Source organism: Cupressus sempervirens, chromosome 9 (genome assembly GCF_028749045.1).
Source record: "Cupressus sempervirens isolate cs-2001-9-10 chromosome 9, ASM2874904v1, whole genome shotgun sequence".
Taxonomy (NCBI): domain Eukaryota; kingdom Viridiplantae; phylum Streptophyta; class Pinopsida; order Cupressales; family Cupressaceae; genus Cupressus; species Cupressus sempervirens.
The window spans coordinates 446,727,039-446,799,127 of NC_143126.1; positions in this window are offsets into that span (position 1 = coordinate 446,727,039).

Sequence of the window (72,089 nt, forward strand, 5' to 3'; positions counted from 1 at the left end):
TGATAAGGTTAGTTTAAATAGTTCAAAGAACAACCTATTTTACAGATGGTACTATGTCACCCCTCTCTTAGTTCTAGTTGGAACCAACATGTTTTTTCATGCAATAGGAATTATAATGTTCACATTCAATCCATTTGTTCTCTCACTATAGTCAAAAGAGTTGATACATTGTGATGTGTATGGAAAGGCAAAGTAAATCCAAAGAATTGGTTGGCATCAAGCACACTACGATAAGTAAGTCCACATTCTCCTTAGGCCAAGTTTAGGAGATAAGCAAGGAATCAAGACTTAAACATGTTAATTTATAAGCGTATAATGGATTACATCAAGGATAATTTTAGTGGCTAATATTTTCTAATTTTCTAATCTCACTCATCGGGGACCCCAAATTTGGCTCTTTTTTTTTGTACTTTTGGGGTGTCCATGTCACCAGCACTTTATTGAAATTGGATCCCATGCTTAGGTTAATTGCCAATAATACAAAAGTATTTATATTTTAGTGATGACTTCGCCAATGAAGTCTAATTTTTCTATGTAGTAAATTAAATATTTTTTCCTACAATTTTCAATGCTTGTCTTATTTGATGGTCATATTTGCCAATATTTGGTATAAAAAAAAAGTTACACTACAGATTAAGTATGTATATTTGACATATGCCTCTATTTTGAAGACTTTTCATGTAACTTTTTATCCTTTATCACTTTGTCACAAAATATATTTGATAAGGGATATGTATCTTTACTTTGGGAACTTTCTTTAAAACTTGGTATCCTTTTAAAATTTTAGCTTGAAATAGGATTTAGGCCATTGATTTAGGATCATCCAACGATTAAAAATAATACGGGTGCTTCCCCCAAAACACCATTCAACAATTTGGAGGGATATAATGATGATAAAGGTGAGCTAAATTTAACCTTAAAGTTTGATAATTAATTAGGCTCCATATAATAATAATATTAATTAAATCATTTTTTCTAGGTATGTGTATTTTTTACCATGATTTTCATCAATAATGAAAGATTCACTAGGATTTTATAGAATTTTCATATGATTGAAAAATAATTGCCAATAAAATTTAAAAACAATTGTACTTAAAAATAAAAAAATTCGCCAATAGAAATTAATTTTTTTCCCCTAAACAAATGTTCAATTCACCAAAATTTTATACTTTTTTCTAAAGGGGGTTTTCTTAAAGTTGTCCCTAGATTACATATAATTTCCATAAATTAAATTATTTTGGGTGTGTATTAATGACTATCAAACCTTGGTTGTTGATGACCTTGAGTAGGGTTCATCACATAAATGCCAAATGATAATGTTTTGGATTAGGATCTAGTGGTATGTACCTATATCTTAACCAATTTTACTTCAGTAGATCTAGTTATACTCACTTTATGATTCAACTATCTTATTTTCTTCTACTAGAGCGAATAGATTATGCTGAAGATAATTAAGGAATATGTAGAGTGGTAGACTATCCGCTCTCGTATATGGATCTATTTATGCAATTCTAACCAAGGATTCCTTTTAATTTGGGAAAATCATTAGAATTTATGTAAATGTTTGGCTAAAAGGAAAAAAATGTAATTTTTATGGGATGGATGAGAATAAAGATGGACCAATCAAGATGTCTAGGACTCTCATTAGATGTTTCTTGTATTCAACTATCAATAGTTCATCATCTTATTATGTAGTTATTTCTTTATAAAATTAGGTATGCCTAGTTATTTAACACTAAGATTCTCTATGTATAGATGCAAGTTATAGATATTATCTTCTATTATAATGCATAAGATTTCTTATTTATCACTACAACATTTGGGGTCAAATTGCAATGAAAATTTCCTATGGTAGAGGCATTTTAATGTGAATTTGGCTTTCTTTTAAAGTATCCCTGACATCATCAATATTTTGATGGTGTCATTGGTATTTCAATGACATCAAGAATATAAGGAAAATAAATAAATGACATAAATATTTTCCAATCCAACCATGTCAAACTCATTCCCAATTACTATTGTAGCTACGAAGATAAATACCAACTAAAGAATTGGGAATCGACTAATCAGGCAACTTAAGACATGAAAGATCCATGAATTAAATTGCCTTGGCAATCTCAACTAGGTGACAACCAACAAATCATAGGTGAGTTTTTTGTCATTGCAAAATTCATACTTTTTCTTAGTCGGGTCAGAATGGAAAGAAAATTAGAAGTGGTTAAATTTTGATTGATTGTGTTATAACTTATGTCCGTGGCTAGTTTTCTATTTTATTCAGGAGTGATTTTTATTTTCTTTTGTCATGCTCTTGTGATCTATGGTTGTGTAATGGATGTTTGTTTTTCCTTTCCATGCCCTAGTTGTGAGAAACTCTTCACATAGATTAAATAATGATACGTGCATACTAAATGGTGAGTGTTTGTACTATGTACTCCAAAATAATCCATTTCATACCTTGATTTATAAACAACATCTTTCTAATTTCATTCTACTTACATGTCCATTTCATTTCATATGATCACCTAAAAATGGTGTCAATATAAGCTCTCAATACATAATTCATTCATTCATTTAGGATTCATGAGTGAATATATATTTTGTCTCTTATTCTACCCTTGTGATCTATATCACTACAAAAATCTTTTTAACTTAAGTCTATACCCACATAGATGTTACTTTGGAAAAAATCCTACAACCTTATTGGTATGACTTTTGTAATATTTTCATTGTTGGTCAAAATTCTATATCATGCCATATGACATATTTAGGTAAGAAGATTTCTATTAGAGACTAATGTCTTATCAAAGATATAACATGGTTTAGATTATCAGATAAGTTAAAAGTATATTATAGTGAAAAGGATAAAGAGGTCAAGAGAAGATTATGAAAGATTCTAGAAACCCTAATTATAGTGGTAAGTGAAAATAATAAGGGAGCTTGATAAGAAATGAAAAAGATAATGAAGAAAAATTTTAGTTAAGGAGAAGTTATTAGAAGCAGTATTGGTGTGAACACATGCTATCAGTGAAGGGACAAGATATAAGCTATTAATGAAGTGACATAATAGAATCTATCAGTGAAGAGGTAGAATGACAAGTTATCAAAAGGATGAGAGTTTGAAGCAATGGACCTATCAAGCAGTGGAAAGGAAAACACAAGTCACTCTCTTATTGTTTTCACTAATTAGTTAATAAAAAATATTGTGAAATCCTTTTACAAGGTGGTCTTTAACAAGATTTCATATTTATATTTTGAACTCATTATGTAAATCCCTTTATAGGGTGAACACTAAAAGAGTGGGATTAAATCTCTTAATAGAGTAGTCTATAATAAAACTTTTAATACTCATAGTAGGGTATTAGACACTTTTAAAAGTGTAGTCATCATAAGATGAAATTATTGTAAATATTTTAATCGGGCACCTTATTACTATAGTGATGAGTTGTGAGTATCACCTCAGCCACATTTTTTCCCTCTAATAAAGGGTTTTTTACAATACCAAATCAATGTTTTATGTGTTTCATTTTTATGGTTTGAATTTTTTTTTTAATCTTTTTATTGTGAATACATTAACTACTGGTATACAAAGGAGATTATGAATAACTCTATTGGATGCAAGTTCAAACTAACTACTGGTGTAATGGAATAAAGTATTTAGTAGTGAAATACTTGAGGTACCAATTCAAATCCCCCTCCCTTTCAATACCTCATCATACTTGTAGCTAGCAAAAATTGGTATCATAGTGATTGGTTTTCAGAAAAAAGTTTAACAACTTGAGTGAATTTTATGGACCATGACTAGCTAAAAATATCAAAGAGAGTTGGAGGATGCAAACAAAAATATTTTTGAATTAAAAGACAAAATGAGAGCCTCGTTTGAAAAATTAAAGGATCTTACTGAGAAACTATAGATGAGTCTTGATGATCTAAATAAATGGTCAAAAGGAAGTGTTAATTCTGAGGAAGCAAGTGTTACAAGAAAAGAGCTACTAGAGAAGAACGATGAATTAATCAAAAAGAATAAAGAACTAAAGGAAAGGATTAGTTTAATAAAAAAGGACCAAGAAGTTGAAGCCATTAGATAAGTTGAACTATTCAAAAAATTGGAATCTCTTTAAAATGAGAAAAGATATGTTGAATCAAGATATCATGATGCTTTGGAGACAATGATTGGAAAGAACCTAGTTATAGAGAGACAACAAAATGACCTTCAAGATTCAAATGCCTTAATCAAAAAAATCAATGAAATAATTCAGAGAATTGAGAATGAAAATGAAAGACTAAAGAAGAAAAATAATGATCTGAGTAATGAATGTCAGACTTACCAAATTTGAGGATAGCATGCTGGAATTGGATAGACTACTAGTAAATAAAAGGGAACAATTGTTTCTTGATAAGACTCCTATTGGAAACACTTCAAAAGAGAAATGTGAGACATCAAATTATGAACAAGACTAAACTATCATGTTGTATGTCACTATTGTGGAGAACTCAATCATATGAAGGATACCTATAGGTACAATCAAGAAAAAAGTGCAAGAACAATATTGCTCAATGGTTACTATTATGATTACAATGCATATGGACATAAAGCTTGAGAATGAGAGAAAATAAGAAGAATATTTTATGGATATTGCTAAAAATGCAATCCATATGATCACAAGGTAGGTATGTGCAAACAAAAATATGTGACAAATAAGAAGATCAAATACTATCAAGAGAACTATGGAATTGAACTTGTAAATTGCTATCAATATAGAGGAAAGGGACATCCAACTTAGAATATAGATTATGAATAATGGATCCATGGAGATTACTAAAGATGCCATGCTATTTCTTCTTATGGTATAGACACTCTATGTACATATTCCAGCATTAGAGCAATGAGAAAACTAATTAAACTAGAAAAGGAAAAGGGAATGTAGACATGAAACAAGTACATAATGAGATGCAAAGAATATGGGTGAGAAAATGAGAGAAAAATACTACAATCAAGGAACCCTTTTCATATGACATAGGAACTTCTTTTTCAAACTAATTGGGTAAGAAAATTATTGTGACACAAAACTATGATTGAATATTTATAAAGTTCTGAAAAGTAAAAGGATTCTCATACATATAGAGTAGTAATCAGATAAAAGTAAGTAAAAATATTTTTTTGTTATCAATAAAAGGATAATTATTTATTTTCGGCTAAAATTTAATACTTTTGGTATAGTAGTCATTTGTATATGTATGCTATAAATAAGGGATTTTTTTTTCAAAGTTCTAGTATATTAAGAAAAAGGCAAGTGTGAAAAAATGAAAAAGAGAAAACCAAGTAAGAATACTATCAAAAAATTGAAAGTAAGCAATATGGAAGGTATAAACATGTTGATATGAAGATCTGATAAAGATGAGCTAGAGTATAGCATATATTCTTTAAAATTCAAAGGCCTAGTTGGAACAAGAACCTTATAAAAAATATAATATGGAGTAATCTAAATGAAAGATGTAGGAGGATATCTTCAGAGAAAGAAAATTGAGTTTGGAAATGAGGAAATTGAATAGGCATATGAAGAACTATTTAAGTCTAAGGAACTGTAGAATTACAAGTCTAAACTAGCACACATTTTTCATCTACCAAGAAATCTTGATGAAGTTTGGATCAAAATTGTACTTAGTAGAATGCATGGAGAATAACTTGGTTGGAAAATGGAAAAGTGGAAATCACAAAGGAAATCATAAGCATTGTCAGAGGACTACCAAAAAATAGTTACAAGTGTGTGAAAGAGTTGGACCCCAAAATTTAGATTGATGGATTGGTTAGGTATAGGCAAGACCAGAATATGTTTGATACAAGAATAATCAAATAAAAAGATATAAGATTTTATTCTTTGGTAATAGGCTAAAATATCTACCAGGTGAAAAAAATTGACAAGATACTAGGAGGAGCAATATAGGTGGCATATAAGACCATACCTAAAGAAAAAAGGTTTCATTTGAGTGAAATATTAAGAAATCAACTAATTATGAATCTATGGAAGTTCAAGAAACAAGAATTAAGATATGGAAACTTATTGGTCAATATATATTTCTATGTGAAAAAATATTTTCCCAAAATAGGAGAAGTGAAATAGTTAGTTGGTGAACCGATTATACATCAAAAGAATAGATTAACTGAAACATTAGGGAGAAATTACAATAGCTTATTGTATTTTCACTTTAAGGAAATAAAAGAGAATATAAAAAAGAAATCATTTTCCATCTCAAGTGTTGAACAAGTATAAAAAGGATATATGTTTCTTAGAAAGTACACATTTCTACATAATGAAGGTTGTAGAACCTAGATAGTTATGAGTAACACCATTTGGTTATGAATTGTTGATTGTTGAGCTTGAAAATATAATTGTGCAACTATTGGTTGAAGAAAGGGATAAAGGATTTGAGAGATTTGAAAAATATGAGGAGAATTATAGGAGAGTTATCACAAAGGAAAAGCAGTCTAAAGGAGAAGGAAGTAGTAGGAAGAAGATTATTGACATATCATCCACATATGCAAAGATAAAGAAATAGAAATAGATTGGTGAAAGTAAGAAAATGTGAAAAAAAGGTGAACCATAGTACAAGCATCAAGAAGAACAAGGAGTCAATATTTAGGAACGTTATAGTCAAGAACACAAAGGAAGAAGTTAGAACCATAAATAATTGTGGGACAACCGATAAGAACTCTTGAAGAAATAATACAAGGAATGAAGATGTATGGAAGCATTAGAATCATATTAGACTTCAAATATAGTAAATTAAGTGAAGAAGAAAAGTTGGTAATAGAGGAAGTCATGATATATACTATGCATAAATTTTCATATTTTATAAATAAGTTAGAGAATCGAATTCCAACTAAGTTGTGTAACAGAATTATAGTCAAGTGGCACAATGTAGATAAATTGAAAAGAAGAATTAAAGAAAGAAAATTACATGTGATAATACCATATGTATTAGTTACAAATATAGATAGGCTATTGGATGAACATGAGAATAAATTTTCTATTAATTATAGAAAGGCCAAAATCCTTACAGCTATGATTGAAGATATTGAAAATGAAAATAAGAGAATGTAAAATATAATATTTCATACTAAGGACACTACCATAGAGGAAACACTATCAATTGAAATCATTTATTTTCTAAACAAGAAATAAGTGAACACATTGATCTTACTAGTGAAGTAAGCCCAATGGAATTATAAAGTGGATGTAAAATTATATCAAGTATTGAATTAGAAGCAAGATTAGAAGAAGAGATTGTAGGACATGAAGAATTAGATGGAATAAAGGAAAGGAAGGAGATTGAGACATCTAAGGAAATGAGTGAACAATAAAGAAATAAAACAAACATAGATGAAATTGAAGTAAAAGTAGCAAATATTGACAATCCTACTATTATTAGAGGAATAAATGCTCAAAAGGAACAAGAGGATATAATGAAATTTGTGCAAGACAAGAATGAATCTTTAGAAATACAAGTTGTAAAGACATTGCAAGGCATGACTCAGGTTACATAAGTCTAATGAAAGAAGAAAATAGAAGATGAAAATGAGGAGGAAGACATCACTAGTAGAGCTTAATTTGAGATATAAAAAGACCCTATGCAAATCTTATTATGAAGAAAGAAATATACATGCAAAGAGATTACAAGAAAGAGAAGATCTATTGAGTAAGATGGAATACAAGAACATCAAGAACAATCAAGAGAACTTTGAATTAATATCTCATTTATTATAGGAAATAAATATTAACAAGAAGATAAGAAGTGGAAAATAGTTACAAACATTTTTAGACACAATAGAAAGTGATCAAAATATTGAGGAATTAACTCCAAATTTGTAACAAGGAACTGATAAGGATAGATTAGCTAAAGCTATTGAATTAATATCAGAGAAATAGATTAAAGATATAAATAATGATTCCCACAAGTTATCATTCTACATGAATATTATGCAGTAGAAAATTGAGATGACATATATATTCTTAGAGGTTTTATCAACTAGAATACATACATATACTCTTGAACAAATCATATAGATCAAAGGATACATTGCAAGAATCTCAAGTTTATAGGATAGATGGAACAATATAATGATGAACATAGAAAGAACAATGAGGTACATAGAATCCACAAAGTAAATGATGAACCAATTTTTGACGCCTTTGGCATTTTTTTCAAAGGGGGAGAAGTTTGGTAGTTTGATAATCAAGGAGAAGTTTGGTAATTTAGAAAAAAGGAATTAGATAATAGCTATAATAAAGTTATGAAGAAAGAGGAGCACTTAAGTAAGCTAAATTGTACATATATAGTTTTGCTTCCGATGTCAAAGGGGGAGATTTTTACTTTGGACAAAATCCTACAACCTTATTGGTATGATTTTTTTAATGTTGTCATTGTTGATAAAACTTCTATATCATGTCATATGACATATTTAGGTAAGAAGATTGCTATCAAAGACTAATTTGTTATTAGGGACATAACAAGGATTGTCTTATAGGATAAGTTGAAAGTCTATTGGTGTGAAAAGGAAAAAGAAGTCATGGGAAGATTATTGAAGACTCTAGATTTTCCTTAATTAGGTTAGCAAGTGAAAATAGCAAGGGACCTTGATAAGAAATAAAAAAGAAAAGGAAGAAAATTGTTGGTTAAGGGAGAAGTTATGAGAAGTAGTATTGGTGTGAATAGAAGCTATCGATGAAAGGACATGAAAGAAGATATCAATAAAGGTAAAACAAAAGCTATCAGTGAAGAGGTAGATTATTAAGTTATTAGAAGAATGAGAGTTTAAAGCAATAGACCTATCAAGAGGTGGAAAGGAAGACACATGTGAATCTCTTGTTATTTTTTCCTAATTAGTTAATCAACAAGATTATGAAATCCTTTTACAAGGTGTAACACCCTGCCAAGGGATCCAAAAGAATTAATCTAAATTTTTACTAAGTTTGCTAAACAATTTTTTTTTTAAATCATGAAAGATAAACCATTCATATCAAACACATAGTAGCAGAAGTAATAACATACATTCAACTAAAGCATACATAACAGGTTACATTCCTTAAGGATCCCAAGACATTGAGTCACATTTAATCTAATAAAAACTAAGTCTAACAACTACCACATCCACATGAAATAATAATGAAAAGTCCAACATTCTTAAACAATATACTTTTGTTCCAAATGTCCCTTAGTAATTTAGTTTCTAGAATGCTCAATCATCCACTATACATGTCACAGGGTATGAAAGATATAAAAGAATATACATATGTAAAAATAAAATACATCATCCTATTCTAATCCATGATTCCAGTGCAATAAAGTAAATGAAACCATAACATGCAAAATACATCCATCCATCAATAAAGATATAACAACCATCATAAAAGATAATCATACATCATAAAACACAACTACTCTAAGTGCACAGTTCCTCCCAACTATCAATAACATCATTAGACCATCATGGACCCTAGCCATCCCTCCATGCGTAACATCCCAAATCATCGAAGAGATCATTAGTATTATCATAGTAGGGATGTCACTCCTAAAACATACTACATCATATGCAAAAAGGAATCTAACATGCTACAACATATACATAAGAAATCTAATCATGCAAAATAAAGCATAAGATGGTTCTGTAAGTAAATAACATCATTTATCACATGCTAATCATCAATATAGAGAAACGTACCAGTAAATAACATCCATCATAAGATTTGAGAATAGAATGAAGATAAATACCAACCAAGAATGCTCCAACCACAATGTCTTAGATGGACCTCAAATAGTAAAAGTGAAAATACACTACCACCCGACTGCGTGGGACCGAAATGGCCCACTTCCAGCTTGCTAAGGAGATAGTCTCAAGTCCCAAACAGGATATCAAATCACATATCACAAGATAACAAATCACATAACATAAGTACTCTCTAAGTCCAAGAATCCTAAAAGTATACTAACTCAAGGTTCCATCATAAAGGGTCGACACCTATACCCAGAGGCACACAAGACACGTAGGAAACCTACTATGTAAGCGGGAAAGTGCCATCACATAGATCACGCTAGAGTTACCCCAGTAGTCTCTCAATAGACCCTAGCCCCCTAGTGATCCCTATACGGCCACTAGTATCCTCTTGTACTAATGAGGCATACTATAGAATGCAAGGTCACAACCAAGTGTTCTCTCTACTCCCATCCTAGTCTATACTAGCATTCAAGGCATGGGCAAGAACATTCAATTATCTTATTAGGTTCATTTTAATCCCCATTTAGTGTAAATGTTTTCACTTATTAAATAACTTAAAATGAGTTACCCTACCAGTCACTTAGGGCCCTGGCCCCCATTGCAAGCCACTTCCTGACACTACAAGTAGATAACCTACCCTAGGCTCAAGAAATCACAAATCACAAAATCACCTCAGTCCTAAACAAGTGACTGGAAAAATACCAAAAGATAATCCATAATAAGAACATCAAATCTCTATGAAAAACTAAAAAGCATCAATTGATAATCATGACCACAACAATTCTCTATTAGCAACTGAAGGTATCAATGATAATCACAATATCCATCGGTCCTCATCAAGCAACCATATAGTATTCCAAAATAAATCTCAATATCCACATCAATGATAAATCACAACATCCATCAGTTCTCAACAAGCAACTATAAAGGCATTTCAAAGCAAATAATACTAATCGAAGACTTCAAAATGGTCAAGTCAAACATGCCATGACATGACATCATCAAAGTCAAAACAAACACTTCAGTCCCATCAAGGCGACTGGAAAGTAATCCAAGTATGGTTGATCAATGACTCAAAAATGGTTAAGTCAAGTATCTCAAATACATACACCTCAACTTCACACAAGAAGACTAGAAAGCAATAACAATCAGTAAATACAAACATCTCATAGAGCATACCATCATATTACCATGGTTGGGTTTTTAAAAGATCGAGATCAACATCAACATGACATCGCAAAAACCTAACCCTTGAGCGTCTGGTAACAACCTAAGATTGGTCAACAATCTAGTCAACCCCAAAATCCCAAAACACAAACAATATACATACCACAATGTAAGTTTCATGTTTGGGTTTAGCTCTAAACACACAATGTCAATTTACAGTAAAGTTCCAATTTTCACTTCAGTGTGAGCTTTCAAATTTAAAGAGGTACATCTTACTCGATATGGTTTAACTCATTCGATTGCTCAAATAGAATACAAAATTACTAGTTCAATTTCCAAAAATAATCAAGATGCAAATACATGGTTATGCCAAGTAAGAGATTTCAATTTTCATTTCAAAGTATATTCTAGGTAAAAGTATTCCTCGTTCACCCCAATAATTAAACCCATTCGGATATTCAAATAACAAGCATCACTACTATTCGACTTTTAGTAAATTTTCTCCAAAATCACCTAAAGATGATCATTCATTAAATCATTGATACTTCAATAATACTACTACTTTAATAAAATAACACTATATCTTCTTTAAACAATGTTAATCATTAATTAAATTCAATCAAACTAATTAAATTGATTAATGATTATACAAGACTAGTATATTGCCATTACCGTTCATTAATTATCTACCTTTTTTTTATTAAAACATAATCACAATAACTAGACAAGCTTAAAAACTTAATAAAATGCCTCCCATTATTAATCAATCTTAATTAAATCTCATTTAATTAAATTAATTAATAATTGTAAGAAATATCCATATTAACTCCCAATTTTATGACTATGAATTACTTTAATAATAACTTAATTAACAATAATAAATAAATATTATTATTATATCTCTTGATAATAATAATAATTTATATTAAATTATCATTAATCTAACAATATTATTATTACTTAATATAGTAAACAATAAGTAAACATTCAATATATATATTAAACAATATATTAACATTTATTAATATTAATATCAATAAACAAAATTATTATTAAAAAATTTAATAACAATTACAACTAACTTTAATAAAAAAACTTTTATAAACTTTGATAAACATTTAAAGCCATGTGGCTATATTAGAAAGTTGTGTGCATTCTTCACTACCGCTCGTAGGTGCAATACAACAACCCACAGACACTGACGATTAAGAGGAGAGTGGGCGTAGATAGAAGAGATGAATACCAATTGTCATTGAATGATGCCTCCCGTTAATGGTGAGAGGTGATTGCAAGATGCACCCAATAGTCGTTACAAATATGCAATAGTTGTGTATATGTAAACAGATTTGCAGTACAACCTACCTCAGTCATTGAATCCACCAATTCAAATGCTTTCCTCAAACTATTCTTCTCAATGTAAGCTTCAAGTAGCCTATCAAAGTTATAGTTGTTGGGCAAGAGCCCTTATCCTTCTTATGTTTGATCAATTTTTTTGCATCATCCAATCTACATTCTCTACATAAAGCAGCCATGAGTATGTTATATGTATCGAAAGTAAGATAAATCCCTATAGAAACTATACCTCTTAATACCTCCAATGCGGTGTCCAAGTGAAGGGCATCAAAGGCATCATGATTTTTTGGTAGCAAACTGGATAGCTATGTCAAATGTGGTAGAATTGTGCCTATAACCAGGCTGTTGCTATGTCCAAAAGAAGAAGCTCATTATGAGAGTTTTACTGGCTATGGCTAGAAAGGGTAGATATTTTATTATTGATAATATACATATGGTTAGGGTTCCTATTTCTATAGTGAATTTGATTGATACCACTCTAAGTGTTCATGTCAGGATAGGTGGAACAAGTGTGCGTACCATAGAGTACTTGATCTCTACTTTGGAAGGGATGGGCATTGACAATTGCCGCATTGAAATTGAGGGTGGCAATGAAGTGCCTTTGTTGGATGGATCTGCATTGGAATGGGTAGAAGCAATAGAGGAATTGGGTACATGAGTCACATTCCCCAAAAGATTATAGAGGTTATGCTTCAAGTTAGACATCCTTCAAACCATTTTAATTTTCTTTCAAAGTTTGCATCTTTTCATGATAAGCTCAAATAATTTTATAATCATCCACAGGAGCTCAAATAGAACATTGAACATCTCATGACAAATAAGAATAGTTGAGAGACCACACCTTCTTTTAAAGTCTAAATTGTAGAACCTTTTTGAATAATTGAATTTATATCTAGTAGAACAAAAATGGTGGAATCGCTCATTTGTTGTTTAGTGGCCCGTATATGCCTCAATGTTTGGTATATCCCATAGATTATAATAAAACTTTATAATATTAAACTTTAATATAGAATAATAAAAGTATGATGCAAATTGACACATTATAACAAGCGAATATCAATTGCTGTGCGGACTGGCATGCGATGGTTTAATATTAAAACTTTAATATAAACTAAACTTAAAACAAAAGTCAAATTTCAAATATTTTACAAAGGGCATGTGACAAGGGTTTAAAGCGATTAACAAATCATTGTATCATATATTACAACCGCCGATGGAATTTATGGCTGTGAGGCCACCTTATAGAGCCGCCAGCATTACTATGCACTCTCCATCTTGCATTGTAGGTACACGTAGGTACAAGGAGTGCCGACCAATAAGGTAAGTGGGGTGGGGATAAACCCCCCCACAATATATATTTTGTAATTTTTTTTTTTTAATTTTTAGTTTTAATAAAAACATTTTCAAATCCAACGCTCCCCTTAACAAATACGTTTTCAATTTAAAACGTTCCCTATAAATATTATAGATTTATTTCAAAGGGATGTATATATATTTTGAATAAGATTTTGTTTAATAAATAAAAAAACCAATATTTGCCCCCTATACATGTATTATATATATATATATATATATATATATATATATATATATATATATATATATATATATATATATATACACATATATATATATATATACACACACACACATATATATATACACATATATATATATACACATATATACATATATATATACATATATATATATATACATATATATATAGTCATACATATATATATATATACATATATATATATGTATATATATAGATGTATCTACATATGTATACATATGTATATATATGTATATATATATATATATACATATATATATAACATTTGTAAGTATGATTTGATAGAAAACTTACAACCAACTCTCAAATTTCTAGCTTCGAATTTTCATTTATAATTTTAAACTTTTCCCAAATTTAATTCTCAATTCTATTTTAATTTGAACCCAAACCCGAATTAATTTCCAATTCTTGATTCTACTAAAGGAAGGTTGTAATGAAATTTTTTATTCCCATAACTGGATGAAACAATATGCATGCCCAAATTTTGAATTACAAAATTGAAGATTCATTCATAGAAAATTATTCAGACACACATAATAGACACAATGAAGATAGGAAAAGAAAGAGCATAATAAAATATGTGAAATAATCATGACTGCCTACCTAGACACCGATGCTAATTCACTATGCCTCAAAAAATTGTAGAGAAGCTCCTCCTCTTAGAACCTTCTCCAACATTCGCAATTCCTCCAAGAACCAAACCCCCAAGTGACTAGGAGTGCTTGTAGAAGCATATGAGGATGTCCATACACACTAGGAGAGCATGTATATAAAGGCCTCTAAGATGCATCTAGAATGTGTCTAGAAAGAACTAGGAGATAAGCATGACAACTAAGCACATAACTTCCATGATAAGAAGATAAACATGATGAGGTGTCTAGAATGTTGTAGACACCATGTGCTCAAATAATGTGTCAACTCCTAAGTGCAGACAACATGTGCATACTTAGAGTGCAAACTCCTGTGTTGTCAACATGACAACTCCCAAGAGCTCGCATATACCTATGTTAATAAATATTAAAATAATGCACATTAATTAATTTAATATTCACTTTATTTATTTTTATTAATTTATTAATTTTAAATCTCATGCACTCGTCATGTGGTCATGAAATTTTAATAAATTAATTTCTTTTCCGTTTTTAAATTTATTTTTGAAACTTAATTGATAAAATATATAATGATATTATTTAGAAATTATTTTAAAATGAACTCTAAATATATTATTATTAAACTAAATAAATATTGTCACATTCTAAATTTAAACTTATAACTTTTATCTTCAAATTTAATTCTTCTTATTTAATTAATTTCCTAATTAATTAAATAAAATTACATATTAAAATATCATATTAATTTTCCATTAAATTAAATCATTAATTGAATCTTTTAATCAGGCTTAATTAATAGAAAATTCACCAAGAAAGAGGTTGGCAATAATAGAAAAATGAAAACTAGGGTAGGCACTACACAAGGTGATCTTTAACAAGACTTTGTACTTCTTAGTTTTAACTCATTATGTTAATCCTTTAATTGTGAAAAGACTGAAAGAGTGATATTTAATCTATAAACATAGTAGTTTGTAATAGGACTTTTGATACTCTCAACAAGGTATTAGACACTTTTAACAAAGTGTAGTCATTTAGAAGATGAAATTATTATAAAGTTTTTAACCGAGATCCTTATTATTGCAACGATGAGTTGTGGGTATCACCCCCACCATAGTTTTTCCCTCTGACCAAGGGTTTTCTATGATAGCAAATCAGTTTGTTGTGTTTCAAGTTTATGGTTTGAATGTTTGTTCTATCTCATTTTTGGTAATACATTAACCATTGACATACAAAGGAGATTATATATAAAACTATCAAATAAATGCTCAAACTAACTATCAGTTTAAAGGAAGAAAGTATATAGTTGTGAAATACTTGAGGTACTAGTTTACCTTCCCCCCATAGTACTTCATCATACTTATGGCTACCAGAAATAGACTCTTTAATTGCACTATCTTATAAATAGTAAAATTTCCTCTTATTTATCAAATATTTTGGTAATATCTTCACAAAATTTAATCTATATTGATCTATCAAACTCTAACCCCATATAGAAATAGTCATGGTAATAGAAATGATTATCAAAATAATTATCGTTTAAGAAGTTTTTCATGAGACTTTAAAAAGGAAATGCTCCTCATAAGGATATGTTGTAATATGCTAAAACTTTATTTGTACAATTCTAAACCAATATCAAGTTTCAAATGCTTGATATTTTTCTAGAAGAAATTGATGTCTAAGGTCTATTTCTAGTGATAGAGAATCATCAGAATGACAATTAGTACAACATAAGAAATTTTATATATTAGAATCAGGAAACTATCCATTGTTACAAATTCAATTTATCCTATATGTGGAAGGATTTACTCAAGGATAGTAGCTGGAAACTTTTATCATGCATTATTTGTTATCAAATAGCTATAGGAATTTAATATAATGACCTAGGATATATACATTATTAATCATGATAATATATACACAAGGCTCTTATAAGATCATTGGGTTTCAAAATAGAAAGAGCAGATTCTATGTTTGCAAAAGGAAAAAACCATGAGTGGACAATAGTTCCAATAAAGGGAAAGAATGCATCCAGAATTTATTCATGTTTTCACTTTGCAAGTCTTGGGTTTACCTTATTAAAAATAATTTTTATTTTTAGTGGAAAATTTTAAATTCAAATCTAACCCAAATATTTCTTATCCTTATTCAACAATAAACAATCTCAATGCTACTTCTTTGTGTAACATATCCAACAACTCTTTCATATGTGAAACAAAGAATCCATTTTTTCTATTCTCCTAGTTAAATTTTCTATTTTTGAAGGAGTAATTATTATTTATAATAATGAATATGACATATGAATGATGATAGACATGTTGATCAATAAGCCATGTTGTCTATTAGTGTTAAATATTTAGTCATTTCCTAGGTAGTGTTGGTCACTTATTTATGCAGCTAAGCCATCTAATAAGGGTCAGGAAATGTATAACAAACTTGTTCACATTTTAATTTGAGCCATGAAAGTCTTCAATTGTCGAGTACTTTAGTTTGGACTTGTAGATGCTCAAAAATGGTTTGCATCTATAACCTCATCACGTCTTCATACTAATTTGTCCCATTTTCTCATTCTACTAACTTCGATCATTTGGCCAGATTGACCATATTTTCTCATTTGTATCCCCTTTCGTATCAATTTCATATCAACTCATAATCATATCAAATCAACTCGGAATCATATCAAATCAACTCAGAATCACCCCAAATCAACCTAGAATCACTCAAAATTAGTCCTAATCAACCCAAAACATATCAAACATCCCAAATCAATCATCATTTATCCATTCCTAGGCATTTTTGTGGCTTTCAATGCCTTGGAAACCTATCAACTTATCAATCTTATCAATCTGACCTTAGTATTGTCATGGCTCTCAGTGCTAGGTCAAAATATCATTCATGTCATTCAATCTTTGATGTTGTTGAGGCTTTCAATGTATGATCATGGCATCATCAACCATTTTAATAATATTGACAATGTTCGTCAGTGTTATTATGATCAAACCTTATCAATCAATTTCAATCCTGTAGCATTTACAATGTCGGTTAAATGTTACATATCAATTTATTCATGTCATGTGTCCTTGGCATGTTATCAATTTCCATCTATCAATTAATTTGACCATAGTTTTGGTCTACCTTTTCATCATCTTATTCGATATCCATCATCATCACATTTTCATCAAAGGATACAGTCGTATTCATTTAATCAATTTGGCCAATCATCTGCTAATTTTCTCTATAGGATTAAATAACCCATAATTTAATCCTATTCTTTCTAATTATTCTTCCTAATTATCATCCTCAATTAATTAATTTTATTAATTAATTAGCTTATCATCGTCAATTAATTAATTATATTAATTAATTGATTCATTATCTGCAAACCATGGAAATTCTTAATTTCCTAAGTTCCATTTTTCATCATTAAATCCATTTTCTACTAATTCTTATTTTGTGGAATAAGAGGATTTTTAATTCAAATATTCCATAAAATATTCCATCATCATAAAACTTGGATATGACACCTCATGGATTCTCCTTTGACACTTGGCTGAGATTTGTCATAATCAAATATTCTTATCTCTTACGCATGTCCCTATTTGGCTTATTCATCATAGATTCTTGGCTTTAAGTGCGTTGAGGAATCTTATGATGCATCATAGATTCTCTTCCAAATTTGACTCTTGTGTGTCATAGAATCTTACTTTTGGCATATTCTATCATATGCATTATAGGAATTATTATTACCTCTTACACATGTCCCTATTTGGCTTATTCTTCATAGATTCTTTGCTTTAAGTGGGTTGAGGAATCTTATGACGCATCATAGATTCTCTTCCAAATTTGACTTACATGTGTCATAGAATCTTACTTTTGGCATATTCTATCATATGCATCATAGGAATCCCTTGCCAAATCGCATGTCTGTAGGTGACAAATCCAATGCTCTCACCCTACTTGAAAATTATAAAATGAACACTCTTTCTCTCATTTTGGGTCTCTTGGGAGGAGAATGCTTAAGTCTTGAGTCCTTGAATCTTTGAGTTTTTGAGTCTCTACTAATTTGCATTTTACATTCTCTCTCTCTCATAAAATCACACTTCAAGTATTCTCATGGCATTATCACTATCATAGGCTTTTGCTTCAATTTTGTGTGCACTATAGGCAACTTTGGAGCTACAATCATTTGGAGAAGAAAGAAGGACATGGGAGCTACAAATGGAAAAGGGAGTTTTTGATTATGCTTGCTTTTTTTTGTTTAGTTTGGCTTTCATGGTAGACTAGTGGGTGCTAATACATGTTGATTAAGTTTGTGATTTTCTCATAATGTGTTATGCTTGTAACCCATTTTTCTAGTCCCACATTTGGTGAACCCGATGTGAAATGACTATCTGCTCTTCTTTTTCACATCTAGATCTGTACTATCAGAGCACACCTAGGTTCATAGTAAGCACATGCACCAATCAAAATTTACATTTCAAGCTCCTATCACTCTCTAGGACATAGATTAGGTGATTTTGTGTTACTAATGGTCTATTTGCAACATGTGGCGATCGTTGGATGAAGATATGATCATAACAAACTACTGATGTGTGCTTTGCAGGATGTTGTCGAAGACTTTGTGTGTCTTTCAAAACTATGTGTGTGGATTTTCTAGATTAGATAACATTTTGTTTGGTGCTTAAAAAGAACCTTTTTCTTTTCTACTTGGTGTGTCTACGGTGTTAGATCCCTAGGAGTTGCATTGGACATATCCTCTCTCCTCGCCATTCGTGGATCTTAGGTGTAAGAGAAATCCATGTAACTTCTAGAGGAGGCCTGCCTTGGACCAAGATACTCAATATTGGGTATGTCAGGGGATGACCTCAGAGCGGTAATGGGCCAAAGCCAGGTTAACGTTCCAGCCACTATATAAAATTCGATTACGGTGAAAGCTATATCGACGGTATTGTTGCGTGATAGCTCTCCTCTAGTACCCTTGTGGTGTGTCAAACCCTGGTTCTTGGGGCTGGGAGACCTTCTACAGAAGTTTATCATTAACTTGCCGAATGGAATGCCCTTACTAAAAACCATGTTTTAGTGGCCAAAATCCTTTCTATCCACTGGCTCAAGGGATCACCCATGCCTGTGAAGACATCCTACATTCTCGTGGTCCTTAGTAGAGGCAACAGTCCCTTGGGAAGTCATGCCCCTTGGGAAGCGGATCTTGGTAGCCCCAAGAAGTGAGTGTATTGTAAGGGGGAGCCTATAGTGCCAAGATCCTAGGTTGTCTACTCTGGATAAGCATGGATAAACTTCGGTTCAAGTAGGAATTCAGTGGATACAATCCTAAAAGCCTAGGTTGTGGTGTGTTTTTTAACTTTTACAACAACTATTCTTGTCTTAATGTGTCTTGCGTGTGTGTAATACATAATCAAGATAAAAGCCAAACTATTAAATTTACACCTTGGATATCATTTGAACTTGTCAAAACCTCACACATTGCCAAAAAATTTCAACCTTTATCAAACATTGCAAACATTGATTCAACACACTCGAACCTTGGAAAACATGGCGACTTGTGCTCTTAAATGTGTTTGGAAAAACGTAGATCTCACACTTGCATAGATTTCACTTGCATTCACCCTAGTCCAAGCTTCATTTTTACATCATATAAACTTCATATTGCACATTTTAGTCCTCATTTAGTATCTATTACTTTTCATATTGCATCCATTTAGGTTTAGTTTTACTTTCCTTAGTTTTTGCATTCCCATCTCAGAATCAACACTTTACATTTGCCACCTTGCATCTTTGCATACCTATTCATCATCTTGACCACTTTATCCATCATTTTGGGTTTCTTAATCATCATTTTGAGCATCCAAACTAGCCCTAACACTGTCCTCTACCATTTACCTTGTTGTGACATCAATCCTGAAACCATAGCTTCCAAAATTGCCTCAGTTTCAGCCCAGCTTACCAACTATTCCCAAAAACTACCAACTGTGCCCAACTGGGCCCCAACTATGTCATTGACATAGTCTACACTTTTGGGGCATGCTTGGTGGTCCTGAGATCTAGTTTTGGGTTCCAGATAACATTTTGGGGCTTCAACAGTGTCCTTAGGTACCTGGTTAGCTCCCCTTGCACTAGCTTGCCCAGATCTGCATTCTACAGCACCTAATCGTCATCACCTTCACTTAATACATCATTCTATAAGTCATAACCTTCATTTTTCATCTCCCAACCCATCCTAACATCAACCCCAGCATTCTGGCTTCCTGGCATGTCATTTTGGTAACCATACCCCTCAGAATCAGCAAACATTCTTCCTAGCTTACCAACTGCGCCCAAAAACTACCAATTGCGCCCAAACTGGCTCCAAGTGCATCAATGATGTAGTTGGTACTATTAGGGTGCACTTGGCACTATTAGGGTGCACTTGGCTACCTGCATGACCATTTTGGGCCTCTGAACTGCACTTTAGGACCCCAAAACTGCATCTAGGAGCCTCTAGACCTCCCTGTTCTGCACTTGACCCAAAACCACATCTTGCACCCAAAATACCCTTTTGCATCATATAAATTTTCCATAGCACATATCCTCTCAGAATCACCATCATTTTGAGTCCTCAAAATGTCATTTTGAACCCCCAAAACCTTTGGATTTAGTCAAAAATCTAGACAAAGTATAAGTCTTAGAGTATCTCCTAGTGTTGACGGATAATGGATCTTGACTATTCCTTTTATCTTTTCTTATAATTTTCTTTGGTCAAAATTTATCTATGTCTTTATATATTTGATCTTTTCATCTTTTATCAATTTTATCTTTTCGTCTTTTATCAGTTTTTGGTCAAGATCCAAAGTCCTTTATCACAAGGTTAAACTCTTAGGCAAAATACTTTCAAAATGTTTTATCTAAGTTCAAAACTTTCCATATACCCTTGTCATAGCATAATCATATCCCTAGAATCCCCAAATGTCATTTTTACCTACCCTAGTGGTATATCCCCTTCATATTGCATTGATCAAAATCCTTAGCATCATTTTCACTACCAAACCCTATCAAATTGTCCATCAACCAAATTACCTTCTTGAGCATTTACCCTCATTTTGCATGTCCCAAATGTCATTAATAACCCTAGAACATCATCCTTTTCATGATATACCTTGTGTACATCAACCTTTAGTACCCTTAACAAGTAGAAAACATAACCCTAATTGTCATTTCACATACTTTAGAGTCATTTTCATTCCCTCTAGTCAAACCTCAAAACATCACCTTGCATTTGCATTTGCATAACATCCCTAGGAAATTTTCACTTTGCACATCAAAACCCTAATTCATCTAGTATTTCCTCACATTGCATAACATTCCTAAATAATTAAAAAATCCCAAAAAACACTCATATCTTGCATACCCACCACTCTTTACACTCTTAGGTATCATGCCAGCACTTACTAGGAGACAAGCAACTCAGAGACCCAAGGAACTCTATCAACCCTTGTTTTTTGAGGCACAAGCACAACCAAAACCTCATCCAAAACAAAGAAAGAGCAATAAAATCCAACAAATCTTTGACAAAGACCAAATTGAGGCATCACAACCATTACTAGCAGACCCCTTGAACATGTATCTGCAAGATCCTCAAGCTATGGCACAACAAACCTTGAACAATACACCTACCATGAGATTTCCTCCAAACACTTCCCCCACACATGGGATGATTCAATGGAGTCCTGAATTTGAACCTATATTCGTGCCAATGCCACTAGGAGAAGGAAGTGTACCATCCTCACCTGAAGATGAACAATCACATGCATTTGAATTCAGCCAACCTAACACATCAAACATACAACAAGGTATTGTAAACCTAAGTGATGACTCTGACATTGATTATGGCATCGCTGATGAAGAAATGGCTAGGGCATGTCAAGACAAATTTTTTTGCAAGAACTTCAAATGTTTGGTAGCACAAGAAATTGTCAAATTTAACCCAAACTTGGAAGGGCCTAAGTCCAAAAATCAAACCATCACAAAAATTGAAAACATCCAACCCGTGATAAATTTGGACTTAGACAAGGGAAAACAACCTTTGGAGTTTTCAAACACAATAATGGCACCTATAAGATCCCATCAAGAACCAACAATTGAAATCCTCCAAAGTACATTTGAACACATCAATGTCAACCCCTTGTTTGATGAAATACCACCAATCCCTAAACACCCCAAAAGGACATTAAGACTTGATTTTAGTCACATGATGCAACAACAAGATGCACCTAAAGGGACCCATGCTCTAGGGATGCCATACATACCTTCTTTGGAGGAAAATCAACAAATTACACCTTTGCTCCTAACTTTACCCAGTGCTACGACATCAAACACTGTGGAGCCTCTCATAAATACAACATGTGAAACATCAAGTGCAACCATCTCTATGGACACACAAAGGAAAAGTCTTATTGACATTACACCCATTCCCAATACAAATTTATCTCATAGCGAAGTCAATATGATGTTGCAAGCAGGAACATCTAAAACACAAAGGTACCAAAACAACTATACAAATATGACATTCAATTCTCAAGGACTTAGTCAACACCCACGACAACAACAACCTACAATGGTACAAGGACTCCACACTTCCAAGGTGCAACCAAGTTTACATCCACCTAACACACATCCCACATATCAACAATGACATCAACCACAACGACAACAACCTCAAGTGGGGCGAACATCCAACATTCCTAATACACATTCCCATGTGAACCCACTTGACTTACACACAATTTATCAACAACAATTTCAGCAGCAATCCCAACAACAACAAGCAATGTTTTCTAAGCAACAAGAGCAACTCAAGCAACAGTTGGAATACCAAAGATGCCTTGAGCAACAAATTACATACCAGCAACATTTGATACAACAACAACATGTGCCACAACAACCTCAACAAATACCTCTACAACAACAAGTACGTACATGGTCTCACATATAACCAATAGAGGTATCCCAACAACAACCACAACACATGGTACAACAATCGTAGTCAATCCCACAACAAGTGCCACATCAAATACCACAACAAGTTCCCCAACAATAGGGACCTTTCTGTCTTCGAGGTGCCAACTTACCTCCACCACCCAGTGACACTTCATCAGACTCATTAGACATAGAAATGTTAGAACCAAGTAGACATAGTTCTCGCCATAGCAAACGGTCTACTCATAGACACAAAAGACTTGAAGGAAAGACCATCATGCAAAACCCCAATGAAGAACTACTAAAACAATTCAAACAACTTTCCAAACAAGTTGAGGCATTGGGAGTCCAAAAGAAACAGGTTCTATATATAGAAAGGGACCTATGTTCTAACCCATTCGATAAAAGTTTGTATATGCCTCCATTCCCAAAACACTTTGAAGCTCCAAGGTTTGAAAAATATCGAGGAAAAGGCAACCCTATTGATCACATCTGAGAATTTTGTGCTTCATGCACCAAACTCAGTGATGAGCCCACGTACCTTATGAGATTGTTCCCTCGTTCTCCAGGTGGGCTTGCACTTGAATGGTACTCCAAACTTCCTGGTAATATCAAATCTTGGTCAGAACTAGCAGACAAGTTTATCTCCCACTTTGCCTTTAACATCACAAATGAGGTGACAATTTCTGATTTGTGCTCAACTAAATAGAAGGAAGGAGAATTATTCATCACATTCTTACTGTGTTGGAGAAACCTAGTTATTCAATGCTCACTAGATATTCTTGAAGAACAACAAGTAAACCTGTGCATTGAAAACTTAGTCCCGGACTTAATGTATGAACTCAAAATCAAGAGTCCAAGCACCATTTCTAAACTAATGAAAAAAGGGGCTAGTATTGAAGATGCTCTTATCCGTAAGGGAGTCCTCAAGATAAATAAAGAAAACACAAACACCAACTCGTCTAATGACAAGGAAAAAATTTTCTCCAAAAACAAGAATGTGACTAATGATGGTATGTGGATGCTCACACAATTAGCACAACACAACCTCAATTGACTTTGAAAGTTGTAAACCCTACAAATTCACAAACCTCTAATCAAACAACACCTTTTAAAATAGAAAACTAAGACTCCCATGCAAGATAAACCTCGAAGACATCCTAGAACCAAAGATAGGAAATTCACACCATTGGGAATACCACTTGAGACTGCATTACAATAGTTACTGAGTAATAACTTCCTGTAGCTACCCCCAATCAAAGATGAACCATTAACTAAAGCAGATTGGTGGGATGACAAAAAGTATTGGCTTACCATCGCACCAAAGGACATAAGACTTCATCATGCTTCCAACTGAAACATGCAATACAAGACCTTATTAATGATGGTGTCATCACAGTTGATCCATCACTATTAGCATCCAACTCTGATCACACTATTTTTAAAGATCCTTTGGGTAATCATGAAAAAGAGAAACCCTCTAGTTCAAACTCAAACTCACAAGGTAATGTGAATTACACATGCACCGGCTATGACTACACCATCAATTGCTTTAATGAGTCTGACTTCCACATATCCACATTCACATTAAAGGTTGAAGACCCTCGTTGTGCTGTCACTACACGTCGTAGCAAGATCACCCTACCTGGAGCCCCATCTAGACCTACTACTTCTACTAGACTTACACCCCCAAGTAGACCTATTGCTCCTACTTCATCTGATTATAGCCTTGTTGAACAATTCAAAAAAAACCCTGCACAAATATCTATTTTGGACCTACTACATGCATCCCCCCAACACCAAAAGATCTTGGAGCAAGCCCTTAAAGAGTCAATAGTCCCAGATAACATGGATGTTTCCCAGTTTCAACCCATGGTTGGGAACCTATCTGCATCATAGCACATCATCTTTTCCCCTTGAGATATTCCTAAGGACAAACCTAACCATAATGATCCCCTTTATCTTGAAGTCTTCATCCATAATGCCAAAGTCAGACGTGTCTTAATAGATGGAGGAGCAGGGCTGAACATCTGTACTCTTAAGGTTGTCAACAATTTGGGTTATTTTGAAGATGATGTAGATCCCTTTCGAAGAATCACAATAAAAGCTTATGATGATGGTGAACGCTTCTCCAAGGGCATCATCACATTACCTATCAGAGTTGGTCTAGCTATTGAAGATACATTGTTCCATGTCCTAGATATTGAAATGAATTGCAACATGATACTAGGACGCCCTTGGCTTCATGCTATGAAAGCAGTCCCTTCTACATATCATCAATGTTTGAAGTTTTCCCATCACAATGTAGAGGTTACCATCCCTAGTGATCCAGATCCTTTTCAATTTTTTGCTAATCTAAGAGATGCTACTACATTCCAAATCCCAACAAACAATGAAGCACAACCCACAAATTCCTCTAAGTATGTGGATGTTGATATACTACTCAGTAAAGCCAAGGAAAATATGAAGATTGAAGACAATGGGTGTGGAGAGTACTTTATGTCTCAAGTCTCTCACATAGGGAGTCACCACTTTCCCCCATCAGTACAAAGAATGATACTTCTATCAATGAGAATACATCTATATGTATTGAGAAAGAAAAAGAAGAACGAGAACCCACTTTGATATCTCCTAGCAAGTATGGACTTGGGTTTACCATCATGCAGAAACAAGGCTATGATGGCTATAGTGGTCTTGGATCTCAGAAACAAGGAATCTTTGAACCCATCACTACAAAAGGATGACCTCCTAGTTTGGGGCTTGGATTTGAACCATTATGAATAGGTCCTCCTAGTACCATGGTACCTACATGTAAGACTATGGATGTTTTGATCGATGAAAAGGCATCTGAGGATATCCCACTTGAAACCAACAATCCCCTAGCCTCTGAGCATAACCCCAATGACCCAGTTGAATTAGTTACCCATATATCTACCTTCAACCAAAGCCCATTCAACACTGATGATGACATCTCCTCAAGTTATCCTGAACCTTTGGATTGGGACCAACATGGACCACCAATTTTTGATCAATTTGACGATAATGACACTCTCATAATAGACTTTGAAGGCATTATGACTGAAGATCATAAAGAAGTAGTTTCTCCTAAAGAGAACACATTGGCATATTTTGGGGAGCCAACTCCACTTTCTAGTTACAAAGCAAAAAGAGAAAAAAGATAGCAAGCATAGGTCTCTTGGTGAAAATTGCAAGGCACCATTAGACCATAAAAAATCAAAAGCTAAGCAACTCTCAATGATACAAAACGAAAAATATGATACCATGAATATAAGTATTCCAGTGTTCAACATGCCACAAAGTCTTTTGGAGCTCTCTAAATCAGCATTCATATGGAAGGTCATTGGTCTCAACCCTCCCAACCCTCCCTTATGTCCCTTTGTTTATCCCCAAATCCAGCTACCTAATTTGTCCAATAACCAAAATCAGTCCTTTATCCAACAAGCCTTTGCATATGTCATCATCAGTGACATCCCACATGACATTTCTATTGACCCATTTATCCTTAGATGCCTTGATTCGCAAGAGATGGACATTGTCTTACATACAGTAAACGATGGTATCTCTCGAGGCCTTTCTAGTGGTTTGATTTTAGCTACAAACTCGGAACAAATCCTCCATAGTTATGGTCAGTCATGGATCCAGAGCTCATCAGCTAGCAGCACCAACAATAGATATCTTCTCAGCATTTGTTAGTAACATTCTTGATTTCATCTAAAAGTCCTGAAAAAATACCAAAAAAATTGAAAAATGTCATGAAAAAAAAAAAAAAAAAAAGGATGCCTTGATGAAAACCTGGCAAACAGGTGTCTTGGCACAAAAATTTGAGTCAAGAGAAAAATTCTATCCAAAAGTGAAAACTTGGCAAATAGGCGCTTTGGGCAAGTACCATGGTGAAAACCTGGCAAACAAGTGCCATGTGTAATCAGTTATTGCTCCTCCATCTATCAGGATTCCATCTGGTCTTTTCCCCCTCTATCATTCTTTGATCATACCCTTCATATTGCAAGACATCCTTGGTTCCTTATCATGGCTCATGAACTAGTTAATGTCCTTTGTTACCTTGCTTAAACATCACCAATCTACACACATACTTTGTCATTAGCTTTTGTACATAATTTGTGTCTTGTCTGGGGGCATATTACCTACATAGTGCATAAGTTTGAATTTGAACTAGGGGCATACCCCTAAGTGCTTTTTATCCATTGGATCCATCGCATAATGGATTGGAGGTAACACTTGTATATGCTTATACGATCCTGAAAAATCCTTAAAAATTCAAATATGATCCTGGAAAAATCACTAAAAATCACATAATGCCCTGAAAAAATCCTTAAAAATTCAAATACGATCTTGAAAAAATCACTAAAAATCACATAATGTCCTAAAAAAATCCTTAAACATTCAAATACGATCCTGAAAAAATCACTAAAAATCACATAATGTCCTGAAAAAATCCTAAACATTCAAATATGATTTTGAAAAAAGTACTAAAAATCATAAAATGTCCTGAAATAAACCCTAAAAATTGTAAAATGACCTGAAGAAATCAGTCACACAAAAACATCAAATATCTCCACAAAATCATAAAAATCACAAAACTCATCAAAAATTTGCAATAAACCTTGCACATTTTCACTATGGATAACCACCCCTTTTGCATAAACACTTGCGCTTTGTAGACTAAAAATCAAAGCACTACACTTTCAAGACAACCACAATATCTGAGCAACATGAACCAACAATCAATCCAACCAGTCACTATGAACTTATCAACTGAATCCATAACCAGAACTATCACATTATCAACCTTTCGAACACTATCTACACACCTAACACACTAAAAAGCAAGTAATAATGGACAAGGATAGTTGTTGGCTCACACTGTTTAGTGAGTGATTTGTTTTTTCTTTGTTTTTTCTTTGATCATGTTCCTATGCTACTCGATGATATAAATTGATCTATGAGAGTGGCCAGGATGGTTCATGGTCATCTTTTTCTATTTTTGTTTGTTACAATGTACCTTTTGAGAGTCTAGGGCATGTACATATGCCTCAGGAAGGATAAGGTCATTCTCTATTTGCATCATGCTTGTTTATGCAAAAGGCTTGCATTTGCGCTCTGGCCCTTTATGCCATGATGCGTTGCATTCCATTTGCCATATCAAAATAAAGCTCCATTTGACATATAGTGCACTTTCTAGAAGAAAAAATCTTTCCATCATACTAACATCTCCTCATCTCATCTTTCTTTTTCATCTCATTCTCCATCAACATGATCATGTCTTCTGATTCACCAAATCATCTTCATCTTGCATTCATGCATTCTTGCATCATCCTACACTGTTAATCAACTTTATGAGGCTTTCCACCTAGTTCAACCTTATTCTGACATTTGTTACATCATCTTTGACCAAATACAACCATTTTTTATGATTTCCCTCATGTTATGACATCTTTCAATCATTTTGGGCATGCACGCACAGTTTCAGGTCATTCCGTCAGTTGCTATGGTTTTGTCTTCTTGTTGTCGATAAATTGACTTATCATATGCTTATCTTAGTCAATTTCTTGAGGGGGCACCCATATATATCATCCCTATTGGGGCATGTTGTGGCTTTCTCATCAGTTATTCTTTGATACAATGCTCTAAATCACATTGTATCAAAGAGGGGCAAAATGTAGATGCTCAAAAATGGTTCGCATCTATGACCTCATCACTTCTTCATACTAATTTGTCCCATTTTCTCATTCTACTAACTTCAATCATTTGGCCAGATTGACCATATTTTGTCATTTGTATCCCCTTTCGTATCAATTTCATATCGACTCAAAATCATATCAAATCAACTCAAAATCACCCCAAATCAACCCAGAATGACTCGAAATCAGTCCTAATCAACCCAAAACATATCAAACATCCCAAATCAATCATCATTTATCCATTCCTAGGCATTTTTGTGGCTTTTAGTGCCTTGGAAACCTATCAACTTATCAATCTTATCAATCTGACCTTAGTACTATCATGGCTCTCAGTGCTAGGTCAAAATATCATTCATGTCATTCAATCTTTGATGTTGTTGAGGCTTTCAATGTACAACCATGGCATCGTCAACCATTTTAATAATATTGACAATGTCCGTTAGTGTTATTATGATCGAACCTTATCAATCAATTTCAATCCTGTAGCATTTACAATGTCGGTTAAATGTTACATATCAATTTATTCATGTCATGTGTCCTTGGCATGTTATCAATTTCCATCTATCAATTAATTTGAACATAGTTTTGGTCTACCTTTTCATCATCTTATTCGATATCCATCATCGTCACATTTTCATCAAAGGATACAGTCGCATTCATTTAATCAATTTGGCCAATCATCTGCTAATTTTCTCTATAGGATTAAATAACCCATAATTTAATCCTATTCTTTCTAATTATTCTTCCTAATTATCATCCTCAATTAATTAATTTTATTAATTAATTAGTTTGTCATCGTCAATTAATTAATTTTATTAATTAATTGATTCATTATCTGCAAACCATGGAAATTCTTAATTTCCTAAGTTCCATTTTTCATCATTAAATCCATTTTCTACTAATTCTTATTTTGTGGAATAAGAGGATTTTTAATTCAAATATTCCATAAAATATTCCATCATCATGACACTTGGATATGACACCTCGTGGATTCTCCTTTGACACTTGGCTGAGATTTGTCATAATCAAATATTCTTATCTCTTACGCATGTCCCTATTTGGCTTATTCGTCATAGATTCTTGGCCTTGAGTGGGTTGAGGAATCTTATGACGCATCATAGATTCTCTTCCAAATTTGACTCTCATGTGTCATAGAATCTTACTTTTGGCATATTCTTTCATATGTGTCATAGGAATTATTATTACCTCTTACACATGTCCCTATTTGGCTTATTCGTCATAGATTCTTGGCTTTAAGTGGGTTGAGGAATCTTATGATGTGTCATAGATTCTCTTCCAAATTTGACTTGCATGTGTCATAGAATCTTACTTTTGGCATATTCTATCATATGCATCATAGGAATCTCTTTCCAAATCGCATGTCTATAGGTGACAAATCCAATGCTCTCACCCTACTTGAAAATTATAAAATGAAAACTCTTTCTCTCATTTTGGGTCTCTTGGGGGGAGAATGCTTAAGTCTTGAGTCCTTGAATCTTTGAGTTTTTGAGTCTCTACTAATTTTCATTTTACATTCTCTCTCTCTCATAAAATCACACTTCAAGTATTCTCATGGCATTATCACTATCATAGGCTTTTGCTTCAATTTTGTGTGCACTATAGAAAACTTTGGAGCTACAATCATTTGGAGAAGAAAGAAGGACATGGGAGCTACAAATGGAAAAGGGAGTTTTTGATCATGCTTGCTTTCTTTTGTTTAGTTTGGCTTTCATGGTAGACTAGTGGGTGCTAATACATGTTGATTGAGTTTGTGATTTTCTCATAGTGTGTTATGCTTTTAACCCATTTTTCTGGTCCTACAAGACTGAGTGATAGTGTATGTCAAGTGTATCAAAAGTCAATTAATATCAAGTGAAGAAGATATAGTTTAGGTCAATGGTGAACAGTTACTAATGAGCATTTAGAAGCCAAGGAGAACATGAATATTAGTTTTGACCACGTGTAAGGATACTCAAGTGTCAAGTAAACCAATTTTGACATAAGTATTTTTGAAGGCACAAATACTTATGTAAACCATTTTTGGCTAAGTTCAACTCTTAATTTATAGATTGTAGAAATAACTAAGGATTAATTACACATTTTTTCAGATGACATCAATCTCTATGAAGGTAGTGTAACCAATCAAGAAAATGGAAGGACTAAATGATAAAAGGGATAAATCTAGATTTTTGATCTTTATCTATAAGCTCCATCAATTGTTTATTCAAAGAGGATGCAACTAGAGATGAAGTGATAGTAAAGGAGGAGATATTTGTTAGAAGACAAGAGATCACATAGAGATGTTGAACAAAGAAGTGAAGGGAAGAAAAAAAATTGATAAAGGAGATCAAATTAGTATTGGAAAGAGAATATCTATAATCTAGCAACAAAGTTCTAAATAAAGGATTGGGTACTAAGACATTCTAACTAGTGTATTAGGGTAAATATCTTAACAGAGTGGCCTAGATAAACATCCTAATAGATTTTTTACTTGGTTTTAATTTTAAATCATTTAATCAAGGTAGAGTGAATAAGTATTGTAAGCTCCTAATAGGGTAGACCCCTCACAAGATAGATCACCACAAGTGTTCAAACATTGTAGCCTTAATAGGCACACTTTATTGTAGTTGTAGTGATGATTTGTGGGTATCATCCCCACCCCATTTTTACCTTCACCTTGGAGGGTTCATGGGTAACCAAAATTCTTGAGTTACGTGTTCACATTTACTTTCATGTTTATGGATGTGATGCATACTTAGATCTATTAAATCATAACATATTATAATTGATGATCTATATTTGAGATGGGTAAAAGGTGAATCCATTTGATTTAGTTGAAGATGTTAAAAGTTTTGTAGATCCTAATTCACCCGCCTCTCATGAGTATCTCACTTCCCAATAAGACTCCCAACAATTAGTATTAGAGCTTTGTTCTCTTAGAAGAAGTTTAATAGCTAGAGAGTTAAGATGTTGGAGATGGAGGATTACGAATTGGGAAATATCATTAAGAATTAGAAACTTGAGATACAGATCATACCGTAACAACTTGAAGTAGCAATAGAGAAGTTAAAAAGAACCTTAAAAGAAAAGAAAGGAGTTAGCTATCTAGAAAAATGATACACTATCAAGAAGAGGACACTAAAGAACTATTTGACAATGGGAACTCCAATGCACATGATGCATCTATAGAAGACCTAATGGAGAAGAACAAAATTATGAATAAATAAGTCAAATGATTAAAGAGAGAACATGAAACCCAATCGGTAAGGTTATGTGAAGTGACTAAAGAAAAAAGAAAGACAAGGAAGAAAAATTCATGGCAGAAGAAGACACAAGACAAATGGCTACTAGACTAGATGAAAGAACATCTGATGTGCAAAAGCTCACACACATTCAGTTGGACATGATGAATCTACTACTACTTGAAAATCAAGAATCAAGAAGAAAAAAGATATGGAGATTGAAAATATGAGATCACAAAATGATTAACTAAGGAATTAGTTAGGATTTGAGAAGGAACTATAGGAAAGGATGAAAAATCTAATGAAGCTATAAGATACTTTGAAGAATTGATGAGATCACCATGAACAACTAATAACACCTTTGGACTTAGATAGTCCAAGCACCTATCATCCACTAAAGAAGGAGAGTTATCAAAGAGTGGAGAATAGAGGAGTGCAAAGACAAAGACAAAGAAAGCTACATATCATCACTATAAAAAAATTAGGCATGCAATTAATATCTGTAGAAGCAAGAATGGTAAGAAAAATATTAAGCCTAAATTTAATGGAAACTATTTTAAATATAAGAAACAAGGACACCAAGAACATGAATGAAGGTCAAAGGATAGCAATACACAAGTTGCACCTAGATTTGAAAGTCATTGCTATAATTGTCATAAATATGGACATAGAGCTCAAGAATGTAGATCCAAAGAAAAATCCAATTAAACAACCAAGAATAAAGGGAATGCATTCGAGCAAGGTAATTTCTACAACTAGGATTATAATACATGGTATAATTGTCATTATTACGATGAATATGGTCATATTCTAGAAAATTGTATCAAGACACATTTCATTGGTGAATACAAGAGTTGGTTGAATAGAAGTTTATTTTTCTTCAACTATCACAAGATTGGACATGTAAGCAAGAATTGTGGGACTCAAGCAGCAAGACCTGGAAATGAAAACAATAAAGGAAAAAAAAAAGGTTGATATAAAAAAAACAAGCAAGGAGATGATAAAACTTGGAGAAAGAAAGAAGTTTAAGGTAACAATGGAACAAATGAAGTTAAGTATACCCAATCCAATGGATCAGGTGATCACACCACCTCAAACTACGCAAAGAAGGTATGTAAGGAACTGTATATTTGAATGTTACATTTTACATTATTTTATAAATATAAGATATGTTAAAGTATGTATCTACATGAATCAAGATGCACTAGAACATATTTGAGGTGTAATGCTACACTAAACATATAAAATAAAATTGAAACAAAGAATAAGTACAATGAAAGTAATTTTTTTTATACATATAACAAAAAAAAAAACAATGATGGAGCCATTCTCAATTCGTAAACCTCAAAATGGAAGAAGATATCATCAAAATAAATCTCTATTACAATGCTAATACATATTGAGTTTGACACAATAATGAAGTACATTATCATTATTAGACACCTATGTCCAACTTATGGACCCTACAAGTAACAAATTTTGGTTCTAGATGTAACTTCAACAGTCATCCTTAGCTACCTATTAATCAACTTGAAGCACCTGAAAACACACAAAAATGCAACACAACACAAAGAGGGCTTAGTACACACTGAGTTGAAAAGTGTAATCCACTTGCATACATGTTAAAATAACATACACATAACCATAATGCAAATATCTGATTCACTTAACAAAATGCAATCCTAAAATTAATAAGCAAGGAGTAAACATCTTCTTAACAATGCAAAATTAAACTCGTACTAAGAATAACCATTAAATGAATCATATATATACTGAGGTGTCATCGTTATGGCACTAAGATTCTGCATCCATATATGGTATGCTCATAGTCAACATATAATAGAATTCCCTATTATACTTGTCAATGACAAAATAGAGATTTACCTTGTTCTCCATACTTAACCATTTAGGATAAGTCATAGGTAAGGCCAATTATCTTTAATATGTAACTAACCCACCCAATTTATTTCAAAATTATCGCTGAATTAATTAACTAAGTAGGATAAATCATATTCAGCCACCCCGATATATGCTCATAACAGCTATTCTTAACATACACATCAAAAAGATATAATAAGAAAGTACATGAAACATATATCAAATTAGTATTCACATGACGATACATTCCTCATCTAATGAATTACTTATCTTCTTCTGTCAATATCGAAAGTAACACTTAGGTCATCATAGCAACAAGGTCTAGAACTATAGTATTAAGACCACATAAATATAATTAAGCTATCAGCTAAACTATATTTATATGCCCTATTACTATATAATTCAACCTTGTTGTTATAATCATCTAAATGAATCTCTCGATTTGGCTGAGATATACATCCCATCTAAATAATGAACTGAAACACCTTCATAGTAAAATAGGTTTCTGTTTCAAAATGAATATATATATAATATAGCATTTCATAATGGCTATAGAAATGCATCTTGGTAAAGCATCACATAAGTAATAATTGATAATCAAATCATTTTATGAGATTAGCATTCTAAATTACATCATATTCCACTTGAAAGAAACATACAGCTGTAATCTCTTAATTGTTCAAAATTTATTAACAGCCACATTCAAAGTTCAACTCTAATTCCAAATGCTACCATGTCACATTAAACTTAATAAAATACAACATTTCCATTTAAACCAAAAAAAATTCCTAATGTTGTTACTATTCAGAGAAAATAATCAGTAAACAACTGCATACTGTTAACTAAAATAAAACTTGCTACCAATTCGATGTTAAGTCAAAATAATACTAATTAAGTTTCATGATAATCATTTGATAAAATGCCAATGTCACTATAACCACAAGATGTTATCTATTATACTAGTTCCTTTTTCCATTGTACTACTGTAAACCATTTACAAATTAGTCACAATGAAATTTAACTAAGTGATGGTTTTAATATAGTCGTATTTAACAATTTCTACCTGAGTTTAATCCAATAGGAACTTAATCCATATGTCATTTTCCAATCTAAAACATAAGTCCATTCACTAATTTTTGAATACCCCACATAAATATTATTTCCTCAGAAAAAAAATAAAACTACAAAAACTTCATTCTCACAAGGTTCGGATTTTACTAGAGCCGATACCCACAAAGCATTCTTTTCCCACATTTCAAAAAGAACCTAGATGCAACATGAATATATAGAGTATTCCAACATTCTCACACCCAATTCTAGATATATATAGAACTTAGCAATGATATCCCAAATTTTGCATATACACAGAGTTAGATGTCGATGTTTAACATGGACATACAACAACTTACAACAATCATCCATAATCATTTCAATGTTAATCATAACAATAGGAGAAGATTAGGGTTTAAGAGAGGCCCCCTTACCTCAATAACACAAAAAATGTAAAATCTCAATATGATTCCCAACAACCAAGTTCATTGTCCAAACAACCCAAACTCCCAGTTGGCCAAACTCCTGCAACCTCAAAAGCAACTTCAACTGATAACAAAAGATACGCAGCAATGACTTTTGAAGAGAAATTCTACCATTACTAGATACAAGAGAAAACCTCTTCACCCAAGCCATAATGTTGAGACTCCAGCAACACCTCATAGGTGTTTACCAGAACAGAGAAGAATGGCCCTAATATCGGCCAAGACTTGGCAACTCACATAATGCCCAATGAACTAGCCGACCATCACTCTAAAACCATAAAACCTCCATTAAATGCATTTAATGTCATAGCAACTAACTCAGATCCATAACCTTGGCTACTTCATTGCCACCACCAAATGGCCGATAAACACAATGCCAATTCCATTCCTTACCTCGCAAACAACATTAACACAAATGCTGAAATCATATTATATGTTTTAATAGCACACAATATAATATACACATTGCCAACCGTGGTTAATATCCCCTCAAGCTATAAATAATTAACACATAAGCCGATACCCTTAGGGTATAAAAGTCCCTAATAAACATAATTTGAATATAAAAATATTAATCCCCAAAGCTCTATAAAATATCTATGCTCATTTTAAAAGAACATAGTTAATTTCTTAATATAAATTGAATTAGAAATACTATGCCAAATTACCTATTACTTCAATGCTATAGTCGTATAACTAACATTGAATAAAATTCACTTCCATCTGACTCATAATTTAGCATAATAACAATTATCCAAACTCAAGGGATTCGGGATTCGAGTGGCTCCTCGGAGGACACCGCCAACTCAGACTCAGGGGAAGTGCGTGTTGTGAAATCTGTCAAGTCTAAAACCCCAAAAGCCAATCCCTCTCCCCACTTCCCTAGCAGGAAGAGCCCCAGGTGCCCTCCCCCTAAACCCCCTTCCCCTCATCCTAAGGAGTCTAGTGATGAGTCAGATATGGAGTCGGAGGAGGCAAATTCGATGGCAGAGAAGGAAAGTGAGTTGGAAGACAACAAGGAGAAAGATAATCACAAGAAGGAGGTGACCCCCTTGGTAACCCAGGATAACCCCAAGAGAAGAAAATTAGACCAGACCCCAACCCATGATCATCTCAGTGACCATGCCAATTTTCCCCCCAGCTCTATTGTGCCCACCTCCCCCTTGGAGGTCCCCATTTTGCCCCCAGAAGAGATGATAGAAATCGTGGTTGAAAAGGGGGGGGAGGCCATCAAGAAAAATAAGAGAAGAGCCTAGAGCAATTTCAATATGGATAGGATCAGTATGGGCATTTTCAGAGAACTTGCTAAAATCCAAGTGTTGGGGGATCTCGACAGTAGCACCCATTATGACAAGCTCCTTGACCTGACTCTTCTGGTTCTATTTGACAATGTTCATGAAACGGGTTTCAACTTTCTCAACAATGCAAAGAACAGCCTGATTAACAATTTTTGCTCCATTAAGTGGCTTTTTCAGGAAATTGAGACTCTGAAGGACAGGTCCAACTAGACCAACAACAGGGGGGATGTCAAGGATCATGAGGCCAGAGGTAGTAAAGACCAGGTGGGCAGCCAGGAAAAAGACAGAAGCCAAGACCCTAGAGACAATCAGGAGGAAAAAATCACCTGGCTCGAGCAGAAGGTCCAAAGGCTGGATTTCATCCACTAGATTGTGACTAAATAGATTGTGGATACCCTCCATACCTTGAATGAAAACATTGTTAATCTGGGGGACTATCTTACCAATTTCAATCTTGTGGGGAATGTGGAGTAGAGTACAGAGCACAGAACCAGCTGGGAAGGTCCTCAGAAAGAGACTGGAATCTAGGAAAGTCAGGGGGACCAGATGCATTTCCTCGCCACGATCCAGGACGAAGAGGCCAACCAGAAGGAAAGTGACACTGCAAAAACCCTACAGGCAATGGAAAAGAAGGGACACTAGTCTGCCTACCAGGCTCGGTTCCTGGTCTTTGTTTCTCAGGCTTCAGGCCTTTTTGTTTTTGGCCTTTTGAGGTAGCTTTTTTTCTATCTTTTCTACTTTATGTTGTTTTCTGATGTAAAACTTTGGGTTTCAGGATCCCTATAAAACTTGTTTTCCTAATCAAAAACAATTATCCAAACTAATTTTTAAAAAAAAAAAAAAAAAAAAACAAAGATTATTATTAGTTTCAAGTTCAAACATGCATTATGAATCAACATAAACAACTAATTCAAATGAGTCGAATCCTTATTACAATAAACTGACATAACAGCTAATGATTACTATAACTGTATCTTCACAATACCAAAACTAAACTATCTGAATTTAACAAATTGATAAATAGAGTTTGATAAAATCCTTGCAATGAACTTGAATCACAACAACAAACTAAAGCAAACAAAGAGAAATAGGAAAGAGTAAGGTCAAGCATGACCTTCTCCCCCACTAGTTCTTGACTTCCTCCTGGAAGTCAGCAAATAAGTTTGGATGCGCTGCTCTCAACAAATCTGCATCCTCTTAGGTAGTGGTTGATTCATCATTGGGGTTCCATAGGACCTTTACCTACCTTATTTCTCTTCCCCTTAAACTCATAGTTTTGCTTTGCATGATCTGCACAAGTTCCAGCGAGATTTGACCATCCATAATCTGCAAATTTTTCCAATCAAGCACATGAACAATTTTAGGAATATACTTTTGCAAAACTCAAACATGAAATACATTATATATGTGTGAAACACTCGGTGGCAAGGCAAGTTTATAGGCAACAAGTCCAATCTGTTCCAAAATTTCAAATGGACCCACAAATCATGGTGCTAACTTGGATCCCTTTCCATAGCGAATTGGACTCTTACATTGTCTTACCCAGAGAAACACTTTATCACCCACCAAGAATTGATGGTCAATTCTATGCTTATCAGCATATTTCTTTTGTCTATCCTAAGCAATAATAAGGTGCTCTCTGATCCTCTTAACTTGCTGCTCCAAATCTTGCAACATATCAGGTCCTAAAAGAGTCTTGTCCTCCAAATTATCCCAACTGAGAGGTGTCCTACAAAGTCTACCATACAATGCTTCCAAGGGTTCCATACCTATGGAACTATGATATCCATTATTATAAGTGAATTCTACCAAGTGTAGATACTCCTCCCATTTATTCTATCTATCCATTACATACATCCTAAGCATGTCTTCCAGAATCTGGTTGACATGTTCAGTTTGTCCGTCTGTCTCTGGGTGATAAGCTGAACTAAAATTCAGCTGAGTACCTAACTCTCACTGAATGGATCTCCAAAGAGAAGAAGTAAACACTAGATCCCTATCAAAAATAATCTTTTTAGGAATACCATGTAACTTAACTACTTGCTCCATATATATCTTGGCAACCGATGCTGCATTACAAGATGATCTAACTAGAATAAAGTGAGCAACCTTTGTAAATTGGACCGCTACCACCATAACAGTGTCATGCCTATGAGCTGCAATTGGAAATCCAGTAATAAAATCTATAGAAATGGTGTCCCATTTCCATTCTGGAATACTATGTGGCTACAATAATCTTGCAGGGTGTTGATGTTCAACCTTAACCTACTAACAATCCAAGCATCAAGCCACAAAATTTTCTATGTCCCTCTTCATTCTAGACCAATAGTAATGCTACTTAAGGTTAGCATGCATTTTCTTGACACTCGGATGAGCCGAATATGGTGCTTTATGGGCCTCAAACATAACCAGATTTCTCAAATCACCCAACTCAGGAACGTACACACTCCCTCTAAATAGCAATAAACCTTCTAAATTCATTGAATACCACTCATAATGCCCTTCTAAGATGCTACTGCTGACCATAACAGCCTTAACATCTTGAAACCAATGATCTACGAAAAGGCTTTGTAAAATCTTATCCTTAAGATCCACTATTAGGATCAAAGAAGATAATTCATGTCAACTTCTGCTAAGTGCATCAGCCACTGTGTTCTCCTTCCCTTGCACATATCTAATCTCAAAGTCGTATTCACATAGGAACTCCATCCATCTGCATTTCCTAGTGTTGAGGTCTGGTTGTGTGAAAAGATACTAGAGGCTTCGGTGATCAGAATGTAACTCAAATCATTGACCTAGAAGAAAATGTTGCCACTTGGTCAAAGCATGCATAATCACAGCAAGTTCGAGATCATGAGTAGGGTAATTCACCTCATGACTCTTTAGCTTTTTGAACTCATAAGATATAACACATCCTTCCTGCATCAACACTACCCCCATGCCATCCAAAGATGCATTAGTGCAAACCATGAACTCCTTAGCTGAATCAAGAACTGCAAGAATTAGTGCACTAGTCAAACATTCCTTAAGTTTTTGAAATGCTACCTCGCACTCTTCTATCCACACAAATCTCTTCCCTTTTCTTTGAAGAGATGTGATAGGATGCGCTATTCTAGAGAAGTTTGACAAAAATCTACGGTAATAGCTTGCTAAGCCCATGAAACTTCAAACCTCAGACACATTCACTAATGCTGGCCAATCTACAATAGCCTAAATTTTGGATGGATCTACAAAAATTCCATCCCCTGAAATGATATGTCCTAAGTAACAAATCTTTGATTTGAAGAATTCGCACTTCTCAGGATTGGCAAATAGTTTGTTCCTACAAAGGCATTCCAAAACTTGCTCTAAATGCTGCTTGTGCTCCTCAATAGTGTTAGAATACACCAAAATATCATCCAAAAAAACCACTACGAACTTGTCTAGGTAAGTTCTTAACACACCATTCATTAGGCTCATGAAGATAGAAGGTGCATTTGTTAACCCAAAAGGTACTGCTGTGAATTCGTAGTGCCCATACCTGGTGCAAAAAGCTATCTTATAAATATCAGCTTCCTAGATTCTAAGTTGATGATACATGGATTTTAGATCAATCTTTGAAAAGACTCAGGCACCCTTGACTTGATCAAACAAGTCGTCAATTCTAGGAAAAGGATACCTGTTCTTAATAGTGACCTTGTTTAATTGTCTATAATCTATGCAAAGTCTTAAGGATCCATCTTTCTTCTTGACAAAGATTTTTGGAGCACCCCAAGGAGATACACTAGGACAAATTAAACCTTTCTCCAAAAGCTCTTCCAACTGAAATTTAAGTTCAACTAGCTCTTGAGCTATCATTCTATATGGAGTCTTGGAAATTGGTTCCGTTCTTGGCACTAAATCAATTCAAAAATCAATTTCTCTTCTCGAAGGTATTCTAGGAATCTCCTCAACAAAGACATTCAAAAATATCTGCAAAATTGGATGATCAAGAGAAGAACCTTTCACTATGGGATCTTCTAAGTTATTTACTGATATCGCGAACAAATTGTAGCCTTTTTGAGTACACCTTACCAATTGCTTGGTAGAAATTGTCTACAAAGAGATGGGTCTCTTGATCCCAGCAATAACCTTAGCTAATCCAAAATCATCAAAACAATTAATTGTCTTATCCTTGCAATCTATAATAGCTTAATGTTGTTCTAACCAATCCATCCCCAAAACTATGTCATACGATCCTAAAGGTATAACCCTAAGGTTTTCTGAAGTAGAAAAAGATTTCATTTGAATCTTACAGTCAGGAACAACAATATCAGCATTCACCCTAGAACCTAACACTAACTCCACTAGCCATCTATTCCTTGCCCTAACCACCAGAATTCCACTATAAGAAACTAAAGTAGAAGAAATAAATGATTCTATAGCTCCTGAGTCAAATAAGATAGATACTTTCATACCTTGAGTATTACACTAAGCTTCAATAATCGTGTTCTGGTGTTTGGCCTGCTTCTAATCTAGGGTAGCAAAAACATGATGGTTCCTGGCAAAATCACCAACTGTCACTTCAGACCTAGCTAGCTTAGGTCCAACCTTTGGCTTGTCCTAGTTGGGACACTGAGACTGGTAATGACCTAACTTTCCACAATGATAACACTCAATAGATTTCCTGAATCCCATGTTTTGACTAGAAGGACTAGGAGATGGATTATTACTCTGCACACTTGAGGTGGTTGAAATGGTCTAGTCCATTTTGAACCCTTGGAGTTCTTATCAAACTTCCTCTTCTTGAATTTCCCACCTAAAAATCTTGATTTCGAACTACTCTGAGGAGGCTTTTGACTCTTACTGACATTCAGGGTAGGTGGATTCATGCTAGTTTTGTATGAAGTCCCATGATAACCAAACTTCATCTCAATCAGCTTTGCTTGCTCTGAGGCTTCCTGCATAGTCACAGGCCTGAAAGTTCTCACTTCTTCCCCAATCTTGAGCATAAGCCCTCTGATGAAGTGTTGTATCATGGCCTTATCATTTTCTACCCACCCAAAAAACAAATTTAGCTTGAAGAACCTACGTTCATAAGCTTCCACTATAGAGTCAGACTGCATAATCTGAAAGAACTCCTCTACACAGGCCTGACGCCAATATTAAGACATGAACCTCTCCTTGAAATGCTCTACAAAGAGCTCCCAAGTAACTAGATTGATATCAATGCCAAGTTTCTCCAAGGAACTGAATCCCCTCAAATGCATAACTGACCATCTTACTTTCATGTTACTCAAGTAACAATGTAAGATAAAGCACCGCTCAATATTTAGTAGCCAAGCTTCTGCTACCATACCCTATTCCATCCCATAAAATAACGGCCCTTTCATCTTGGAAATAGCCTTGAGCTAAGCTCTTTCCACTAGATCATCCTCTACATGAAGGTTAATACCCTGCACAAGAGGTATCTTAACATTCGCTCCCTCACCAAGAATTTGGTTGTTAGTCTCAATATTATTGAGACGTTCCAATATTCACTAAAGTACAATAGCTTGATCTGCCTGGTTATCTTGGTTGTTTCCAACCCTAGCATTCTGATCAAACTGATCATCCCCAACAATTCTCTGCTGCCCAGGACCTCTACCATGGCCCCTGCCCCTACCTCTGCCTCTACTAGCAAAGTTATCCTCAAGAATGTTGCATCCTCGAGTTCCTCTAGTGACAGGAGGCATAATAGCAACCTAAAAACAAATAATTGTTAATAACGCATTGATGACGAGTAAAACCCTATAACCCAAGAGTCTTGGTTATTCTCACTAGGCTCTGATACCAAATGTAATGCTACACTAAACATATTAAATAAAATTGAAACAAAGAACAAGTACAATGAACGTAATTTTTTTTAAATACATATAACAAAAACAAAAACAATGATTGAACCATTCTCAATTTGTAAACCTCAAAATAGAAGAAGATATCATCAAAATAAATTTCTATTACAATGCTAATACATATTGATTTCGACACAATAATGAAGTACAGTATCATTATTAGACACCTATGTCCAACTTATGGACCCTACAAGTAACAAATTCTGATTCTAGATGTAACTTCAATAATCATCCTTAGCTACCTGTTAATCAACTTGAAGCACCTGAAAACACACAAAAATGCAACACAACACAAAGAGGGCTCAGTACACACTGAGTTGAAAAGTGTAATCCACCTGCATAAATGTTAAAATAACATACACATAACCATAATGCAGATATTTGATTCACTTAACAAAATGCAATCCTAAAATTAATAAGCAAGGAGTAAAAATCTTCTTAACAATGCAAAATTAAACTCGCACTAAGAATAACCAGTAAATGAATCATATATATACTGAGGTGTCATCGTTATGGCACTAAGATTTTGCATCCATATATGGTATGCTCATAGTCAACACATAACGAAATTCCCTATTATACTTGTCAATGACAAAATAGAGATTTACCTTGTTCTCCATACTTAACCGTTTAGGATAAGTCATAAGTAAGGCCAATTATCTTTAATATGTAATTAACCCACCCAATTTATTTCAAAATTATCACTGAATTAATTAACTGAATAGGATAAATCATATTCAGCCACCCTGATATATGCTCATAACAGCTATTCTTAACATACACATCAAACAGATATACTAAGAAAGTACATGAAACATATATCAAATTAGTATTCACATGATGATACATTCCTCATCTAATGAATTACTTATCTTCTTCTATCAATATCGAAAGTAACACTTAGGTCATCATAGCAACAAGGTCTAGAACTATAGTATTAAGACCTCATAAATATAATTAAGCTATCAGCTAAACTATATTTATACGCCCTATTACTATATAATTCAACCTTGCTGTTATAATCATCTAAATGAATCTCTTGATTTGGTTGAGATATACATCCCATCTAAATAATGAACTGAAACACCTTCATAGTAAAATAGGTTTCTGTTTCAAAATGAATATATATATAATATAGCATTTCATAATAGCTATAGAAATGCATCTTGGTAAAGTCTCACATAAGTAATAATTGATAATCAAATCATTTTACGAGATTAGCATTCTGAATTACATCATATTCGACTTGATAGAAACATACAACTGTAATCTCTTAATTGTTCAAAATTTATTAATAGACACATTCAAAGTTCAACTCTAATTCCGAATGCTACCATGTCACATTAAACTTAATAAAATACAACATTTCCATTTAAACCAAACAAATTTCCTAATGTTGTTACTATTTAGAGAAAATAATCAGTAAACAATTGCATATTGTTAACTAAAATAAAACTTTCTACCAATGTTGATGTTAAGTAAAAATAATTCTAATTAAGTTTCATGATAACCGTTTGACAAAATGTCGATGTCACTATAACCACAAGATGTTATCTATTATACTAGTTGCTTTTTCCATTGTACTGCTGTAAACCATTTATAAATCAGTCACAACGAAATTTAACCAAGTGATGGTTTTAACACAGTCGTATTTAACAATTTCTACCCGAGTTTAATCCAATAGGAACTTAATCCATATGTCGTTTTCCAATCTAAAACATAAGTCCATTCACTAATTGTTGAACACCTCACATAAATATTATTTCCTCAGAAAAAAAAGAAAAAAAAAAAAACTACAAAAACTTCATTCTCACACGGTTCAAATTTTACTAGAGCCGATACCCACAAAGCATTATTTTCCCACATTTCAAAAAGAACCCAGATGCAACATGAATATACAGAGTATTCCAACATTCTCACACCCAATTCTGGATATATACAAAACTTAGCAACGATATCCCAAATTTTACATATACACAGAGTTAGATGTCAATGTTTAACATGGACATATAGCAACTTACAACAATCATCCATAATCATTTCAATGTTAATCATAACAACAGGAGAAGATTAGGGTTTAAGAGAGGCCCCCTTACCTTAGTAACATCAAAAATTTAAAATCTCAATACGATGCCCAGCAACCAAGTTCGCTGTCCAAACAACCCAAACTCCCAGTTGGCGAAACTCCTGCAACCTCAAGAGCAACTTCAACTGATAACAAAAGATAAGAAATAATGACTTTTGAAGAGCAATTCTACCATGCCCATATATAAGAGAAAACCTCTTCACCCAAGCCATAATGTCAAGACTCTAGGAACACCTCATGGGTGTTTACCAGAACAGAGAAGAATGGCCCTAATACCGGCCAAGACTTGGCAACTCACATAATGCCCAATGAACTGGCCAACCATCACTCTAAAACCATAAAACCTCCATTAAATGCATTTAATTTCATATCAACTAACTCAGATCCATAACCTTCGCTACTTCATTGCCACCACCAAATGGTCGATAAACACAATGCCAATTCCATTCCTTACCTCACAAACAACATTAACACAAATGCTGAAATCGTATTATATGTTTTAACAGCACACAATATAATATATACATTGTCAACCCTGGTTAATATCCCCTCAAGCTATAAAGAATTAACACATAAGCCAATACCCTTAGGGTATAAAAGTCCCTAATAAACATAATTTGAATATAAAAATATTAATCCCCAAAGCTCTATAAAATATCTATGCTCATTTTAAAAGAACATAGATAATTTCTTAATAAAAATTGAATTAGAAATACTATGCCAAATTACCTATTACTTCAATGCTATAGTCATATAACTAACATCAAATAAAATTCACTTCCATCTGACTCATAATTCAGCATAATAACAATTATCCAAACTAATTTTTTTTAAATAAAATTTTAAAAAAACCAAAGATTATTATCAGTTTCGAGTTCAAACATGCACTATGAATCAACGTAAACGGCTAATTCAAATCAGTCGAATCCTTATTACAATAAACTGACACAATAGATAATGATCACTATAATTGTATCTTCACAATACCAAAACTAAACTATCTGAATTTAACAAATTGATAAATAGAGTTTGATAAAATCCTTGCAATGAACTTGAATCATAACAACAAACTGAAGCAAACAAAGAGAAATAGGAAAGAGTAAGGTCAGGCATGACATGAGGCAAGAATTGAGCAAAAGAAATAAGATGTCAAGTATTAGTATTAGTGTCTATAGTGATTAGGTTTCACTATATTTACCAAGCTCCTATACGAACTAAGTTGATCCGAAGACCAAGTGATGGTCTTAACTAAGAAATGAAAGAAAGATATTGTGTTGAGATCGAAGGATAGTTGTAATGCACCTACCCATGGAAAAACCATTTATTGAAAACCTATTTTGACCTATTCAAGATATATATCAAATTTTCAAGTTCATTTTCATGCACTAGTCAATTTTGAACTCACAGAGAAATTCAAAAGTGATAGAAAAAGAGAAAGTTGTACAAAAGATTGTGTGGTTCTACAATGTGATGTTGGAAAATTGTAAAGTGAAGTAAGGCTTGTGAATCGAGTTGAGTTGTTTTATAAAATTGTTGAATTTGATTGAAAACCCTAGTTTGAAAATGGCATCATCTACATCTAGTAATAGAAAGAAATTTTTGAAAGATATAAATACATAGATTGTAAGGAATGATTAATGCCCTTGACCAAAATTTAGGGTATAGCCTGATGTTGTATTAACTTGAGATGCATCAGGCATTTTATCATCAATTCCTCCTAGAGTCATTATGGTGCATGAAGTTCTCTCACAATACATGTGCAAGATAGAGGAGATTGGAGATTTTCAACTTAGAAACACATATGACAGATTGTGTGAAAATGGAGTGTTGAAGGTTGAGAATAAAGTTGTTGCCAAAAAAAGGCTTACTCATGCCCTAGCTTTCCCTAAAGTCTTAAAAATTGAATGGATCAAAATCATTTTGAAAAGGGTTCATTAAATCAAAATGTGGTTGGAAAGTAGGCCAAAAATTAACAAAGTAATAATGCGTCGTGTGACAAGGTATCCTACCCTAGATTGAGTGAAGACCTTGCATTTCTAAATAAGGAATGTTATTGAAGAAAAAATAAGGACAAGTAGAATAGACGAGGCATGTCTATAGATGGAATTAAAGATCTCATTATTGCTTCATGGTGGAAAATGACTCCACTTAGACACAAGTTGTACTAAAAAGGGTTGCATGGCTAAGGCCTATCCAATATGAGGTAAATAAAGATGAAATTTCTAAAGCTATGGCAATCTTTCTATTTGAGGAAATTCAAAAGAATGCCAAGCCATTCAAAACATATGAGATAGCCAAAATAAAAATGATGATACAAACCAAAGTATCAAATATGTATAGAAAAAAAAAAGATGATTGGTAATCTTGAAGAAAAACTTGGTGAAAAACCTTTGTAGATTACTGTAGCCAAAGGGGAAGATGAAGAATCTAAAGAAGAACAAGATGAAAAATTAAAAGGAAAATAATTAGTGGTTTTTGAGCCTAAGGAAACAAAATAGAATAAATTTGTAATCATAGATCCTAAGGTCAAGAGGGATTTGAAGAAAAATGTCACACCTCCTACCTCTACACCTCAAAGAAGGATAACTAGACAACGATCTAAAGAAACATCTCATACAGTTGCACTAACAAAATGCACTATAAATATAAACAATAGAATTAAGGGAAAAGGAAAACCAAAGACAAAATAAGTTGCCAAAGAGACCAAGCAAGGTCAACAAAAGAAACTAAGAAGGAAGGTAGTTGTCATACCTAATAATGAAGAGGATAAAGAAAAGAAAATTGAGTCTAGTGATTTGAGCAAATTGCAAATTGTTCCTAGACTACCTCCTAATAATGTTTATTAGGTATATGAAAGTATAATAAATTTAGTAGGAAATTTAGGTTTTAAAGATATTTGTTAGAGTTTTAGATGACTCTATGATACCCCCAAGATCAAATGAAAGACCAAGATAACTTCCACAAGATATTGGAAAGACAATTTCTTGAAGATATAAGAATGCTATTATTGATAATGGATTAAATTGACATCCAATGGATTGATTTAACATATACAAAATAGGCCTCCTTATATAGAAGAGTTGATAAGAGATAATGATAAGGAGAAGATAAGCTATCACTCACACAAGGTGGAATCACATGTCCACTAAAGGTGGATCATCCTCCATTATGCAATGAAGTATGTGCAATGATGAGGATGACAATATGATAAGTACACTAGAGGTGGAATGAGATAACAACTATGAACACCTAGAGTGGAATTCTCCTACACCATGTGTTTAATTGAGGTGCAAACTCCTAAGTGTCTCAATCACAAACTACTATGCAATAAATTATCCTAAGTAAGCTTAAGTAAGTTGAATTAAGGAATATTTAATTACACCAACACCACCCCACCCCCCCCGTTAAGTGCAACTTAGGGGAATGCACTTAAAATCACAATGCAAGATGGATCCTGACTACTAGGCCATTTTAGGTACCCATGTACAATATGCAATGTAATACATGAAATGCAATCTCTCATAAAGTGGAGAAAGAGAGAAAACCTCATGGGAAAAACCCTCCTCCAAAAAGAGAGATGAAAACAAGATGCATGGATGGATGGAGTACTCAAGACCCCCAAAAACTTTCATACATCATGTATATACAAAGAATGATCCCCCCATAGGAAGGGAACAAGGAGACATAATATCCCCCCATAAGGAAGAAGCTCCAATGTAGATGAAGAGTACCTACAAGAAAAATATAATCCAATGCCTACAAGAAACATGTCTCCCCTTAGGAAGAGATAAATACATCAAATGATGAAGAAACCACTCCATTTAAAAAGTGAGGATAGAGGTATAAGGTCTCCATGTATGCATCTCTGAAGACTGAATAGGTGTCTCCAAGCTCAAAGATTCACAAAGAGAAACTGACTCAAATGTATTAACCAAATCTGCATTATGAGACTTGTCTGAAAGAGCATTAAGTAATTCATCCCACACTACAAGGTTTGAAGCATAAACATCATCCTACTAAATAGTAGAACTTATGTCTAAAGAAGTAGGAGGTGGAGGAGTAGGAAGTTCAACACTTGTCTCAAGAATAAAATGATTTAAGTGTCCAATATTCTCCTTATGTGAATTGTTCACCCTTGATAAAGGGTTAGGTACATCATTAATACCATCATCATTATCAAAAAAATGTGAAAAATAATACAATCATGATACATGATCAACAACTCCCATAACTATTACATCTCCAGTCTCCATGTCCCTAATATAGACATAATCAGGAGTGAACTCAACAAGGTTACCTTGTGTCTCATGAATAATTTGTAAATGGAAAGGAGATTGGTGGCCAAGGATGGTACACAAAGAAAATCATTAAATATACCCTCTCCCATAGGAATAGAACCTTTCCTATAGACCTTCATATATGTATTATTACCCATTAATATATGTAAAGAAGTACAAGGCTCAATAGAAGAAAACATATCCATAGAAGATGTCATATGATGTGATGTACCTAAATTAAGAAGCCATTTACCTTTCTTAGGATGTGTAGAAGCAATGAGTACTTATCCTTTACTTTTGGACGATGATGTCGATGTAGAAGCTTCCTAATGTTGAGAAGAAGGAGAAGACACTGATGAGGGCAACTAGATATTTTTCTTTTCAAGAATATGAGTGAGTTCATCAGTCTTCTTATGGAAATATTGATGCTCATCATGTCCTAGCTTTTTTCAATAAGCACATTTATCTCTCTTTCTTCTGGATGTTTCCTCTCTTAAAGAGGACTTAGATTCAATATTCTATTGTGAAGGAGAGCCATCACCTTTTTCATGTTGCTTAGGATCCTTGTGTTGTTTATTTTCCTTTCCTTTGGGCACCTTTGGAGAGGATTCATTTACAACCAATGCTTGATGCTTTGAAGGCTTCAATTGACCCATGTGTGCTAACTTTTCTTGTTCCCTTATGAGCTAAGTTGAAAATTCATCAAGAGAAAGGAATTTTGTATGCACTACTAAGAGCATCCATAGTAGCATAAATGTGGAAACAAAGATTGAATATTCATGACCTAGCTTGGAAAGAATAGATAATATCAATTTCTCATCATCTTTAGTAATGTCGCAATTAGAAAGCTCCAATCTAATGGAATTGAACTTAGAGAAAAATTCTTGAATATTATCAAAATTGCATCGACTTAGACCTATAAGCTCATTCTTCAATTTAAATTTTCTTATTCCATCAGGTTTACCAAAGATTCCTTCCAATGTAGTCTAAGAATCATGAGGATGTGTGTAGGATGCAATATGATATAGCAAATCATCGGAGATGGTAGATCTAAGAGAGCCAAGTGCTTTATCCCTAGCAAACCATTTCCTTATTTCTGCAACACCTGTAGCTAGTTTGAGAACCTATCCAATACTCATCAACTAATTAGAAAGTGCTTATTTCCATTTATGATAGTTATATGGAGTGAGTAATGGAACTTTTAAAAAATCCATAATGAACCCAAAGAATGACTAAAATCAACTAATAACTCCTTCAAATTACTAACTCAATTAAGAAAATTGAAATCCATGTATTCACCAATTGCAAATATAGCCAAAAAAAGACCTATTTCTAAAAGTGATATGTCCACCCCAAATCAGTAAAATCTAATTACAAATTTGGAAAGTAAAGGAAAAATCATGCACTTTCCAAAAAATTGCACCTAAAAATGTTATCAGATGTGCCCAAGTAAAGCCTTGAAAGTTGCAAAAAATGAGATTTGCAATTTTCAAAATAATTCAAAGATAGAGATCCAAAATCACCTATACCACTGTGTAGATTGTGAAATTCTACCCCAAAATAAAATGAATTTCTCAAAAAAGGGAGTTCATATGAGGGAGATATCATTGTTTGAAAATCGCCTCTGGTATTTTTTTTTTGAATCACTGCCAACACACCTTCAAAAATCAAATGGCTATATATTTGGCTTAGATGTCTGATTTGGATGAAAAAAAAATTGATTTAGGGGTTTTTGACCTCCTGTGTATGATGCCAACTTTTGATTTGCACCAACAAGCTCCAATTTTTTCCTACAATAGAAGGTCACAAAATACAACTCCTAAAATCTCTTCCAAATTTTTAAATGTTGCACCAATAATGAGTCAATCCAAGATTGCACTTCTTGAGAAGAGGCCTTCACACCTTGAGAGATTTGATACCATGTTAGAGTTTTAGATGACTCTACAACACCCCAGGATCAAATGAAAGACCAAGATAACTTCCACAAGAGATCGCCAAGACAATTGCACAAAGATTCAAGAATGCTATTATTGATAATGGACTTGATTGACATCAAATGGATTGATTTTAGATATACATAATAGGCCTCCTTATATAGGAGAGATGATAAGAGACAATGATAAAGAGAAGATAAGCTATCACTCACACAAGGTGGAATCACATGTCCACCAAAGGTGGATCATCCTCCATTATGCAATGAAGTATGTACAATGATGAGGATAATAATGTGATAAGTAGAGTAAAGGTGGAATGAGATAACAACTATGATTACTTAGAGTGGAATTCTCCTACACTATGTGTTTAATTGAGGTTCAAAATCCTAAGTTTCTTAATCACAAACTACTATGCAATGCATTATCCTAAGTAAGCTTAAGTGTAATTAGTGAATATTTAATTACACCAACAATATTGATCATGATTCTTTAGATAAATAAAATAAAGAAAAGATTGAACAAGCCATGTTGGATATGATGGAAAAGTTTAAATACATACCTATATAGCTAGGCAAAGGCATGCCAAAATAATTATACAATAAATGAAAAATGGAAATGGACATTTTCTATAGAAAGATAAATAAGGGAGGCAACTATAGCCCAAATAATGTCAGATTTAGGGAAGACTCACATGTTTATTTCCCTAAAATATTTTTCAAACAAATTTGTACCCAAGACAAGGGGCTATAATATTTTGAAAAATTAGATAGAAGAGGTTGTGAAAGAAAGAAAATTAACATGGTAGAAGGCATTTAGATTGTTGTCTATTCCAACAATAGGAAAAGAAAAAGAAGAAACTACAATAGTAGAGCCAAAAAAATTGAAAGACCAAACAAGTAGAAAGGAAGAGGAGAGTAGATAATGAGATGTCACCATTGAAGACATTCATGGTGGAACACAACCAAATATAAATATCTTGAATGAGGAAGAAATTAAAAATGTGGCATTGATGAGTGCAACCTCAAATACTACTTTTCCATGCATCAATTTAGTGTTGATACAAATTAAGGATTGAAAGTGCACCAACTATGAACACTACAACTAATGGTTTTCAAATTACTTCAATCATAGTTGAGAATAAGGATCAACAAGATATAAGTATTGGGGAATAAGGAAATACTCTCATTGTGACTCAATATCCAACCCTTGTGACCACTCTTATTATCAACAAGGAAGAGGAATAATAAAATGAGAAAGCAGATAAATCTAAAAATAATGCCTCAGGACCTTACATTGAGGGAACAAAGGAGGCCAAGAAGCCACAGACTGAAGAGTTTGAGAAGAAGAAAGAGGAAATCCAAGCTCTAGTATAATTTCCTATTATGCATTTAGCTACTAAAACATTGATTGCTATGCATGTACAATAGGTGATACCTACTCTAAAGGAAACTGCTATTGGACAACAACTACAAGGACCAAGTGTTGAAGCTACACCCTTGCAAATTACATTGCCAAGTGTCAACACACTAAGGTCTAAGAAGATGAAGAAAAGGATAAAGTCACATGGAAAGCCAGTGATATTGGATGAGGTCATTATTCCAAAGCATGACCCATACACAATTACGTTCGAACAAATACAAATTTTGTAAGAACTCTTGAAGAGAAAGACAAAATAAGAAGAGTTGAGAAGAGAACATCATCAATGATAGGAATTGCATGAAATAAAATACATTTTTGTAGATGCATTTGACATTCATATTGTGAATGAATAGAAACCAATAATTGTTCAATTAATTTATAGTGTTGAGAAAGTTAATAATGAAGACACTGAGGGAAATGAGAAATTGATGAGATGGTCTGAAAAGAAATTTGAGCATAAAGTTTTGGAGAAAGTTTCAATAGAAATAACAATAAAATAGGTTGAATTTTCCAATATTATAAATACTATAGAAGGAGTTTTGCAAAGTATTTATTCTTTGTATAACAAGATTTGTAATTTTGGGCTCTTTACATTGGAGAATCAATAGTCTATTGATAAAATTCAAGTAGACTTGAAGACATCAATGCATTCTTTGAGTGTGGATGCAAGTTCAAGCTCTATTTAGTTCAATAGACCAATTTTTTCTCAAGGAAGGTTAGCCAAGTTACAGGCTAAATATTATAATATGAGAGCCAAATTACTCTCCATTTAGTCCATGATGCTACCTCATTTGGAGGTAATGAAAAAGGAACTTTTAGATGCACAAGTATTAGTTAAGAGAGATCATCATCTCTCTACTATAGACAACTTAGCTGATCTAGTTGCCTTGCTAGAAATAAAGATACAAGTTTTGGATTAGCAAGATCTAGTCAAGATCATGCATTTGCAATGTTTATGCAGATTCATAAGAAATTTTTTGACAAATATAATCTCACCTCAGAAACCATGAGTGTCAAAAAAAGGGGAAATAGTTTGACTATTTGAAGGGGGAAATAAAATTTGAAGGGGGCAAGAAATAGTAAATCACAAGGGTAAATAAATTCATAGATTACAAATCAAGACAAGAGAGAAACATATCAAAAAATGAGTGACTATACATTTTTGGATATTATATAGACTAAGTCACAATCATAGGGGGGAGTACTTATTTTGTAATATTAGATGTAATGATAAGTCATGAACAAGTATTTTTCCACTAATGTCAAAGGGGGAGATTGTTGATCTCTAAGCCATGTTTCCTATTAGTGTTAAACACTTAGTCATTTCCTAGGTAGTGTTGGTCAGTCATCACTATGATTGAGCCATCTAATAAAGGTCAAGAAACATATAAGATACTTGTTCGCATTTTAGTTTGAGCCGAGAAGGTTTTTAGTTATCGAGTACTTCAATTTGGACCGAGTGACAGTGTATGTCAAGCATGTCAGAATTTAGTTAACATGAAACAAAGAAAAGATAGTTTATGTTGAGTGTGAAAAGTTATTGCCAAGCATTCAAAAGTTCAGGGATAATATGATTATTAGTTGTGACCAAGCATCAGGTTATCCAAGTGCCTAGTAAACTCATTTTGACATATGTGTTTGTGAGGGCACAAACACTTATGTAAACCATTTTTGGTCAACTTCTTCTCTTATACGGATCATAGAGATATCTAAGGATGTAATTACACATTTTTTCAAAGGACATCAATCCCTATGAAGGTAATATAACCAATAAAAAAATGAAAGGACGAAATGGAAAGAGGGATGAAAATATATAATTGATCTTGATCTAGAAGTTTCATTAATTATTTATTTAAAGAGGGACTAAAACTCTAAATCATAAGAGAGGATGTGAGTAGAGAAAAAGTGATAGTGAAGGAGGCTATGTTTGTTAGAATCCAAGAGATTAGATAGAGTAGTCAAACTGATAAGTGAAGGGAAAAATAAAACATATCTGATAAAGGATATCAAATTAGTATTAGAAAGAGAAGATTCCTAATCAAGAAACAAAGTGCTAATGAAAGGATCAAGTACTAAGACATTCTAACCAGTGTGTCAGGGAAGAAACCTATCTAAATATCCTAATAGAGTTCTTACTTAGTTGTAGTTTTAAATCCTTTAATCCAGGTAGACTAAATAAGTCTTGTAAGATCCTAATAGGAAAGACCCTTCACAAGGTAGATCACCAGTTTTGATCAAACATTGTAGCCTTAATAGGCACACTTTATTGCAGTTGTAGTGAAGATTTATTTTGATATTTATGGATGTGATGCATACTTAGATCTATTACAACATAATAATTTATAGTTGATGATCTAGATTTGAGATGGGTAAATAGTGAATGCATTTGATTTAGTTAAAGAAGTTAAAAGTTTTGTAGATCATGATTCACCCCACTCTCAGTATCTCATTTCCCAATAATACCTCCAATGAGACCTCACACTTAGGTAGGAAAATAGAAATTAAAGACTCTAGTGTTTGAAATTCTCAAGAAGAAGAAACTATCAATTAGAAAATACTGTGAGGCCTCGCCCCGACCCATCCTAGCATCAATGATACTTTTTCTTTTTTTGATACTCATGACTCGATGTGTTAGAACATTATTTGGTGCACTAAACATTATTATGCTATTTATGATGTGTGATGCTTTACTTTTAGATATTTGATTTCATCATTTAATGCTTTATGAACATGTATGATGATGAAGTGAATGAATGCAAAATGAACACTTTGATTATGCAATTTTAACAGTCAAAAATATGAGTAGAATTAGATAAACAATTGATTATTAGAAGAATGGATGTTTTAATTTATATGATTTTGTTAATATGTAAATTACATAATGCATGTGATTTCTTGAACCTACTAATGTGTGCAATGAGTGTGCAGGATATTTAGCTGGGGAACCTAATGGAAAGATGGAACTAGACCCCTTGTTAATTTGTGCTATCTTTGCATTGTCTTTCTTTGAAGGTTTTTAATTGGTCTTACTATTCCCCTAGCCTTTTTTTGTTTCCTATTAGACCTTTAAGACTTAAAAACATTAAATTTAAGTGCCCTAGGGGTAAGGGTATGGGTGGGGAGTACTTGTCACCGCCTTAGCCTCTTTGTTTGACTTTTAGAGTCACTCAAAAACCCTACTTTTGGTTGATTGCAAAAATTGATTATCTCCTTTACGAGTTGGTGACTCAAACTCCATCTTGAGGTTTTCTTGAAGTCTATTTGAGTTAAGGATCATACTTAGAGGCATTTTGGAGTAGTTTTGGAGTTGTTACCCAATCTCTAATTTTTAGAGAGAAGTTGAAGATTGAAGGAAAAGAAGGATAAGCTCTTCTCCACTTACCATTTTACCATAACTTTTGTGAAGGTAAGAGTTCTTCACTCTTTTGAATTTTTTCTTCATGTTGTTCATGCTTGAATCATGCATAAGGCATTGTGTTGTTCTTTGTTTTGCTTTCTTGTGGGTTGGGATTGATTTGGAGGGATTTTAACTTGTTCTTGATGTTATTCTTATGCTTGTCTTGATGTTTTGTTTTGAAGAGATTTCATGGGGATTGTTTTGGCATTACTCACCCTTGGATAGGGAAGAAGTAGTCATGTACGAGGGAAGGGCCTTAGTTGGACCTCAATGGTGTAGAGTCTCCTCTCATGGTGAGAGGAGGGAAAGAGGGTAGGGTGTATGGTCCCCTACTTGTCATCACATACCTTTTTGATATTGTGAATTCTTGATATGTAAAGGAATGAAAATCCTTGTGGTAATAGCCTCGAAAGGGCCTTGTAGAAGAACAGAAGTTCTTGAAGATTTAGCTTCAAAAGGGCTATGTTGTAGTATGGTGATTGATGTCTCCCATTAAGAAAATCCACCTCCCCTCTAGTCAAGTCCTATGCTTGGACCTATTTATTAAAACTAGATTGCGGTGCATTCTTGAATTGTCCATCTTAGTATGTTGTGTTACCTCCATGTTGGTTCTTGTCTTTCCCATGGTTCCCTTGCTGCATTGAAGGCATTGGTAAAGATCTCTTGTGAAATCCCTAGAAGAGAATTCAATTGAAATGTAACATTATGTAAATTTTTTTTTAAAATTTTGATGTATTTGGCAAAGACATTGAGTTTTCTGACTGGTTCTTTCCTGATGGAGCCTTAAACTAGGATGAATAATAGAGAGAGAAAAAAAGGGGGGGGATTATGAAAACATCCTTGCATTGCTCTTATGTGATTTCAAATTATGCATATGTATTTGAGAAATAGATTAATATATAATGCCTTCAAATTATGAATTCTCAAACTTTCATTCATGTTAAGGAAAAGTAATTGAATATGTTGAAGTTTCCAATTCAATATTTTATGTATTAAGAGGAAATGAATAATCCTACTTTTTGGACAACAAATTTAGCTCTCTCTTTGTTAAATTATATAATTGACAAAGCAAATTTGATTAAAAATTATGCATCTCCTTGTATTCCAATGAAAGGTTCATATACCCTTGTTATATGATGAATTATAAAACATAAGTTATAAAAAGAATAACCTTATACATATCTTTGTAATAGTATGCTTGAGAAAGGGAATCAATGTTGTCATTAAGATAGAAATCATTCCTTGTATATCAAAAATATATATATACATCAACACTTAGAAAATAGACTTCAAAAAAATTTGCATCTCCAGGTCTAAAAACCTCTCTGGAAAATGTATGGGGAAAAATTTAATTCCCCCAAGTCATAGAGAATATTCTCTGAGTTATTCCTTTTTGAATTTCAACAAAAATCATTTGCTAATTCTTTAAACAATATAAATTAAATAATTTCTAAAATAAAACATATAAATGTATAAGTTTATGCAATTTTATGGTCTTCTCTCAACCATAAAACTTTTAGCATTTGCTCCTATAGCTATCTAACCCATCACTAAATCTAGCTCCAAATCACCTCCTACCAATTTGGGCACAAACCTGGCATTAGAATTAAACTCCATGTAGTAAAAAGGGGGCAAGGTACTTGCCTAGGACTTAATGTCAATTCATTTCTTGCTAATAACACAAAAAAAATAAGACCACACCCCTCACTTTCTTTTCTCTCTCTTTTTGGAAGGCCAGGCATGGACTTCACCAATCTCCTACCATTTACTTGTACTAAGCTCACGCCAGACCCTTGTCACATCAAAAGGGGGGACAAGAGAGTTGTTTAAATATATTTCCCCTTGCTAAAGCTTCATCCCCCCCATATGTTTCTAACCCCATGTGCATGTTTTATTGCTGAGCACTACTCACGCAAGGGGGAGAGTGCAGGTCTACACTAACAAACCTTGGTCAATGTGAAAGACCATAGTGTAGTGTGGACTTAATGTGGGGAAGCCAAGTGGTGGCTAGGCCACTTGGATAGGGAGTGGTTAGGTTAGTTTTTTTAGGGATGTTTGGTTAGTAGGTTTAGGTTAGTTAAGGGGATCAGTATGCAGGGTTTCCTTTTAAAATTAATTTTTTCTTAGTAAGATGTAGGCATGTTATCTAGTTTGATATTTAGTTAGTATTGTATTTTAGTTAGTGGTTATATAGAGTGTTTAGAATAATGTTAGTATTAGGTTTAGTTATGTTAGATGTTAGTGTTGTAGTTAGTGATTTTTTTAAATAAATGTATTAGATTAATTGTGTTAGCATGTTTTTAGTTTCAAGTTAGAAGATTAGATGTTAGTAGGGGTTAAATATTGTCTATGTTTTAAATTAAGTTCTTAAGTTAATTAGTTTAGTTTAGTTTGTTTTTCTTCTAGTTTTAAATTAAGTTAGTTTAAATTGTAGTTAGCATCAGTATTTAATTTGTTGTTAGTTAAGTCTTATGTATAATTAATTTTATTTTTATGTTTTCATTATCATTTAATTAGTGTAATTTAGTTCTAGTATAATTTAATTTTAGTTGGCTTCATTAACTAAAGTAATATGCTTTGTTTTAGTAAACGTTAATATTACTAATTGTTTTAAAGTGTTACGTTAATCGTAGTAAGTCTTGTTAAGCTAGAACTTAGTTTTAAAGTTGTTAGAATTTTAATATGTATTTTTTTTTAATCATGAATTAATATTAGTTAGTTTTGTATATTAATTTTAGTTAAAGTTTTAAACTTAATTAAGTTTATCTTGGTCGTAATTTTAATGTTTTTTTTATTAGATTAGTAAAGTGTAGTTAGAGACATTCTTTTTGAAATCGATAAATGTTACCCTCTTAATTAATGTTTAGTAGAAATTTGATTAAATGTAAATTTATTTTAATTCTTAAGAAAGTTAATCATTATGTTGTAAATATAACAAGTTATGTTAGACCAATTTGGTAATGTAATTTGTTTTGTGTAGTTAAATTTAAGACCAATATATATTGTTGTTCAAATAATTTCATTTATATCATTGAAATCTTAATGTAATGATGAACCAAAGGTTGATACCAACTTAATAATGAGAATTTAATTTATCAATGGTCTTCACACGAGCATAAACTTAAGATGAACATAGTAGATGCATTCTTGCAAATCAAACTCTTAAACCTTTGAGAACCTTATTATTATTTTTAAAAAAAATTGTGTGTGTTTTTTGCCCTTATATTTTGGGCATGACAAATACATTTAAGTATAGATCCCAATTGGTAAAGAACTAATGTTTTTGAGTATGTACATATGATATAAGGATTTCTTTCTTCCTTCATTGAGATTTTTTCTACAAGGTTTTCTTTAAGTGAATCAGGTAATTCTAGTTTCTTTCTACTCAAACGCCCATTTTATTCCATATGATCATCTGAAAATTGTGCTAATCTAAGTTCTCATTACATGAATTCATTCATTCATTTTGGATTCAGAAGTGAATATATATTTTGTCTCTTGTTGTGTTCTTGTGATCTATGTCTTTGCAGGGATCTTTTTTAGTGGAGAAGTAAGGGAAAAGGAAAATGAAGGATCTCACAACCTATCACACATGCTTCCTTAATCATTGAGATCTTATGAGGTTTGTAACATATTATATATCCAATTTATGAGCCTCTAATGTGTATTAGCAAAATATTAAAATTTGTGTGTAACAATTAACATTGTACTTTGAATTGATTTAATATTGAATATTTCAATATTTATTATTTGTATGTCAACTCTTATTTATTTTTTATCTAGGTCAACCTCTAAGGAATTATCTCACAACTAGGTGGAGTATTTTTGTGATGCATAAAGGGCTTGTACTAGGAGTTGTTGTACTCTTCTTGAGGTATGTTAACTCATTTGTTTTATTGAGAGGAAAAAACATTAATTGTGTATAAAAATTCTTAATAACATTTTGTAGTTTTGATAAAGGTCTAAATTCTCAGTGCTCAAACAAAAATCTCCAAAACAATTATTTTGTTAATTTGAAGGCCTCAATTAGGCCACCCTTCCAAAGAAAGTGTATGTTGTCTTTGCTCCCAAACCTTAAAATCTAATTCAAACAATCTCCTAAAATACCTCCAAAAACCCTCCCAAATACACTTTCAAAATAAGGTCCTCTTCAATCTATTGGCTCCCAAAGGTTCTAGAACCCAAACAAATTTCTAACAACACCTCTTAGGCATGAACTAATTCTTCCAAGCATAAAAATGGGGTCTCCTTCAATTAGATCTCCTGCTTCTACAACATACTCCACTCCTATGGTAAATGATCCTCTATTGGCACTATTGGTATTCAATTAGGTATAGCATAAGGATTTCTTTCATGCTCAAAAGGAATGGATAAGTAACTAAGATTGGTTTATAATGCTATTCGTGTAAGAGTGTGTATTTCTAGAGGAACACTAGTAGGCCATAAGTAATTTCATAAATCTTTTGAGTCTTTTTTGGTTATAATGCATTGTTAGTGAATTATGAATCATATTAAGTCATTTTCAAAATAATGTAATCGATATGTGCAAATTTGTTTATAGGATACTAATTAAGTCAAAATAGTCAATGAGAAAATATTTCCCAAAGAAGAGTAAATTAGATGTACAATGTCATGTTTGGCCTATTTTGAGATGATTAGAATGCTCACAAAAGTTTCTACTAAGTTTGGAGTTAAATTGTTAAAGTTATAAATCTTGACATAAAAAGTCATCAAGCAAGAATACAATAAAAGTTGTCAAATTATGCATTTCAATCCTTGGACTAGTTAGATCAGTTAAGAAACTGATGGAAGGATATATAAACCACTATTTTTTTAATCCAATTTTTGTGAAAAAAATTGAAGGAAATTGTTTGTGAAAAATATCTTTTTTGACCTCCAATTTTCACACAAATTATGTAATCTTTGTTGATGGTTAGGAGTTTGAGCACTATTTGGGAAGAAAAATCTTTATGTAATGGTGGTTGAAAGATTGTGGAAGGAATATTATACGATGTAAATCATTCAAAAGTTTTATAGTTTCAAGATCCAATGAGTAAAATTTAAATTTTTATTCTTTATTCTTGATAGTTTGTAACAACATGCTTTCATACTATTAATAGCAATATATTACATTGATAATTGGATTGAATACGGTGTGAAGTCTATTTAGGTTTTTAGGTATAATTCCTTCATTATAAATTTAATTAGATCATTGACCATATTTTTAGAGGGAGAAATATTTGAATTTCTAAAAATGGGTTTGAAACCATCAAGTCTTGTGGTTTGGTAAGAGATTTGGTGATATTTTCTATTTGCACCCTTAGAAAAAATTGTAACTTTGTGATAAAATAGAATTTTTAATCCTCTTTTCAATGCAAAAGGTTTGATGTTAAAATATTACATGCTTATTAAGTTGTTTGATACCCTAGAAGGCTCATTCCTTAAAAAATCATTTTCTCAATGGTTTAATGAATGGTTTTGATTATTGTTGATGTTGGTAGAGATATAATGTGGGTTTAGAATATTGAATATTTCTAAGACAACATTACTTAACTACAACAACAAATAGAATAAAGAGTTTTGGATGTTTGAGCATTGATTTGTTGTAAGTTTAGTCAAAACTATCATGAAATGAGAGTTACATCAGCAAGAGGTTTTGGTTATTGATTCAATGATTAAAAGAGTTTAGAATGGATGTTTATTGAGAATTTAATTATTTTTTCTACTGATTGCACAATGGTAGTAATAATTGTATGGATACTTTTGAAATATGTTTATTGTCTAGTGTTGGTGTCAAAACATCCTTCACATAAGTGGATTGATCATTGCAATATGCTTGAATGATGTGAAAACATTCTTAACAAGTTACATTTAATGCTACGTTATTGTTAAAGACTTAGTCTAAAGCTTCTAAAGTGAGTTCTTTGAAATTTGATTTGGTTAGTAACTCAATTCTAGCTTTTAGATATGGTGGGATTCTTCTAAATTCTTTGGAAGCCAATATTGACAAGGAAATACCATGTGAGATCACAAATGTTCTCATTTCCTAAGAGTGTTGGTGATTCCCTAACCAACTACGCATGCTACTCTTGTAGATCGATAAACTAATGAGTTGGATTATCCCTTTTTTTTATTACTTATCTATGTTAATGATGTAGGAACATCATGGGTTTCTCTGATATCCTACATGTTATTTAGTTTTCTTAGTTTCTACCAAGTTGTAATGTCTTGCATTATCAAGTTCTCAGTTGTTACCGATTGTTTAGTGGATGTCAAGCTTCTTGATTGATGTCAAGTTCATGTTATTGCCAAGTGTCTTGGTTGTTGAGTGTCCTTGGTTGCCAAGTGTCTTTGGTTGTCAAGTTTGTGTGGTTGCCAATTTTATTTGGATGTCAATTTTGTGTGGTTGTTGAGTTCCTTTAGATTCCAATTTCATGTGGTGGTCAAGTTCATTTTGATGCCAAGTGTCAGTATTTCATGGAGGCTTCATTTACCGAGTTATCCGTGTGAAGCTTCCCGTTGAGGCTAACTTTTGCATTTAATTTTTGTAAGATTCCTACTGCAAGATGACTTGTGTTTTAGTCTAGCATTTAATATAAGAGTTTATTTGGTTGTATTTGCAACAGGCCAACTTGTTTTCATGCATGTATTTAAGAATATCTTGGTTAGATTCTCAGGGAAATAATGTGTAGAGGGAGAGTAGAATGCAAAGTTTGATCATCAAAGATTTTAATTGAATTGATATATTTGGCCATAACCTAGAAGGCCTTACAATTGGGCATGTAATCAATGTTTAATGAATATATGAATGAATGTATTTACTTTTTCTATTTCCCAAGTTGTTTGGATTCATTGTTACTTCCATTGAATTGACTCTATGTAGGAGGTTTAGTTAGTTGGGTGAGCCTTTGGCCCCAGTTCTTCCACCCTCCCTACATTAGGTGGTATTAGAGCTTAAGGTTCATCCTTGTGGAGATTAGATTATGTATAACCCTAAGTGAATTTGGTTGTGTTGGGAAAGATCTGAGGATTTTACCTACAAATTGTAGAGGATTACAATCTTGCAGGAACCTTATTTGTAAAAATGGTTTGAGGTAGAGGAAATATTGAGATAAATTGTAGCTAGAATAGATGTTGTGCAAACAACCCAAAGGAGAAGAGTACATCTTGATGATGTAAGTGATGATGAAGCAATGACACCAAACCCTAATCTAGAACTTGAAAAAGATCAAGATGAGGCAAGGTTGTTGAGAGTATTGTCTAGGAAAAATTCAAAGCCTATTGTAGAAGTTGTTCATTATGATGGGAAATTTGACACCAATGTTGTGTTGGATTGGATCTCTGAAATGGACAAGTTCTTTGAGTATGAAAACACTCCTGATAATAGGGTAGTAAAAAATATAGTTGCTAGGTTGAAGGGTCATGTCTCACTATGGTGGGAGCATTTGCAAACTGATAGACAAAGGAGAGGAAAGGAGAAGACCAAAAATTGGGTGAAGATGATGAATAGGGTAAAGAACAAATTTCATCCTACTAATTACCAAGTTAGCTTGTTGAGAAAGATGCAAAACTTACAAGAAAGAGACATGACTATGAAGGAGTATACTGAGGAACTCTAAAGATTGGACATCAGATCTAGACATGTGGATGAAGATGTTGAGAAAATTGCAAGGTACATAAATGGATTGAGATCTAGAATTCAAGATGAGATAAGTTTTGTGAAATTGGAAAGTGTGGAAGAAGCATACTAATATGCCTTGAAAGTTGAAAAGATCACAAAGAAGCATAAACAAAGAAAAAGAGGTAGAGGTGGTAGACATTAGAGAGACGGAGGTAGATCTAATGGTGAAGGTGAAAGATTCGAGAGTTCTATGTAAGATAAAGGCAAATTTGAATGGAAGAATGATGACAAAGAAAAGATCGAATGGAAAGATGGTGATTCTTACTGAGGAGGTACTAGTTCTTATTGAGGAAGAAGTAATTCTTATTTTAGAGGTGGATTTTATAGTAATTGTTTCAAATGTGGTAAAGAAGGGCATAGATCCTTTAAATCTAGATCCTCTAAAAGTGGACAAGGTAACATAAATGTTGTGATTCAAGAAGACATTAAGGGTTCATCTAGTGGATCTAAGGATGGAGAAAATATGATGGTGAGAAGAACCTTGTGTGATCAAGGGAGTGATGAGGAACCTATCCTTAGGAGAAGTCTTTTCAAAACTAGATGTAAGATGGCTAAAAAATGTTGCAAGGTGATCATTGACAATGGAAGTTCTAAAAATTTGGCATTAGAAGAGTTGGTTACAAAGTTACAATTGCAAAGGTTAAGCATCCTAAACCCTATCATGTTTCATGGATCAAAGATGAGCATAAGATATTGGTAAGTGAGTAATGCCTTGTGAAGTTCATGATTGGACATTACTATGATGAAGTTTTGTGTGATATTATGCCTATGGATTGTTGTCATATTTTCTTGGCTAGACCTTGGCAATATGATAAATATGCTATTTGGGTAAATGGGAAACATAAAATATTGCTACCTTTGATTGAAAGTCTAGATGAAGCTAAATGTACTATTGTGAGAATTTGCATGGTTAATAAAAACCAATTTGAAAATGAAATGAAAAAGAATCAAGTCTATTTTGTATAGTTCCAAGGAGACCGAGTTGTGTCAAGAGCAACTGAGTTCCAGAAAATAGTGCTAACTGAGTGACATCTGGTAGTATGGACCGAGTGCTAGTAGAAATTGTAGAATTTTTGAATGAGTATAAGGAGATTGTTGTAGAGGATATACCTGATGGTTTAACTCCAATGAGAAGTATAAGTCATTGTATGGATTTGATTCCTAGAGCTAGTTTTCTATACAAAGCACCATATAGATTGACACCTATAGAGAATGAAGAACTTAACAGACAAGTGAATAAGTTGTTGGAGAAAGGTTTGATTAGAGAAAGTTTGAGTCCATGTGTTGTACCTTCTATATTAGCACCTAAGAATAATGGAGAATGGAGAATGTGTTCTAATTCCAAAGTTATTAACAAAATCATAGTGAAATATAGGTTTCATATGCTGAGGATGGATAACATAATAGATTTTTTGAGTGGAGCAAAGTATTTTACCAAGATTAATTTGAAGAGTGGCTATCATCAGATCAAAATCAAAGAAAGTGATGAATGGAAGATTGCTTTTAAGATAAAAGATAGTTTTTATTAATAGGTGGTTATGCCTTTTGCTTTGACTAATGCACCAAGCACTTTCATGAGGTTGATGAATGAAGTTCTAAAAATATTCTTGGGTAAGTTTGTGATTGTTTATTTGGATGACATTTTGATATTCAGTAAGACTAAGGAAGAACATATTAAGCATGTTAGACAAGTGTTGCAAAGATTGAAAGAGGAGAAGTTTATGATTAATCTAAAGAAGTGTTCATTTATACAAGAGGAGATTGTGTATTTTGGATTTGTAATTTCAGCTGATGGTTTAAAAATGGATCCTTAGAAGGTAAAAGAAATTTTGGAATGACCTACACTTGAGAATGTGGGTGAGGTAAGATCATTTCATGGTTTGGATAGTTTTTATAGAAATTTCATAAGGAATTTCAATTCCATTTATAATGCTATGACCAAGACAATGAGAGGAGATAAAAAGGATTTCAAGTGGACATATGGAGTTGATAAGATTTTTGAGACTTTGAAAAAAAAGGTTGTTGAGTTGCCTGTATTGAATTTTCTTGATTTCAATAGGATATTTCAAGTTGAATGTGATGTAAGTGGTAGTGCAATAGGAGCTGTATTGAGTCAAGAAGGAAAACATGTTTCTTTCTTTAGTGAGAAGTTGAATTATGCTTAAAGGAAGTATTATGTATATGATCAAGAGTTTCATACTATTGTTCAAGCCTTGAAGAAATGGAGATATTATTTGATTCCAAAGGAGTTTGTGTTGTATACAGATCATAAATCTTTACAAAGTTAACATAAATTGAACCAGAGACATATGAAGTGGGTTGAGTACTTGCAGATTTTCACATTTTTTATAAAGCATAAGAGTGGAGTTACTAATAGAGTTGTTGATGCATTGAGTAGAAGATATTCTTTCTTGACCGAGATGAAGGTTGAAGTTCTTAGTTTTGATGACATGAAAGAATTGTATGATACTGACCCTAATTTTTTTGAGGCATTGAGAGAGTGCAGAGCACCAAATCTAACATATCACATAAGTAAGTATGATGAATATTTCATTCAAAAAGGTATGTTGTTCAAAGGAATTCAGTTGTGTATCCCTAGAAGCTCAGAATTGATAAAACATTGAGTTTGTTGAAGGATAAGTATTATTGGTCAAAAATGTATAAGGATATTCAAAAATTTGTAAGGAGTTGTGAATTTTGTCAAGTTGCAAAAGGAGTAAGTCAAAATATTGGTTTATATACACCAATTTATATTTTTGGGAAACCTTGGAGTCACATCAGTATGGATTTTGTTCTTGGTTTTCCTAAAATAGTGAAGGGGTATGATTCTATATTTGTTGTTGTGGATAGATTTTCTAAGATGGCTCGTTTCATACCACTAATTTAACATGCTTACAAGGTATACTGAGAAAAACATGTCCATCATGAAAGCAACCCTATTAATTTGAATATAGCAAGACTTACTATTGCATGAAAATATACCGAGTTAGTTCAAGTTGGACACGCATATGTTTTTAGATTAAAAAGGAGCTAATTTTAGTTAAAGGCTTTTCATCTTAGTAGATGTCTCAAACATAAATTTTGTGCATCAAAAAGTTTATTCATTTTCAAGTTTTTCTCTAATGTTAATGTATATGGTGAAATGATTATCAATGATGGATCCAACAAGTAAAACCAATTGAAAAAGGGCATAGACACAAGATTTTGTTAAGAAGGATCATGTTAGATAATACAAGTTAATTAAAGAAAAATAGGGAGACAATCACTAGATTGTGGTCTAACTTTCAAAGAGAAGGCAATGGAAAATATTATTGTCCATATAAAAGTTGTAAGGGCTTAAACACTAGAAGACTCTTAATTAAAAAATAAAGAGGCTTTGTAGGCACAATGATCACATTGAAGGGTAGTGTGAATATTGTCTATTGGTAATTTGTTCATTATATTATTTCAAAAATTAATATATATGAAATCACTTGATGATGAGATCATGATCATAGTTTATTTATGTTCATCAATTTAATATAGGTAAATCTCCCCAAGGAAATATGTGATATGGACAGCCACATCCTAGAGAATATGGTTTTGGAAGTGGAGGAACATGGAAGTGTGAATATTAGAGCTGAAGATCATGATCCCATGGAAGATGATGATCATGTGCTAGAAAACACATTTGAAGATGATGGTATGAATGCATTGATCCATGACACATTTGGTACTAACATAGTTGATGATGATGATCAAGATGGAATTGAAGTCATCCATGATATATCTCTACTTGAGAAGGTAAACATGACCCTTTATGAAGGCTCCCAAATAATTTTTCTCTTTATTGTATTTTTGGTTGTGAATTTAGAGGTTATGAATGGTTTATCCAACATAATAATGTCATGTATGTTAAGGTTTTTCATCTATGTTATTATAGTTAATAAAGGGTGAAACATGTACCATTAATATTGTTTGTATTAACAACTTAAACCATTTTGTGAAGATTGATAGGTGAGTTTCTATTACCACCATCAAATATTCTCCCTTGCTTATACCGAGAATTATGTGCCACTATGAAAAATATTAGAATGGAGTACCAAGCAATATATGCTTGTCCTAGTGATTATATTTTTTAAATTAAAGTACATGAATTTGCAATAGAATTCCCTAAATGTGATACGAGTAGACATCAACTACATCAAATAATAAAAAAGGTGTCTCATAAGGTTCTTTGTTACATTCACATTATTCCACATTTGCAATGATTATTCAAGTGTAATAGCTTGTTACAATTATGGATTACTATGCACACAATAGAAGTCGAGATGATATGATTAGAATTTTGTGAATGGTTTGACATTTATGAACATAGAGGAAAAGTGGCTAGACTTTAAATAAGAACCTCAAAATCTCAAACTTTCAATGGTAGCGGATGATGTCAACCCATTTGGAGATTTGAGATCTATTTACTCACTGTGGCATATTTTGGTTATCAATAATAACCTTCCTCCATGGATGTCAATAAAGATAAAGTACACTATTTTGGATATGATTATTTAGGGTATTTTATCATTTAATATTTATGTATTTTTAATTATAAGTCTTGTATCAAAACATTCACAATAATTATATAATTTTTTTGTTGTCCACTCAACTAGGTAAGTACCAACTTAAAGATATGAATATATACATTGAATCTCGTATCGATGAATTGGTGGAATCATAGAATGATGTCACTATGTATGACATCTCTAGACCACTATGACAAATACAATTTCAATTCCATGCAATTCTTGTATGGACAATACATGATAACCCACGGATGACAAATTTTTGTGATATGTTATGGTGAAGTCAAGTTGTGCATGATAATTCTCATTATTAAAATTAACATATTTAATCCATTTGTATCATTATCTTGTAGGTCTTTAAACAAAGGGAAATTTTTCATGTCTATTTTCTGGTCCAAGGATGAAATCTCATTATTCAAAAGTTTAGGAAAGTAGGTGTTTGATGAGTGTAGGAAATTCTTCAATAGAAATCAGAAGTATCAAATTATTAAAAATATATTTTCAACAGGGAAGAAGAGACTACATCAAAGCCATGAAGAATGACACATTTTCTATGAAAGTTGGATTATAATAGAATTACACATCAAGGTAATGTCATTCCACATAATGGTTTATGTGTAGAATTTATATATTTCTATTATGTTTTATTTTCTAATTATACAATTAATGATCATGAAGGTTGTCAAAGAATTACTGAGCAACTTCCAAAGGGGCTAAAATATTATCCCAAATAATTTAGTAGTTTGTCCTACTACCAAAAGTTTCAAATCATGCATTTGTTTTATACTATGCATATTGGAAAGAATATAACAAAGATATTATGGAAAATATAGGATAGAAGGCATGACAAAGAAAAAATTGTCAAAATTTGTAGTGATATTCATGAATCCAATCATGCATTGCAAAACTTCATTCAATAAAACAACAATGGAGACTGGATTAATATAAGTATCCTTTCTTGGTTATCAATAGAGAATCAAAGTGATGTCATAAAATAATTCATATGAAAACTAGATTTCCTATAGGATTTTTTGCAAACACAAGTAGTCCCATATCAAAAAAAAGGTGAATTTAGGCAAGGATTGAAAATATATGATCGGCATAACTTCATCAAGGTAAGTCATGTTCTTGTCTATTTACAATATATTTTTAAATTTTCATATAATTTTTATTGTACTATATTAGAAAAGAATCAAATGATCTGTTTATTTATTTGTTGCAATATGTTTTACCCCTATCTCTCCCTCGGAGCTTTGTCAATAACATCAAACAAGTGATAGATAATCTTGGAAAATAAATGAGGTAAGAAGTGACATCTAGTCAACTTGATGTATATATTTATTATATTCACAATTTATTATTCTCATTATGTAATATATCTCATTGTCTTGCATTTATATTGTTTTCTTGAGTCTCTTGTAGGTGGTTTTCATCTAATGAAATCCATGAAAAAGATATAAAATATTGAAAGAACAATTCCTCATTTGATGTGTGAAATATAAAGGTGTCTTCTTTAAACCTTTTGTAATGTAAAAGAACACTACCTCATACATCGAGTTGAGGAGATTCAATTGTGTGGACCTTTATCAACTAGGTCAATGTGAATGGTTGAGAGACACTTAAAAACTTTGAAGGCTTTGGTTCAAAAAAGAGAATGTCTTGAGTGGAGGGATATATGGTATACCAAACTATGGTACATGTTACTCAACATCTTCCAAATCTTGCAACAAAGACCCATATAGATTGCCTTTAGGATCTTAACCCCATTAAAAATTTCAAAGGGAGGTACTTGGTGGGGAAAGGTTGATTTAGGAAAGTGAGAGGTAAAAAATTATAAGATGTTAATGTAGTTAATTAATTCTTAATATTCTAGCTAAATCAGTTGTAACCATTGCTCAAGAGTGGGATGTACTACATGTGTACATTACAAACAATCAAAGATTGGATGACCGTAGGGATTGAAAAATGTCAAAATTTTGGTCACACATTAACATGGGAAAGTGTGTCTTCATTGTTCAAAGAAGCTCACAGTAATGGAGATTCTAGTGTTACACAAAGGAAAATAGATTTAGCATATGGTTTAAGAAATTTATAGGTATGTATAGATTTGTTAATCACCCACATGTTTATCAACTCATGATGCAATAATTTTTCAATGTTTGACATATTATTGTAGATGAAACACCACAAGGATATTTTATGCAATGGTTGTAAATTTTGCATCAAAAAGTTGGATGACATGGAGAAAACTTGTGATTATGGGATAAGTGTAGTCTTTCAAGTGACTAATATTTCATCTAAAAATGACTTACATTCTCAAGAGTCTCAAAATTGATATTATGGCATCTTGGATGATATACTTGAGTTTGAATTTAAATCCTTCAAAAAAATTATCTTCATCATTGATTAGTACAAGCTACAACTTAATCCAAATGATCCTAATAAAATTGTTATTGAATATGACAATGGATTTTCAATTATTAATATAAGGTTATTTCATTTAGTTTGGAATAAGCCCTATATTCTTCCAAACCAATGTGAGTAGGTATTTTACTCAAAGCTTCCACATTAACTGGGTTTGTCATTAGTTTCTAGACATGATCTAAGAGGAAGGTTGACAATGTATAATGTGATAGAAGAATAATATACTAAGTAAGAAGAAGATGATAATGATGTAGATGATGGTCATTATCAAGAGTTAGTTGATGATGTACCTGACACAATTATTTTTTAAGATGATTATGACAATGATGATGATGATGATGATGTTGATGATGGTGGTGGTGGTGGTGGTGGTGGTTGTGATGATGATGGTGATGGTGATGGTGATGGTGATGGTGATGGTGATGATGATGATGATGATGATGATGATGATGATGATGATGATGATGATGATGATGATGATGATGATGATAATGATGATGATGATGACAATGTTGATGATGATGTCGATGATGGTAGTGGTGATGTTGACGATGACAATGATCATGGTGATGAGATAGATAAAGAAGAAGATCAATAACATGAATGAAATGTATAGGTATTTGATCAATTCTTATGTTTTTAAATATTGATTTCTCGATAGAAATGTATAGTTATGTGATCAATGCTTAATTTTATTAATTCATGATGTACTTTTTAATGTTTGTAATTAATATGTGATGATTACAGTGGATATGATACATTCAAACTTAGTTGGTTTTGATTTCATGTTTATGTTTTGTGTGATGCCACCACCCTTGGTGGAAATAGGTAATGGACTACACACATTGTTAACCTAGCTTCTATTGAGATTCCTTTATAGACAACATAGAGTAAAGGTAAAGAATACCAAATGTATATAATGATTATGATGAGTGAATATTGTTCATGTTTTTTACTTTTTAATTTTGAGTAGAAGTATCGTGAGTTTTTAAAGTTAACATAAGATAATTTAATTTCATATGTAGGAACCCAAACCCCTATCACATACATCCCACACAATTTCATGGATTGTCAAGTATAAATATATACACCCTATAGAGATTAATGTATTATGCCATTTTCAAAATATCTCTCTCATCTCATTGAGTGTGAGTACCAAAAAATATGTATTTATCATATGTGTTTTCCTCAAGAGAGGGAAATATAGGAGTTGAAGAAAAAAGTGATACATTTAGTAGGTCTACATTAAGGAGATCAACTAGAGGTTAAAAAATGAGAAATGAATACATGAAATATTTCCTTACTCAAGAGGGCTTATGTTCTTAAGATGATGATAGAAAA